Source organism: Seriola dumerili, unplaced genomic scaffold (assembly GCF_002260705.1).
Source record: "Seriola dumerili isolate Sdu_G_001 unplaced genomic scaffold, Sdu_1.0 BDQW01000138.1, whole genome shotgun sequence".
Lineage (NCBI taxonomy): Eukaryota > Metazoa > Chordata > Actinopteri > Carangiformes > Carangidae > Seriola > Seriola dumerili.
The window spans coordinates 19872743-19944244 of record NW_019174393.1 but is presented as its reverse complement, the minus strand read 5'-3'; the positions used below and the strand labels follow the sequence as shown (position 1 = coordinate 19944244).

At 41.7% G+C, this 71502-nt stretch overlaps 3 protein-coding genes across 4 annotated transcripts in view; 2 read left to right on the top strand and 1 right to left on the bottom strand.

The window, feature by feature from the left end:
• aldh1l2 (aldehyde dehydrogenase 1 family member L2) overlaps window positions 1–18546 on the top strand; it is a 25266-nt gene extending 6720 nt beyond the window's left edge. The window contains exons 3-23 of the mRNA XM_022749321.1: window positions 2503–2737; window positions 5768–5933; window positions 6153–6254; window positions 7438–7527; window positions 7979–8113; window positions 8254–8379; window positions 8465–8556; window positions 9664–9811; window positions 9892–10011; window positions 10111–10238; window positions 10787–10937; window positions 11037–11107; window positions 11196–11301; window positions 11744–11831; window positions 12748–12841; window positions 12928–13027; window positions 13469–13567; window positions 13682–13847; window positions 15017–15122; window positions 15214–15413; window positions 17066–18546. Of these exons, the coding sequence (XP_022605042.1) occupies window positions 2503–2737; window positions 5768–5933; window positions 6153–6254; window positions 7438–7527; window positions 7979–8113; window positions 8254–8379; window positions 8465–8556; window positions 9664–9811; window positions 9892–10011; window positions 10111–10238; window positions 10787–10937; window positions 11037–11107; window positions 11196–11301; window positions 11744–11831; window positions 12748–12841; window positions 12928–13027; window positions 13469–13567; window positions 13682–13847; window positions 15017–15122; window positions 15214–15413; window positions 17066–17121 (2579 nt within the window). The 3' untranslated portion in view covers window positions 17122–18546. The remainder of the gene's footprint in view (window positions 1–2502; window positions 2738–5767; window positions 5934–6152; window positions 6255–7437; window positions 7528–7978; window positions 8114–8253; window positions 8380–8464; window positions 8557–9663; window positions 9812–9891; window positions 10012–10110; window positions 10239–10786; window positions 10938–11036; window positions 11108–11195; window positions 11302–11743; window positions 11832–12747; window positions 12842–12927; window positions 13028–13468; window positions 13568–13681; window positions 13848–15016; window positions 15123–15213; window positions 15414–17065) is intronic.
• Window positions 18547–20539: 1993 nt separating this feature from the next.
• Window positions 20540–23584, bottom strand: cunh12orf45 (chromosome unknown C12orf45 homolog). Its single transcript, XM_022749319.1, has 4 exons — window positions 23486–23584; window positions 23046–23120; window positions 22771–22904; window positions 20540–22521 (listed from the first exon to the last, which is right to left on the bottom strand). The coding sequence occupies exons 1-4, from the start codon at window positions 23544–23546 to the stop codon at window positions 22333–22335; spliced, it is 459 nt and encodes a 152-aa protein (XP_022605040.1). The 5' UTR covers window positions 23547–23584; the 3' UTR covers window positions 20540–22332.
• A 698-nt stretch (window positions 23585–24282) lies between these two features.
• On the top strand, window positions 24283–66161 carry LOC111224718 (solute carrier family 41 member 2-like). Of its 2 annotated transcripts, none has more exons than XM_022749317.1 (11): window positions 24283–24371; window positions 25342–26024; window positions 28230–28337; window positions 31590–31661; window positions 32310–32454; window positions 32630–32776; window positions 42383–42530; window positions 43075–43154; window positions 49837–49968; window positions 50243–50391; window positions 63510–66161. In XM_022749317.1, exons 2-11 carry the CDS (start codon window positions 25479–25481, stop codon window positions 63693–63695), a joined length of 1713 nt encoding a protein of 570 aa, XP_022605038.1. In that variant the 5' UTR covers window positions 24283–24371; window positions 25342–25478; the 3' UTR covers window positions 63696–66161. The 2 variants fall into 2 exon arrangements, with proteins under 2 accessions (XP_022605038.1, XP_022605039.1); XM_022749318.1 differs by having other exon boundaries at window positions 24288–24366.
• The last annotated feature ends 5341 nt before the right edge of the window (window positions 66162–71502 follow it).

The following is a 71502-nucleotide window of genomic DNA, read 5'->3' as shown; positions in this document are numbered from 1 at the left end:
AAGTTTAAGGCTGTATCTACCATGTGACCAGACTGTCAGCATCCTACACACAAGGTAACAGGCATTAAACATCCACAGTGGTTATTACTATTATCAAAGGACTGCTGTATAATCCACATTTATTTATTATTAGTTAGTATTGTATTATGTTGAAGGTTTTGAATGATACTAATATAAAATCATGTTGTATTAATCCTCTGTCATTGACAGCACCATCAGGTTTAGAAATCATTCTATGTCGGTTTATGGGTCATGCTCAAAGGTGGATGTGTGATTTTTGAGTAAACAATTCAAAACTCCTATAGAAAATGACTCGTTTCTCCAGTTGAAACAAAGGGAGGCCACAGGTACAGCCCCTGAGATGTGCACCAGCCCACAGGGAAATAAAACCACTGGGATCGCTCTGCACATTGCTTTTTTGGCTTTTTGAAGTTTTGCACTTATTTTCCCTTCAGTTGTTTTTGTCCACATCTCTTGTTCTTTCTTGTGCATTTTCCTTCGTCTACAAGTATAATCTTTTATTTTAAAAGCCATGCCAATACCAACTGAATCAGAGGAGCAGACATAATGATAATAATAATAATACATTTTATTTAAAGGCGCCTTTCTTGGCACTCAAGGACACCGTACAGAGTTACACAAACTGAGATTAAAAACATTAAGAAGAAGCAACAATAAAAATGAAATATGAAAATAAAAACAATACAAAAGTGACAGAGCAATTGGCATCAGATGGAAAAGGCAGTTTTAAACAGATGTGTTTTGAGTTGTGATTTGAAATGGGGGAATGAATCGATATTTCTGAGTTGGGGTGGTAGTAGGTTCCAGAGACGGGGAGCAGAGCGGCTGAATGCTCTACTCCCCATGGTGGTGAGACGGGCGGAGGGGACAGACAGGTGTGTGGAGGAAGAGGATCTGAGGGAGCGGGAGGGAGTGGGAACATGGAGGAGGTCGGACAGATATGGGGGGGGCGAGGTTGTGGATGGCCTTAAATGTTAATAGAAGGACTTTGAAATGAATACGGAACTGAAGCGGTAGCCAGTGGAGCTGTTGGAGGACAGGAGTGATGTGGTGGATGGAGGGGGTACGAGTAATGATACGGGCAGAGGAGCAGACATGCCTCAGAATATTTTTTTAGTCAATCAGTTATCTAGCAAAAGTTAAATACTGTTATTAAAACTTAATTAGGCATCAACCCTCAAGAGAACAGGTAGACAACACAATCTGCCACAGACCTACAGAGAAATCAACAGAGGAGAAAGCCTACTGGCAGACTGCCAAGCTCTGAGCTGCTGAGAGAACTGGAGGAGCCAGTAACAAAATATACCTACATGTTGTCTCCAGGGAATCCATCCCGGGGTACGTCGTGGGTTCCGACCAGGAACATTTCCAGCCATGGTGCTGTGTTTGTGAAGACAGCCTCTGTTCTGATTGGACAAAAGTGAAAAGTGAACAGAAGTAATTCCAACCCATGCAGCAAACAGACATTACAAAAATTTGCACTCGACAATGACAATTCTTGACCTGCCTTACAAAATCCCAACATGACAGTTAAGGCCTGAGTTCATGAAGGTCTCAGGCTACATCCAGAATGCTACGTTTTAGTTTTAAAACTCATCTCTTCTGCTTACTCCTGATGTCCACATAACTCCAGAGCTTTCAGCCCCTAAAACTGAGACTTTCAGAATCTCTGCTGGACCCATTTTATTTTGAAAAAAATGGGGGTTTTATTTTATTTTGAAAACTCTGGGGTTGTGTTTTATTTTGTAAACTCTGGGGTTGTGTTTTATTTTAAAAACTCTGGGGTTGTGTTGTAGTCTGGACAGACAGAAACTGAGACCTTTGGAAACTATGATGTAGATACCCACGGCCTCCTCTGATTGGCTCTAAGCAGATTTGAGTACTAGTGGTGAATACAACATGATAATGAATTACAGTGTTACTGACCTTGTTGTTTTTACTGTTCCTCGTTTGTAGTATTTTGTGCAACTAATCAACTGCAGAGTAAACAATCTACTTCCTGTTTACACTGGCTCTTACATGCTCAGTGTACATCAGTGGTCATGTATATATGCGTTTTCAGGACATAGATTGTTTTAAAACAGTGTTTTAAAATGAAAACATGTTAGTGGATGTTGAGTGTTTTCCAAGTAGTACAAGGCTCATTATTATCAGAGTCGACCTCAAAAATCCAGTTATCTCTTCTAAGATACAAAATCAAATTACAAACTGGTGCAGTTGGGGTTAAGGTACTAACCAAGACCTGAAAATTCTGTGGTCCGCAACTGACTAGTGAAATTTGTAAAATTCCATTCCCATCTATCTCTCCTCCCTCGTTTTCTATCAAGTCTTTACTGTCCCTATCAAACAAAACATGATATAAATACAAGGTCTTGTTAAAAAAAAAAGTCAAATATGGAAGATGATTTGTAGGTTGCAGGTAACTGATGAAATGATGAACCTGTACTGATAACCTCTCCTCTTCTTCCTCTTCTTTGTCAGCGGTGGCAGCGGAGAAAGACGGGACACCAGTGTTTAAGTTTCCACGGTGGCGGGTCAAGGGGAAACCGATCCCAGAGGTGGTGGAGGCCTACAAGGCAGTGGGCGCTGAGCTCAATGTCATGCCCTTTTGCTCCCAGTTTATCCCCATGAACATCATCGACAACCCCAAGCACGGCTCCATTATCTACCACCCATCTATCCTGCCCCTGCACAGAGGAGCCTCGGCCATCAACTGGTGAGAGAGGGGAGGGGGGAGGGGGGAGGGAGGTGCTTAGTGGAGGAGGGTTCGCATGATGAGGGGTGAAAAACAAGTTTGAATGGTAGCTACGGATCTGACAACACATGGTCATACCATTCTAATATATACTGTTAACATGTAGCATATCATATCAGTACAGTTTAAACTGTGTGCTTTGGGTGGTGAGGAGGGAGAGTGATTTCAGTACAGATCTTATGACATCACACATTGGGCAGGTCCTGAGAAGCCAGCAGAGTAAATTCTATTTACTACATGACATGACATGACTTTCTATCTGATTTGGATTTCTCTATTGGTCATGTGACCTCAAGCACCTTAAAATGGTTTATTAAAAGTCTCAGAATGTGGTTTATGAAACATCACTTGTGTCTGGTTTTATAGACTAATGGGAGCAGGAGACAGGGTGTATCACGACATAATGTGGACAACATCTATTAAAACAGGATGTCTTTCACTCAGTGAATCATGACTAGATTGTGTTATTGTTATACCACATCAACCACATTATTACTATAAGGAGTCTGGTCTCAATTTGAAGAGTGCCTTGACAACTTCTGTTGTGATTTGGGTCTATACAAATAAAAATTGACTTGACTTGACACCCCCCATAATGCAGTACAATAGCATCTTTCCTTAGACCTGCCTACCGTCTAAATGTCCACTTCTTTCAAACCTCACACCATCATTTTGTGCTGCAGGCTTTGTGTTATATACTTTCAGTGTCTGACCAGGTCCAAATAACTCTGATGACATCATTATCGACTTGGCTTTGCTTATTGGTTTTCGGGTTTTGTTCGTTTGAGCTGGACTGATCATTCATTTAAGTCCCTTTTGTGTTCTAAACTCTACCTGCTGGTTCTCTGAGTCTCAGTGCGCTTCACAGCGGTTACAGTCTACAAACAAGTCTTACAAACAGGTTTTCTTATCAGTCCCCGTTGCTGGTCTCTGTTCTCCGCCCTGTCTATCTATCTGAAAGCAAAAGCTTCCGTTTGTTTTCAACTGTAAAAACAGCTTGTCCTGCTTCTTCTTCAGAGGTTTTGAACCCCTGCTGCGTTTGCCCCCATTAACACCACCTGTAGATCCAGCTGTTTGTCAGTGGATGCTTTAAAGCTGCTAGCTTTAGCTTTAGAGAGAATAGCTGGACATTGTATGATATACACTTCTTTTGTGTTTCCCAGAGTCAGATGAGAAGATCGAGTGCACTCTCTTCTCTTTCTGTTAACTATGAAAAATACAGTTTAATATAATTGTAACTATAACCAAAATTAGCACCTATGGGTTTTTTAAACCCACGTGCCTGACTCCTTTCATGCTGCCAGAGAAGTTTCCTTCCTGTTTACACAGACAGGACACAGACACACACCTACAGGGAGCAAAGCCATTACATGCAGTTATAGACACACACTCAAACACACAGATGCAGGGAAGAGAATATCCCCACAGATAGAGAGTGAGCTGCTAGCCACCATCCAGACAGCAAAATGAAACTGCTGGCCAACATATATGCCTGGGTCCTTGGCTCAAGTCTGGCCCATTTACTTCCACATCTGGGCAGATTCCAGCTGTTATCCTCCAGTATTTACTGACAACTGAAAGATTTTCTGTGTGTGCGCCAGAATTGGTCCAGATGTGAAAGTAGCATCTGACGATCATGGTGTATATGTGCCAGATTCAAGCCATGGAACCAGGTGTATACTGGGCCAGGTGAAAACAGCAGGTGGCCCAAGTATAGGCCAGATTTATTTTGCTATTATGCAGACTGTTAGACTGGATCCCTCTCATCCACAGCTTGGTGCTCCTCTATGTGAGATGCTTCAGTCGATGATTGTGTGTTTTTAAAACTTAGTTCTGCTACAGCTCACTCTCAGAGGAAAGTGAAGCAGCGGTGTTTGTGGTTTAATAGCACCATGCTGGACAGGTGACAGGAGCGTTTACAGTGTCTGTCTCTGAAAGACGTCACAGCAGGAAAAGGGGCGAAATTGTTTTTTATCCTATTTAAAAGGTGCTTTACTAATCACAATGTAATTACAATAGAGCTATGTCACACTGATAGTGTCATTTGCAGCTAACTATAATTTAATCATCAGACTAATATACTGTGTGCTAAAATGTCTTGCCATGGGCCTTAGAATAAATGCATGAATATATTTATGCCCCAGTCTAGGGGCCTAGGACACAACATGAACCGGCCCCATCTTCCCCAAGTCCCAAGTAGCCACAACAAAGATTAGGTGGAATATAAGGAAAATGATTTATTTACATAAATTTCTTATGAACATATATAACATCAAGATTGAGTTTAGGCTTCAGGGTGGACTAAGGCCAACATAATAAACATAATCTCCCTGTCTGGAAAACAAACAATTAACCTAACCTGAGGAAAACAAATCACAACCAACTTACCTCCCTAACTAAATAAACAGGAGAAAACCAGAGAAACAAAACTGGCAGCCCACCCTTACTACTCAAGTAAAACAATGAACTACACCAAAACGGAATTCTGCAACGAGGTGGCCAGTTGGGAGAAGAGGAGAATGAGGTCTCAGCCGGCGGCCATCTTGGCTCTTTATATACCACTGGATCGGGGATGCAACCAATTACCAATCAGGACGCAGAGCCCTCCCACCAATGACGGCACGGCTGCGGCACACACCTATTTGCATACAAATAAAAAAAACAGAACACAGGGCACACACACACATACACAACAGAGCACCCACAACAATATGACCGCGGTCATAACAATATACACAGTAGACAGGTTGTTTGTTTCAGTGTTATCAGCAGGGTGACTGCCTCAGTCTCTGCTCTTGTCACGTCTGTATCTGATCCTGCTCCGATTGGTCGGGTTTATGACCGACTTCACATCCTCTATCTGTTCTAAAAATAAATGTGTTATGGCACAGCTCTTACTTTGTGTGTGTGTGTGTGTGTGTGTGTGTGTGTGTGTGTGTGTGTGTGTGTGTGTGTGTGTGTGTGTGTGTGTGTGTGTGTGTGTGTCGCCAGGACCCTGATCCACGGCGATAAGAAAGCTGGCTTCACAGTGTTCTGGGCCGACGATGGCCTGGACACTGGACCGATTCTGCTGCAGAGGGAGTGCGCTGTCGAGCCCAACGACACCGTGGACGCACTCTACAACCGGTTCCTCTTCCCAGAGGGCATCAAGGCCATGGTAACCACAGGGGCTTTGATCACATGAGGATTATGGTCAGGAGCATATATTCATGTATTTCAAATAAAGACCTATATGTAATTCATGCTCTTCCCCAGTCTTTGCCTTCTCTATGAAAACTGTCTATATTAGACTTTCAGAAACTCCAGCTGTTGTTGCTCTATATCCAGCTGTTGCACCACCTGACTGACACGCCCTCTCTCACCTCTCCTGGTGCAGGTGGAGTCAGTGCAGCTCATCGCTGACGGAAAAGCTCCTCGAATTCCCCAGACAGAGGAAGGAGCCAGCTACGAAGGCATCCAGAAGAAGTCCAATGCCAAGGTCATTCCAGACGACAGATATTGTAGCATGTGATGTGAATATGGCTAGTTTGACTGGTTGCAGTGTTGTTTGGTTAGTAGGGCTGCCACGACTATTTTTCAATTTTATGATTGATACGATTAATCTATCGACTACTTTATTGATTAGTCGTTTAATCTAAATGATTCATTTTCCTCCAGAAAATCTAAATGATACTCTGGCATGATCAATAAGTCCAGATTCTGGGCAAAAGAAAGAAAGACAGGGAGGCAGAAAGCGAGACAAGGAAAAAGCTGGGACTCCTGGAGAATGAAGGTCCAGATCCAAAACATCTGGACTGAGGCAGCGACCGCCAGGACAGGGAGAGAGGTCCCAGGATGGCTGATGGTCCAGCACTGAGTGAGAAGAGAGGACAGGGAGGCTTTGATGCTTGTGTGCTGTTAGAGAGAAGAAGGGGTTTTCAGGAAGTTTACAGAAGGATGGCAGCTTCATTATTGGGCCCCATCTTATAGAAAATGTAGTTTTACTGTAGATGTTTTATTTGGTGTAACTGCTGTTTTAAAGAGTAACACGTAACTGCAGTATATTAAAGGGGCTATTTGTAAGTTTTTCTCTGCCAGTGAATGTGGTTTCTTGTCGGGAGCAGGTGATGGTGATTGTCTCCTGATAAGAGCTTCAGCTTGTGTTTACAAGACAAGAGGTTAGAATCCGTCCTCTGAGCAGCCACTTCTTCAAGGCTTTTTATTGTTGGTCAGTAAAAACAGGCTTCAGGTTTCTGAGTATTACAGAGTTCCAAACAGAGAGAAACACACAGAAAGTTTTCTGCTTCTTTAAGCAGTCAGACAGCCGCTCAGTTCACTTCCACCTTCATTCATGAACAGCATGGAAATTTACTGCTGGCTCAGCATGTTGCTCAGAGCCAAATATGTATTGAGGGGGTGAGTGACTGGTGTTTATCTTAGAGCAGAAAGAGTGAGGTGGGGCTGATGGTAGCTGCTCTCTGGTTTGTCACTTGCAGCCACGTTGCTGGCCGTGTGTCTATATGTGCTATTCTTAGTGCAGAGGATAATTTTCCACCAGCATGTTTCCACGTGTCGCAGCCAGCTGTTGGGCTTCCCTCTCATTCTCAGAAGTTTAGGTGAGCTGCTCAGAAAGTGGATCTGAGCTGTCAACATTTTGAGTCCAACTTCTTTCTGTCCCCCAGGTAAACCTGGCACAGCCAGCTGAGGCCATCCACAACTGGATCCGCGGCCATGACAAAGTCCCCGGAGCCTGGACTGTCATTGATGGTCAGGTGCGTTTCCTGGAACTCACAAGCAGAGAAAATACACACAGCAGCTGTCATGTCAGACTGATAGAGGTTTTTAAAGGTGGTAGTTTTGGGTTGAGGCTGATATTCAGCACCTTGAACATGGCATCAGCAGGTCCTGGAACATTCCTGAAAAAGTCTTGAAAATTAAAAATTCACAGTTGGGACTTAAAATATCTGAATTTCTGGAGTCTTAAATTTGTGTTGCTGTTTCTTGGTGTGCTATGAATAAATCCTTTTAATAGTCATTTATAAAAATATATCACTTTTTTTTCCATAGATGTGGCATTTGAAGGTCTTAAAACACCTTAACAGTCTCTTAAAAGTCTAATATCTAAGATAACAGCTAGTCTGCTGTCTTGCTAAAGTTTGACTGTGCATAAGAATGACAGTAGAGGAAGAAATTTTTAATGCTTCTCTGTGTGTTCCTCCTCAGTCTGTGACCCTGTATGGCTCATCCATGTTAGGGGGGGCGGTACCAGCAGGTCAGCCCCTGGAGATCGATGGGGTGTCCCAACCTGGCCTGGTCACCAAGAATGGGCTTGTCCTGCATGGGACTGATGGGAAAACTGTGAGTGTTGTACTACAGAACAAATATTCAGAGCAAACAATGAAGCAGAGTGTGTCAATACTTCGGTTGACTGTAGGTTAATTCAGTTGCCTCCTCTTGTCCTGTTGCTGCACTTCATCCACTCTGTGTTTGCTCCACAGCTGCTGGTGAAGAACCTACAGTTTGAAGATGGGAAGATGATCCCTGCTTCCAAATACTTCTCCTCTGGAGAAAGCGCCAGCGTGGAGCTGACGGACGATGAGAAGAAGATGGCGGAGGAGATCAGGGCAAGTTAACTTCTGGGTTAGCTGGTTCTCCTTCAGCTGGTTTTGAACTTCCAGTTTAAATGTCTTATGTTGTTTTTTATGACAGAACATCTGGAAGGGCATCCTCAGCAACGTCTCAGCCATTGAGGACACAACAGACTTCTTCAAGTCCGGAGCTGCCTCCATGGACGTGGTCAGGTGAGAGAGGTAGACGGTGCAGCGACTGGTCAGAAATGATTCACTTCTTATTTTAGACCACAACAAGTCTTCATTTGTATGTGGCAAGTGTGAAGTAAAGCCCAAATCACTGATCTGGAGTCAGTTTTTAGGCCTCATGTCTTTTCAATCATCTATGATCTTTATATTCTGACAATAACACTGATTTTCATTTTCATCAATAATACGCAATCTACATGTTACATCTGTACATCTTTGACACTTTGTGACCAGTATCCCTCCCCTGTCTCCCCTTGCCTTTAGTACAATAGCAAGAGGGCAACCGTTACTGTCTGTATGTCACCTATTCATTTTTTAGAATCCAAATGGCTACAACATTAGGGTGGAACCCAAATAGATCATAATATCCTCAGTATAACTGTAATAAAAACAGTAATTTGATTATTTTATGAACCCATTCTGAAAAGCATTTATCAAATTGGATGATTTTTAAATGAAATATTTGTAACCAAGTGTGAGACCTGGTTTTAATACAAGACTTTGGTACAAGAATAATGTCAGAAGTATTCAGACAAATCAAATCTTAAAGCTCCATATTTTCCTCTCTCCTCTGTGTTTTATTTGAATTGTTGGATGGTGGGTCCAGGTGGGCAGGACTTGGGGCATGGCTGAGAGTGGTGGCTGCTTTGTTGTGACATCACAAAGTCCTGACAGCTAGTTTTGAAGCTCAGTTTCTGAATACAGGCTGTGTGCATTTCTCTGTGGACTGAGCGCTTTGATACTTTCACAGTATTAATACAGAACCTAGACCTGCTTTATAATCAAACAGCACATGGACATTTATACAACCTTTATACTATATGGAGCTTTAAACACTGTCAGAGACTGGTTCACTTTAACATAAGTCCTGTAACAGTTCTTACCTCTGCCCTTGCTTTGCTTTATGACACTGAGTGGTCAAAACTTTTTACGGAACAACTAAGGAAGCCAGTAGCTTAGAGAAAAGACAACCAGGGATAATCTGTGTGAAACAACAAAAGATAAACCTTTGGATCCTGGAGAAGCTACTGTGTAGGTGCTGCTGTGCCACTGTAAGCATTGTTGAAGTGTTGGTGTGTTTGTGTCCAGGCTGGTGGAGGAGGTGAAGCAGAAATGTGCTGGTGTGCAGCTGCAGAACGAGGATGTGTACATGTCTGCCAGCTTCCAGGATTTCATCCAGATGTTCGTCCGAAAGCTGAGAGGAGAGGACCAGGAGGAGGAGCTGGTCATCGACTATGTGAGTCTGAGCACGAGCTGTTGTTGTGTCAGTGTGTCCTGCATATACATTGTATATGACACGTATTATATTATGTACAGGCAACCAAAGAAGTGAACAACATGACGTTGAAAATGCCGTACCAGTGCTTCATCAACGGCAAGTTTGAGGACGCAGAAAGTGGGAAGAGCTACGACACCATCAATCCTACTGACGGATCTGTGAGTCATCTCCATGTGCATGTACACACACGTCCAGAAATCTGAGGAAAAGCTCAGTGCACCTGTGGACTGTGTGTGACCTTCACCTCCTTCACCCAGGTGATCTGTAAGGTGTCCTATGCCTCAGTGGGGGACGTGGACCGGGCGGTGGCAGCTGCCAAAGAAGCTTATGATAACGGCCCCTGGGGCAGGATGAACCCAAGAGACAGAGGAAGTCTGCTTTACAAGTGAGTAGCTCCACCTAGAGGACTGAGCGGGGTTACATGAGCACCAATACTAGAACACAGAGGGAGATACTGGGTGAGGACAAAGTAACGGGTATGTGATGTTGTGAAAACACAGGAAGTTAGTTTTTGACGTCTGGCAGCTGATTTGGCCAAAATATACACATGGTCAACAGTAGCTGTGACACTTCTTCTCTGACTCATAACCAAGTCAAATCTGAACACACATTTTTTAGATTCAGTGTGACTTGCTCTCACACTGAATCATGTGTCATTATTTGTGATTGTGAATAAATGACCATAAATCCACTCAGCAATCATAGAGAGAACATGCTCCTCATACCTGCAGAACTTCATTCAGAATCCTCCTGATTTTAAGTTAAATTCAGTGTAAAAACAAAAACAGGATAAAATGAGGCTCAAGTTGTAGCTCACAGTGCAACTCAACTGTGTAAATGAATCCATGGCAACATCATTCTTCCTGATCTCTCCTTAGGGTTTATGCCACATTACTTTTTAAAGTCACCCTCACACTGACTCCCTCCCTCCAGGCTTGCAGACCTGATGGAGGAACACCAGGAAGAGCTGGCCACCATCGAGTCCATCGACTCAGGGGCTGTGTACACGCTGGCCCTCAAGACCCATGTAGGAATGTCCATCCAGACCTTCCGCTACTTCGCTGGCTGGTGTGACAAGATCCAGGTAGGTTCATGTTAAAGGTTAATGACAATGCTGTTTTTGGGTTGTATTATAACCATCAGTGATTATAATACTAGAGACACATGCTGTTGTTGGTTTCAGGGCAAGACAATCCCCATCAACCAGGCCAGGCCCAACCGCAACCTGACCTTCACTAAGAAAGAACCTCTGGGGTAATCCCTCCTACTCTTCCCACACGTTTATATTCAGTAGGTTCTGGGTTTTTACTGAATGTGACTGTGTGTGTTTTTTTTCTGACAGTGTGTGTGCCATTGTCATCCCGTGGAACTACCCTCTCATGATGTTGGCATGGAAGAGTGCTGCCTGCCTCGCAGCTGGAAACACACTCGTGCTTAAACCTGCGCAGGTGAGTCCATGTACAGTACACACACACACACACCACACACACAATAGATGCACTGCACAACGCTGGGTTCATATAGATGTAAACGGAGCGATGTTTAGTGGCAACACTTTAAAAGCTCCCTATAGTATGAAGGTAGATATCCATGTGTTGTTTGATTATAGATCAGGTCTAGCTTCTATATTAATACTGTGAAAGTATCAAAGCTCAGTCCACAGAGAAATGCACACAGCCTGTGTTCAGAAACTGAGCCTTAAAACCAGCCGTCAGTTCTGGAACTTTGTGATGTCACAACAAAGCAGTCACTGAGCGCCGCCCACCTGGACCCACCGTCCAACCTTACAGGATTTGATTTCTCTGAGTGTTTAATGATAAATTTGGATTTGTGTCACATACAGTCTCCTCCTCCTTTTAGTGTTTCATGTCCCTTTTCCGATATCTACAGGTCACTCCACTGACGGCACTGAAGTTTGCTGAGCTGTCAGTGAAAGCTGGCATTCCCAAAGGAGTCATCAACATTTTGCCAGGCTCAGGTGATGAACACAAATGCAGCATGTACATGTATTTTTTGTCCCAGATGTCATAAGGTTAGAGAAACATTAGAAACCGTAAGACGCAAGTGCAATGATAGTGCAAAGAAACTCAGACTGATCGGTGGTTCCCAACAATACAGTCTACTCACAGCTCCTCATGACAGGTTGCAAGTCTGTAAGTTATGAGTTCATTCAGTAAAAAAATGATTTTCCCTCGTCACTCTGTTTCATCTGAATCATCAGTCAGACCCACGGAGTCAGTGTGTTAGATGAAAAACACATTAGATAAAGGTCCAAATTCTGCAACACATAATGTTGCGTACACAAATCATCCCCCAACTCTCACAGTCTGTATTTACAACATGAACGTGAAGCGGACACAGGTCTATAGATTATAAAATACATATTTTAAAGAACGAGTCTGGTAATATTCAATTTTTTTCTCAACTTATCCCTTGAAGACCAAATCAACAGTGAATGTCTCCAACTAACAGGTTCTGTGAGTGTATCAGAACCTGATGTATATGATTCCTCTGAGCCACAGAGCTCCACTGTTTCCAGAAACTATTTTACACACACTAGTAAGTCACACACAGTGTTACACTGACATGTTTCTTCATCACCATGAAAACACACTGTTTATTTTGACTCAGTCCCACACACACCATCCTGCTGCCACAAATACTCACTAGAGTATCAGGATTTATCTGCCACTCAAAGTCGTCTCCAACAAATTCACCGTTTCCTCCTGTTTGTTTGATAAAAACTACAAATGAAACTATCTTTGTGAGGCGTTTTTTAAAGATTTGAAGTCAGGTGGATGTCGTTTAGTTTGTGGAGCTCTGTGCTCTCTGAGTGCCGCTCTCGTTTAGCTTGTGACCCTAACAACCCCTCCCAATCCCTCCATCTCCTCCAGGTGGTATGGTGGGACAGCGTCTGTCCGACCACCCAGACATCCGCAAGCTGGGCTTCACCGGCTCCACACCAATTGGCAAACAGATCATGAAGAGGTATGAGCCGACATACTCACTGCTCATTGGCTGAGACGACTGTCTCATGATATTTCACGCTCTTTCTCCGTGACTTCCTGTTGCAGCTGCGCGCTCAGTAACCTGAAGAAGGTTTCTCTGGAGCTGGGAGGGAAGTCACCGCTCATCATTTTCAGCGACTGTGACATGGACAAGGCTGTTCGCATGGTGAGAGCTCCACTCACAGAGAGACTGGGAGAGGGGGGGCTTATACTAAAGGGTCATTCATAAATTAGTCAGTTTAGAGAAAATTTGTCTCCAGCAGTGAATTATTTATTAAGCCAAGGTACCAAACATTTTGTTGTCACAGCTGTTTCTCTCTTTTACTGTATATGTAAACTGAATATTTTCACTATTTTCTGACATTTTACAAACGAATCTGTTAATCTACAGAGTAACTGACTTGCAGTGTAAAGCATCAGATTGTAATGAGACTGAAGACTATGGTGTCAGGGGTCTATGTAACATAGGTACACAACAAACATCCAGATCTATGATCACATGTACAGTTGTCTTTCAGTGAGACACAAACTGTGGATGAAATACCACACTGTTAATTCTGTGTGTGTGTGTGTGTGTGTGTGTGTCTGTGTGTGTGCTGCTCCACAGGGCATGAGCTCTGTGTATTTCAACAAAGGTGAGAACTGCATCGCTGCTGGGCGTCTGTTTGTGGAGGAGTCCATACATGATGAGTTCATTGGCCGAGTGGTGAGTGAGACACCACCCTCCTCTAGGAACGGTGGAGTACATCCTGTACAACATACTCCTACATCTGCCGTAATGCAAACATAAAGAGCTGTTTCTCCACCCTCTCCCTCTGAGGTGGAGGAGATCAAGAAGATGAAGATCGGAGACCCTCTTGACCGCTCCACAGACCACGGGCCTCAGAATCACAAAGCCCACCTGGACAAGCTGCTGGAGTACTGTGACGTGGGGGTGAAGGAGGGGGCCACGCTGGTGTACGGGGGCAGACAGGTGGACAGGCCAGGTAGAGCACACGCCGAGCCACTGGAGCCATTTACACACGTCATACATGTGGAGTTAGACTGTGTGTGTGTGTGTGTGTGTGTAGCAGCAGTGTGTACAGTGACATTATAGAGCAGCACCAATGATCTTTTAAATCACACAGTTTACAGACAGGTGTTACTTTCAAGCCTGTTTCTTCTCTCTTTGACCAGTTTCTACAGATTGTGTTTGTATCATTGTTTGTCATGTGTGTTGTTGCTTTATCTACAAAATACGATTTAGTGTGTTTTTAGGAAGCTGCTGCAGCTACTGTAACTATTAGCTTTGCAATCTACAGCATGCATAAATTATTTACATATATTTGAAGGTTTTTTTCTTGGTGTTTGGTTTATAGCTTCTAAAAATGGACAAAATATTAATTCAGAACTCCACAGTGTGATGGTGTCAGGAGGGTAGACAGTACTGTCTGTTAAATACCATCTCTCACTCCCACTGCTCCCTTTCCTCCATCTCCCATCTTCTCTTCTTCTTTCCTTAGTCCTGTGTGAGGGCCCCTGCTGCTCGTTAGCTGGAACTGTTGACATTAGAATCACTTACTCCACATTTAAACTCACTGTGAAGTAATTATTATTATTTCTTGTTGCAGATATCACAACCCCCTCACACGTGGAAATATGTTCATGTTTGGAAATAGTCGCTGCGTTTTCTCTAACCAGAAATTGAAGCCAGTTGTGCACCACCAGACTGTAGTCACCTGTTGTTTACAGTTAAAATGTAAAAGAAAAGGCGGCTGTATGATATGACCAATGTACTAGAAGGCATTCACCTCATCAAGAAGTCAAAGAACAACATTCAGTGGATGAGCTGTTGTCTGTTGATACATACATGTTATTTTAGTATCAGTAATGTTTTTTATGTACGTGAACTAAACTTCTTGTAATTTAAAAACAATGCCAATCTGGGGTTTCAGGGATTATGCACATAAATCCATGCGTCTCAATGTGGCGCTAAATTGAGTCACGTTAACTGACATCATTAGATTATATCTGGATTGTACCTAACTCATTTCCTGTGGATTGACTTGTCTATTTCTTATTTCAGCATTGGACACAGAGGAGCAGCTGAGGCCTCGTAAAAGCTTTAGCATCACTGTTATCATCAGCTAACATCTTTGTGGTCATTTTCCCTCAGGTTACTTCATGGAGCCCACTGTGTTCACTGACGTGGAGGACCACATGTTCATCGCCAAAGAGGAGTCCTTTGGCCCCGTCATGGTGGTGTCCAAATTCAAAAACGGGTAGGTCACCGAAGAGAGCATCTTGCTGCGGTGCTGTGCTACAGTCTGAGTCACTGACTGTGTCCTCTTGTCTTCTTCGACCAAACCACAGCGACGTGGACGGCGTGCTGCAGAGAGCCAACGACACCGAGTATGGCCTGGCCTCCGGCGTGTTCACCCACGACATCAACAAGGCCATGTACGTGAGCGAGCGACTGGAGGCGGGAACAGTATTCGTCAACACTTACAACAAGACCGACGTGGCTTCACCTTTCGGAGGCTTCAAGCAGTCAGGCTTCGGCAAAGACCTCGGTGAGTAGTAGAGGTAGAAAGAGAGAGAGAGAGAAACTGTACTCAAGTACAAGTACTGTTACTCAAGTACAAGTAAAATGACTTGTTCTGAGATACAAGTACAAAGTACGTCAGATAAAATGTCTCTGAGTAAACTTTACTTCATTACATTTTTGAAAAGGGGAAGTGGAGGGGTAAAACATGTTGATAACAATCAAACTATTGAATTAAAGAACACCTTTAATTCCAATCACTTTGCAGCTCGTCAATACAACTGATAAATACACTCAGATGGCAAAACCTAGATGAAACTGATGCAGTCTGATGCAGGAGTCCTGCAATTTTAACATTGGTGGTAGAGGTGTTTCTGTTATTTAGCCTTCCTTTTATGAATGGGACGAAATAGTAGAAACACCAGGACACAGCAGGAGTCCATAGACTTAGTGTGTTTAATATTGCTACCTAGTCTGTAGCTTCTGCCTCTAGGGGTCTCTCAATCAAAACAATAATAAAAGACAACATTGGGTGACGTCATGAAATAGTGTGGGATCATGGGAGTTGTTGTCTTCACCACCATTACCGTAAGCTCCTCCAGGTTTGGATTCCTTCAGTGTCAGAGGTTCAGGAAATCAAACAGACCCGGTGATTCTAACCATTAAAAACACTGAATAAAGTAGTTTCACATTTAAAGTCAGAGTGTCAGTGTCGCTGTATGGAGGACAGAGACTCAGGGAAGAGCTGGAGCTGAGATTGATGCTAACCTCTGTTTAGATTGTTTCTCTGATAACTTATGAAACAGACGTTCAGCAGGTTTTTACCAGCGGCAGAATTATCCACAGAGGTGTCCTCCTCTCCATAACAAACACACCAGGGGATTAAAACCAGTAGAAACACCTATAAAGCAGTTTCACTTTAAAAACTTTAAAAAGGCTCTTCAGTGACACAGGACAGGACGTCTCCAGCAGCTGGGAGCTGAGCTGTCTAACATTTCCTCAGCTTGTTTCACTGATAACTTCAGATCCAGCTTCCGTCACACAAACACAACACTGACACATGATCATCGAGGATATGATGTCATTGACAGGCGACCAATGAAACGTTCCCAAGATTAAAATCACAGATTTCTCTGGTTTGAGAATTGATGGAAACATTTACGATAGTGTAAGAACACAACTCAACAACATATAGAACATAGGTCTAGTTGTTTTTACACATTTTATTGTGGAAAAGTTACAGATTAGAACTTTAAGCTACACAGACAAAACGCTGAGTTGCTAGACAGCGTAGTAGTTGTTGATGCTGTTGTTGCTGATCCAAACAGCAGCAGCTTCCGTGCTGCAGCTGCTGATTCAACTCTTTTCATCTGTTGCGTTCTCACACACTGAATCATGAATCATAACTCCATCATGTGACTTTTGTTTTTACTCTATAATGATTTCCTCTTTAAATGTAGCGAAGTGAAATACTTTAGTTAAGAAATACTCAAACACGGGTAAAGCTTCTGATTTTTTAAAATCAATAATAAGTACAAGTACACAAAAAAAAAGACTTTGTTACAGTAACGAGAGTAAATGTAGCTCATTACCTCCACGCCTGGTGAGTCGTGACAGGGTCAACAAGCTCTGAGCGTTATAGTTTGACTGACACACGTTTGTGCTCTGTCTCATCCACAGGAGAGGATGCTCTCTTGGAATACCTCAAGACCAAAGCAGTGACTGTGGAGTACTGAGACCCAGACGCTCCCAATGAACTCTGACTCACATCTGAGCAGAAAGGGACTCATCGGTGTGCTTCGCTCAGACATCCGGCTTCTCTCAGCGTTGCTTCTGGACAGTGTGTGTGAATGTGTGTGTGTGTGTGTGTGTGTGTACTGTATGAATGATAGGAGATATGTGGGCCACAGTTTGGACAATGTGCCTGTGTTTTCTTGGCTGTCTGCGTGAAATTCACATCATGGACAAGGGACGTGTGGTTTTTACCCGCCTGGATATTTACCTTAGCTGGACACTGCTTCACCTGACGGGAGCCGAGCTGCTCCTGACTCTGCTGTCAAGGTTTTGGGTTCCGTAAAAGTGTGTTTTGTGTCAAAACACACTCTCAAAACTCCACCAATCATAAAAGAATTCTTTACCATAAGTGAAAATCAGATGAAGTCAATCCTCTCTGTCACCTGTGATGCTTCACCATTCCTTTAATATCTCTGTGGTTCCTCTTCAGGCTGTTGTGTTCTGTAGCAGAAAACAGGCAGTTATTAGTTCACACACTGATGAGTACATGATTGCATCAATGTGAAGGGTGTGTGTGGAAGCTTTTAGGTTAAGTGTTGGAGCGTTAAGTGACCACACAGGACATCTACTACAACTACATTGGACAGAATTGATCATCCATGATGGGAAAACAAGGTTCAGGTTACAACTGAATCCATAACAAAGTAATTTAGCTCAAGGTCAACTTACTGGCTTTTTTTCTAAGCTTTCAACCTGGTCATTGCTAGATGTTTTCAAGTGTTTATGAAAAAGCCAGGAAGTAGATCTTGAATCAAGAGTAACTTACCACCAGGTTGAAAAGCAGTGTTTTAATGCACCTGTAAGCAGTGATGTAGGCAGTGATGTCACTGTGTACTGACACACCTGCGAGAACACCTCAGCATTACTGTAGCGAGGGTAGAAGTTAAAACACCGGAGGTCAGCAATCAATGCATCTGTACAGTTGTAAAGCACTAACAGTATTTATTGGTCACTACATGAAGCTACGTGGAGCCTTTAGTATTTTATCTCCATCATCACACACTGGTTGTTTACATCATGTCTCCTCCCACATCCTCACTTTAGACCTTCTCTCTCTTCCATTCGTCAAATTTGACTTTTTTGTAAATTTTTTTAACTAAAGGGGAAAAAATATCTGATCTGATATATTTTTTCACATTGTATTTGTCATGCAGAGGAAGACTATATGTTATAACACTACATTATTTTCTCTGAAGACCAGCTAGATGTTTCTATGCATCACTAATGTGAAGAAGTTGTGAAATTAGTTTTCTATTTGTCCCACATTGTCAGTGAAGGCAGCAAGGGCTACAAGAGCAAGTGTTTTCTTTCTCATGAAAAGGTGAGAGCTGTCCCCTCAATAAAGTCTGTCTTCAGCCAGTGATGCCTCACAGTGGTGAATAAAGTTCAGTTTGAATTTTACTGTGTAATGCTGCTGTTCGGTGGAAAATATGTCAACATGCTGGGATGAAACAGTGATACTGCTTTTCCCAGATCTGCTGCTCTTATTATAATTATAAATAATAGTATAGGGGGAGACATATTCAGTGTGTTATCTGAAGTGCATCAACAGTAGATAATATTAATATTATTATTATTGTAATACAAATACTTTTGATGTCAATGGGTTTTTCCTTTTGAATACCAAAAACACAAGAGCAACAGTTTGAGGATTAAACAGTGTTTATCTGATTTGACACCTGCTATCATTAGCATGTCAGGCTTACAATGCTTGTATACAAGGTAGTCACTTCCAAGAATTGTTGAGAAGGTTACTTTTGAAATGTAATAGGTTACAGATTCTTATTACCCTGTTAAAATTAATGTAACTCATTACATTTGATGACAGTTCAGTACTATTAATTTAGTCTATTGGTGTCCTGTAGAAATGCCAAAAGCTAACAACCTCTCCGAATTCATATTTTAATGAGATCACACAGCTGAATGAAGTTAGTGATGTTATTAGAGCTCACACCTGTCACCTGTCTGACCCACGCTCCTGCAAAGCTACACAATCAGTGTTACATTCTACAGAGCTACAGGGGCGGTCTGAGACAGTGATTCAGGCCTGGAGTTTGACTCCATCCGAGACCTCGTGAAAACCATCCGACTGCTAATTCTGTAGGCTAACTATATTTGTTGATGATTTGTTGATATTTTCAACTATGTTCATCTGGTAGGAAAATTACAAAATACAAACATTTGTGACTGACCAGCAAATTTAAGAAAAATATGTTCAGTATTATTATTTTTTTTGTATTTATTTATCATTTTAGCAATTGCTTGTTATTACAGATATAGAGTAGACACAGAGAGAGAGAGAGGGAGAGAGAGAGAGCAGCACTGGAGACTCTCTTCTGTAGAAAGTAGCTAAAGTTTGCCCACACAGTCTAGATTCTAGATTTTTTTTTTTTATGCCTCCGATGTCTGTCCGTCTCATCCTCGTTGACACAATATCTCAGTAACACCTTGACTGAATTTCATCACGTTTGGGACAAACATTCACTTGGCCTTAAGGTTGAACAGATTAGATTTTGGTGGTCAAAGGTCAAGGTCAGTGTGACCTCACAAAACACTTTTTAGCCATTACTCAAGACTTCACACAGGAATTATGATGAAATTTCACACAAATGGTTCATATTGTATGTGACTGGATAAACAGGGATGTAACCTGAAACTAGTCTGAGTGGAGGAGGCAGACAACCATGAGGAGGTGATTCTAGTCACTAAAGGGTCTGAAAAGTAAAACTGTTGTGATCCACTGTAAAAGTTTCCAGATGAAACAGAAAATGTTTGCGCCAAATCATTTTGGTAAATGGGAAAAGTCTATCACTCAGCCGACCAATGGTGTAACTTCATCACTCAGTCACTCAGAGGGATGTAGCACTGCAAAATATTTAAAGTAATACAACTGTTTATTTCTTGCTTTACAACATGGAGTCTGGGAAAGTAAAGCTGGTGTCAACAAAAGAGGAGATAATGACAAACACACAGACCCGAGACTGAACCACAGTTACACGATGGATGTCTTATACACTGGAATAAGCTGCAGTCTCCATGTGCATGTTTGAGTTTTATAAATACAAAGAAATAAAAACAAAATGTCTGCAGCAGGAGACTAAATGATACGTGCTCACTGTTAATGTGTGTGAGCTCATAGACAGTCACATGCGCAAAGAGTTGACGGACATTTTCATTGTATTCCCCTTCATATAATAAACAGTAGTAGTAATGTTTAAGCTTGTGCCACTGTTTAGCAAAGAGAAAAAATAACCCTGCTGTATGTAAGTTACAAGCTGCCTTGAGACTTGAATACAGCATACATTAAAGCCTGCTGTCAGCTGTTGACCGTGGGCCCCTTTGAAAAAACACACACACACACACACACCTCTGAACTCTTTTCTTCTTCTTTAGGACAATGACTGTTCTACAGGAAAACAAAAAAAAGGTTAGTTGTTTGGTCTTAGTTGACAGAGGTACGCACAGAGACCTCTCAGGAAAACTTAGAATACAGCCTGCGGCTTAAAGTGTCATTTTGTGACACTGTATGAATGAGGTACAAGTGTAACAAAGGCTCCTGCTGGTTCCCAATGGGGAATAAGGGAGAGGAAAGGAAAAATAAACTACACTCAGTTGGCAGTTTATTGGATACATCTAGCTAAAGTGAAGTCAGCCTGATCCTGCAATAAATCCTCCTTCAAGAATGTTTGGAAAACAATCACTGATTTGACCTCAACAATGAGATGGGTCTTTTTTCAATATGAATGCACACTCTTAAACAGGATGTGGAAACCTGGAGTTTGATAGAGCACAGGCTGATATGTCTTAAACTCAACTCCAGGTTTCCTCCCACCAGGAGTCCAGAGACACACTGCTCAACTGGAAACTACACATAAGTGCTGATTATTAAAACTAATTCATAGTTGTGCTCTTCTGTCATTGTTTAATATCAGAGGTAGAATAAGAGTCAGAGTCCTTTCTGACTTTCAAAGGTGAAAGTCAGCTGGTCTACAGCTATTTCAACCACTAGATGATCACAAATAACCATCACTGTCAAAATGCCCTCACAGCAATGTCCTCATTACGATGGTTTCTAACTGAACTGGGTCCTCAGATAAAGCAATTCAAGGAGTTGAATAATAAAATCAGCCAGTGACACAAAGAAAAGCACAAGATAAATTAAGTAAAGCATTTCAGAAGGCACAACATATTGAACTGTAAAGTGGACAGACTACAGCAGCAGAGGAGAGGAACCTCACTGTGCTCCTCTCTTGTCAGCTAAGAACAGAAACCCGAGGCTGCAGTGAACAGACTCACAGCACAACAAATATGTACCCTGGTCTAATGAATCTGGATTTCTGCTGCCACATGCAGATCCAGTCCCTGCTGGAGATGGTGGTGGTTTAATGGTGTGGGGAATATTTTCTACCAGCTGAGCATGGTTTACATGCTGTAGCGTATCTGAGTGTTGTTGGTGACCATGTTCATCCCTCTTTGGCCACAGTCCACCATCTTCTAATGGCTACTTCCAGCAGAATAAGGCTCCATGTCACTAAACACTCAATAGTTCAGAATCTCTTTCCAGCACCTCATTGACTCCATGACACCCAGACTTCAGGCTGCTCTGGGAGACAAAGAAGGCTCCTATCTGGTATTAGGAAGGTGGATCTAATAAAGTGGCCACTGAGCTGAAGATCAGATCAATTTAACCAGAGAACATGGTCATGTAATTACAAATTAACAGGATTAATTTAAGTGGCTAACATGTTAGGTTTAACTTGTTTAAGACTGAATACAGCCTGAACATTACATCAGTAAGAACACACTCATAAAAACAAGATGATCCACCGTGTTACACCTGAACACTCCATGTACAATGAGAGGTCACATGATCAGCAGTTGGCCATACAGGATGAGGTAATCACAGTATCTGTTCTGACTCCGAAGGCACTTTCACAAAAGTTACCTCCACCCATTCGAAATAACATTTACTGTCGTTTCCATGGCAATGACTCAGGTCTAGGTCAATGCAGGAAATTTCAGTTTACCGCCTCTGTGTCTGTGAAGTCGGGTTAAAATCCTTTGACACCTGAGGCAGAGGTTTTACCCACTTCACCTCAGAGGGAAAAGAAACTCAACACGCAGCTGTAAGTCTGTGCGGCTGTGTGACACATCTACTCCCCCTGCTGGTCCAGAACCTGGATGTTGGCCTTCCTCTTCTTGCCTTTGTCTCCAGGTAGTTTAAGGTTCTGCTCTGTGATCTCTTGCTCATCATCAAATTCCGAGTCCTCCTCAGAACTCAACGACTCCTCTTCATGTTCTGAGGCGCTGTCTGACCCGCTGAGCTCCACCAAGGCAACGTCCTGACAAGAGGAAGGAATCACAACTAAAATTAAAAACTAAAATAATATAATAACAGACAAATTCAGAAAAAACAATTCACCACAATGAGCATCAATGTATAAAGAACAAATAAAAACATAACAATAAATAATCAAAGATCAATCAAAGGATGAAATAATCAATTAGAGAAGATCAAACATGTCTGACAGTCATTTGGATGACTAGGTGGAGGCAGGAAAGCACAGATTTAGCAGCAGACTGACTCTCACCATCTCTATCACTCTCTGTGCCTCCTCCACGTTCTCTATGTCGAAGCGTCCAGCAGGAGCCACTTCCAATTGCTGCTTCAGTTTCTCGTTGGCTTCAGCCATCTGAGGAAGGAAGGTCTGCAGCCGCTCCAACACTGACAAACAACAAAAAAAAAAACACACACACGTCATATGTCCGTATAAAAAAAAATGTTCTAGGTTTTCCTGCAAATTAATAATGTAAAACATCTAATTAATAACAACACATCATACAGGGAAGTGATGTTCAGTCTCACCATTGCTTCTTGGGACTCTCTCTGTCTGCGGGGGTCTGCCAGCCCTCGGCTTTAGGAGAAGCGTCTCGCTGAGACCTGGCAACACAAACAAGGTCACCAAACCGTATCACAGCAAACGCAGTGAAAATTAATTTCATATATTTCTGACTGACGTGCTTAAAGAGTTCAGAAAGGAAGCACAAAATTACAAAGCGACTGTTTTTAACATTGATGTTTAAAGTTTAAAAAATCTCAAGGAATTTCTACACATTAACAGGATCTCCACAGCGTTACATTTAAAGCACAAACGTCGTTGCTGTGAGAACAACAACAACAACATCTGCCGGGTTGTACCGGCACTCCTTCATTAGCTAAAACAGGTTAACTTATCTTAACACACTTCCCGTTCACACTCTCAGAATTGGTCCTCTCATTCTCCTAGATACATAAAACCAACAGACCTGCTCCGTTGCCACATGACAGCAAAGCTTGTGAGCTCGTTTTCTCCGTGGTGAACTCCATTCCTGAAGCGAAGAGGTTCTGTTTTAATCCACGTGTTACTGCTCAGAGCAACATCCGGGTGGAAAGGTGAGAACAGACACTAACGAGAAAAGACACAGCGCCCTCTACTGTTTTGAGAACAACTCATGACTCATGGCCTAAGAAAACTACACATACATCCAAAAAATGAAGGCTAAAACACAAGCAGAGCAGAGCCTCGTTAAAACTCTCCATCTGACAGATTTGATCAGAAACCGACAAGATTTATGAAGCGACAGCTAGGTGCACTCTGCGTCTGCGCACTACAATCAAAATATCTTTGTGGCACCAGTGTGGCACTTTTTGTTCTGTTCTGACTCAAGCCTGGAGGCAGAGCGAGAGGCCTCACTTCGCCTTGCTTTTTTTTTTTTTTTTTTTTTTTTTTTTAATGGTTTTTACCACGAAACCCGTCAATCACGATTAGTTGTTTCTGATCGTTCATTTATCTTTGTATGTTGAGAGCAAATAACATATTTGATTTAGTTACAGCATAATGATTAAACTAAATCCATTTTTTTTTACTGTTTTACTGAATGATGAGGCCTGAGGAGAAACAGGTAATTTTTGTTTCCTTTATCTATCTAACACTCAAAATCATTAAGGTCCTCGTTATGAATTAATACAACCCACATGTGTACAACTTTGATAAGTGTGTGGATTGCAGCCACCATTTACAAATTGAGTGGTTCATCTTAACTCACGTAGACGATCTTTGGTGGTGCTCTTTGCTCTGACGCGGCTCCGTGGCTGTCTGTCAGGAAAGACTCGCAGCTCTTCTGCCGGAATACATATCTCCGCAACAGTAAGGTAACTTCAGGAAAACAAATGAAAAGCCAGTGACAACTAGAAGAACCACATACTAGCTAACTTTGGCTACTGTATTCTCCCCGCTGAGCTTCCTGTTGTTTTGTTTTCTACACAGCTAGCTAACATAGCTGTGTTAAGTAGCATAAACAGATATCCACACGACTAGCCTATGTTTTCATGCTGAGTAAACGTACCGATAATTGTTAGCTTGTACTGTAGGAAGGCGTTGAACCACGTCACTACCATGAGTGGTGTAAAGTAAGTCAGAGACAGACAGAAGGTACTATGGAGGCCTGGACGATGATGTAGTGCAGAGTACAAACTGTAGCCCGAGGTCTCCACACCGTCTTTACCAACAGAGGGCAAGTAACACCGCTGTAAACAAACTGAAATTGAACAGCAGCAGCTCTTATATGTTTTAATATGTTAAGAGGATGTGTTAATGTGTTCAGATGCTGATGATGTAGCATTATCTTTCCCAGTTTGCATCAACCTAAAGTATAAATAATGTTACATTTCCTATGTTCAGATTTTGTTATTAACAGAGCCTGAGTCTCCACATTCACAGCACCCAGAGGAATGTGTGGCTAACAGCACTGTGAGATGAGGACACTTGTGTAGTGTGTTTATGGCCTGAGGGTGCCAACTAATAATCCAGCACTGAACTGTGAGCAGGATTTAGAGGGTATGTGGCAGGAGACCAACTAAAATCTACTGTAGTGATGTGGACACAGTGGTTCAAACTCCTGTCAATCAGGTTGATGTAGGATTTCTTAGAAGTTGGTCTGTAATTCATTAGAAAACAGCTGCCATATATTTAGTCTAAGTTCTCTGGTTCTCAGTTAAGAGGGTTTTTGTTCCTCTTTATAAGAAGTGACTCAGCTGCTACATCTGAGTGTGATATTATCTTGCATCAGACTGTGTTCTCCTATTCTCTCCTCTGTTGTCTTTCCTTGTCCACTCTCTCCAGGCTGATGAGTCCCTGAACACAGTTTTAAACATGGACCATGCACCTTAGACAGTGTCAACCAGCTTTACTGTGTTTTACTTGACATCGCCCTCAGACTGGATGACAGGAGATGAGACACTGCAGCCCTAGACCACATCATGAGTATCCAGAGTCTGGGAGGAGCTTTAGGGGAGTCCCTGGGCTCTAGCCTGACGGTACGTATGAGCGGAGCAGGTGGTGGGTGGAGTGCTCTATCCCTGAAACCTGTTTCCTCTGGACGGATCGCCTCTCTATTCCAGACCATGGTACCCACTGGTTATACCAAGCTGCAGGAGGAGCGGCTGGCCATGGTGGACCTCGGAGCTAAACCTGAGGCCAGCCCCCTCCAGAACGGCTACAGACAAGAGACATCTTACGCAGAAAGTCGACGGCACCTGGACCGGGCTTCTCGGTCCTCTGTGACTGTCTCTGACTGTGGAGACGGAGGCTACTCTGAAACAGAGCCCATGTTGGCTGAGAGGAGGTTTTCTGGGGAGGAGGCAGATGAAGAGGAGGAGGAGGAGGATGAGGGTGAAGGGCAGGGATCTGATTTGCAGAATATGCCCAAGGAGTCACCTCTGGCTATGGCACTGCAGATTCTGGTGCCTTTCCTTCTCGCTGGATTTGGAACTGTGTCAGCTGGAATGGTGCTGGACATTGTGCAGGTAAGCCAAGTCACAATACAACTATTCAGACAGAATCCATCATACATGAGGCTCAAACCAGGATGGCATTAAAGGCTAAGGATTAGATTACATTAGATTACATTAGATTACATTAGATTACATTAGATTACATTAGATTACATTCATCTTTATTGTCAGTGAACAAGTACAATTACTCAACAATGAAACATCTTATCTGTCCAGTTATCCTTTAAGAATGTGTGCAGCTGATCCACCCACCCAACTTTTAACAGGATTCCACTCAATGACAAAGTTTTCCTCTCTCTTTTTATTTTGAAATATTCAGCCATTTAAATTGACAGATAAATTACATGGTTCCATTCAATTAGTCACTTGTTATAAATCTTTACTCATTAGGTGAAAAACCTTTGATTAGAGAAAAAGAGAAGAACATATATTAATATTAAATAAATAAGCAACAAACACCATCAGTGCTGTACTTCACATGATTTCATGATTTGTTTCCTCACATTACTTAAATAAACTAATGCTTTTCATTACTCTCAGCTTTTAGCTCAATATCAGTATCAATATTCGATTGCATTTTAACCCAAAACATTTGACCATAAAGCATTCTATAATCATGTTTATTTATTAATAAATATGTAGGTATTTTAAACAACCCTTTCTATTCTGAATGTTTTATTCTGAATTATTATTAAGAACTGCAATTACACATAAAGTGTATATAAACTATGTGAATGTTAGTGCACTAATATGAATATATATATACAGTATATATATATATATACAGGTTATTGAAGAAACAGTGTGAGTGCTAATGTATGGAATATCATTTTATGAATAGGTTTTACTGCACAATAAGAAATGGTTGTTATAGTTACGTACAGGATATGAATAAACTATGAGCAGCTTATAAAGATAGACACATTTGCAGTGATGCAGTATGTGATATAAAGTAACACCACTTTATATCACATAGTGATATGCTATGACGCAGTGGGTCATAGTTGTTAGAGTCAATTACATTTGAGCAGAGGCTTGTGTGTTGCCTCCCAAATGGTAAACAGTCCGTGGCTGGGCTGTGAAATATTCCTGGATGATGCCCTTTGCACTGATGGAAGTCGCCACTCCAGGGCAGCAGGAAAATTCTTTTACGCAACTATGTTACTAAGGATAGGTTGAAGTTGTAGCAGGAAGTCAGTGTGTGAAATGTAGTGGAAAATAGTTTGCCTTCATTTTCTGCTCCAGATAAGTTTGCCTAACCTGAGGCTGTAAATACAGCCTGTCTGATTGTCGGACTGCTGTGGTTTGACTTCTTTTTAATGATGTTGCATTTCTTGGCACAATCTTAACAATTTCAGATGCCCTGTGTAGAAAACTACAAAAGCTCTACATTTACACTTAGCATGATTCACTAAAAGGCACTAAAGAGCTGATTTTTGTTAAATGTTTGAATCCTACATTACTCCCATGATCAGTTGCCAGCAGTCTTCTTCTTAAACAAAACAGGGATCCACATATTTACTTCATAATGCTACTAGAGGTCAGAAACTGTTTAATTTTTTGAGTCTTTTTGGGGCATTTTTTGTCTTTATTGGAAAGAAGAATGAAGAGAAATGATAGGAAAAGACGACTGAGAAAGACAGGCACAAACCAGAGATGGCTACACGATCAGAGGATGCCCCTGCAGTGTTATTACTGAGAGGAATGAGTACAGTTTGCCACATTGAGATTATTAAAGGTTCCCTTTTCTTTTCTCATAAAACTTTAGCAAAGCTGATTTTTATATTTATTTACATCCATGTTTGCTTTTGTGGACTCTTTTATTACATGTTGTTACTTTTCTTTGCTTGTTACAACCAGGAACTGTCAGTCAGTGGAGTAGTGGTGGAGAGTATGTGTGTTTGTGTTCAACACACACAAAACAGGGACTCATTAGTTTAAACATTGCTCCATAGTGTTACAGCTGGTCAAAAACTCTGCAGGGTACTCAGTTTGGATGATATCCACAATTTTAATATCTCAGTGCAGTCCAGACGAAATATTGCGATATACAATATTATTGCTGTAATACTATATATATATATATATATATATATACTTTGGTATTGGTATTTGGATTTGAATACCAAATAAGTCTGACTGAAAATAAAGCAATTAAAAGGTCAGACAAGTTAAAAATTGTTTTTTATTGTGTTATTGTTATCGTGTCATCCACAGCACTGGGAGGCGTTCCAGTACATCACAGAGATCTTCATCCTGGTTCCTGCTCTGCTCGGCCTCAAGGGAAACCTGGAGATGACTCTGGCCTCCAGGCTGTCCACAGCGGTGAGAGACACACACACACACACACACACATACACACACACACACACACACACACACACACACACACAAAGAGAAGTATTTTACAGTGCACGATGAAATATGAGGAAACCAGCAAACACAAGTTTTTATGATCAGTCAGGATGGGTTTTGCTTCTGTCATTAAAAACTTTCAGAAAATAAATTCATGAACATGCTGTGAGGTAACAAACAGTTGCCTTCATGACTGAGAAGCTGTCATCCCGTTTATTCTCATAATGCAGTTTTAGCTGGCTCCAGCTGATTTGAAAAGCTACACAGACAGTTCCTGATGAGTCCATTTTTCTCTCTGTAGATGATATGTTTAATTTTCTGACACAACTTGTTCTTGTTGTAATTAGAGAGGTGGAATCCATCTTCATGCTGCATTGACTCAGCTGCTGTTTGCTTGCTTTTTACGCTCCAGCCTCGTAAACACAGAGCTGCTGACCTACAACAGAATAAAAGAACAATGGAAAGTTTTAAGTCAGTTTCACAGCATCTCATTTTGTCAAAATATGAATACAGGAGCTCAGATATACTGCCAGGAGCAGACAGTGAATCTTTAGAGTTGAATTCAACCTGGACGTCTTGGATAAGTTAGTCATCTTGTTTTCCATTAGAACTGCACAATTAATCAAAATCACAATGTAGCCAAGTGCAACATCCATACATAAGAGGAGCTGCAATTTTTTTTTAAAAAGGTAAAATGTGTCACCGCATTGTTGTGTCGCATTTTCAGCACCATAAGCATTGTGTTGCTACAGAGATGCCCTTGCCTACAAATAATATTCTCCAGACATAAATGATCATCATGATTGTTTGGTACAAAACCAACAAAAATCACATCTACAGTCTTTCATGAGACCATGTGAACTTTTGTCAGCGTGTCAGTCTCCAACTCACCTCTTGATAACATCAGATCTGAGGTTTCTGTGGTTATTGTGTAATTCAGAGATGCTGTTGCACAAAATATTAGCAGAAGTTCTGTTGTGTGTAATTGTAGCTGCCTTCAGACAGCTGTAAAGAGACTCACCACAGTACAGCGAGTGTCTGCAGGACACTCGACTTGCTTACTGTTGAGAATTATAGAGTTGAAAGAATCACTCATTATTCTTTATTCCCGTTAGACCGTTTTTTTGTCTGCATGATGACCGTCAGCTAGTTGAAAAATGGAAAATAAACGTAGACGAGTTAGACATGAATAAAGGTGGTTGCAGTGTGTCGCTGGATTTGCGTCACCACACCCTCTCCTCCCATCGAGGTGCACAGTGAGTCAACGAGTCGAGGAAATAATCTGGACACCAGGAAAATAGCAGTTCACTCACTCTGCACTTGTGGTTGTGTCTCATCTCCACAGGCTAAGCCTCTTATAGCTTATAGTTATTGGTCATCTCTGTAACAAACTGTACAGCTGTTACGGCTGTCTCCTCTGTCAAGTGAACAGAACAAATTTACAGCCTCCACTGGAGACTGACCTTGTCTGCCAGTGCGGCTGTCTCCACTGTCACTGTCCCCTTCTTAGTTGAAGTTATAATTACTTTGGAAAGTTTGTGGGAGCATCTTGAATGGGTTTTGGTGTAAGAGCCTTGCGGATTAGGAATTAGCAGAGGAATGTGCTGATATAGCAGAGTGAGAGGTGGTTTCCTGCAGAGGGAGGTAGACAGTCAGATCAAACATTTACCACTCCACCAGTTTCTCAGAGTGGTGAGGAGGGAACAGTTTTGCTTCTCAAAGAACCATGAATGCACACATGTGCAGTGTGTTGTACAAACAGCTGTGTGAATCCTGTCCACAGGGTGATCTGTGCATGACCCAAGTCTGAGTGTGTGAGTGTGGCAGAGGAGGGCTAGCAGTGTGAGCAGAGGTTACAGGGATGTTTGGGAGTTGAGGAGCTGAACAGCCTTGGAGACAAGGGACGGAAGACAAGACTCCTCTGTGTCCTACAGCCCGGGCAGTAGAACCTGCTCAGTGTGTCCATGCCTCAAGCTCTGAAGACCTGTTCAAACCTGCCGTTAACATGTATCTCAGGTGATACGATGGATTGAGATTTGAATGATTGATTGATTGATTGACCACATTCTGAGGTGGTATGGGCCTCATGTGACCACATTGTTTTAGCAGTGTATGCAGTTCTGCATTAAGAAACTTTTCCAGCCAGTCACAGTTATTATACAGTTCCTGAACCATTAAAATGTTGATACTATCTTTGCATATAGAATTTATAGACTGTTATTTGAAACTTGTGTGGCTATATGTATTGATATAAGCAGGCTGCTGTACAACTGAGACAAGACTGAATGGTTGGACTACATATGATGATACAATTTTCTTTTGTAAAAGCATGAAACCCATCCAGAGACATGTGGACACATGTGTTTCCTACATTTGGTCCCACATGGTACCACATGCACATCAGAAATACTGCAGATTTTCAGTTCACCATAACACTTTCAACATGTGCAGTAATGTGAGTGCTGACAAACAACAACAAACTGTACTTAGGTCTCACATTTAATCCCACAGGTTTCATGTGGGAATTTACATGGACTTAACACATTACACCACAAATATGTTCCAAAACCACGCTTCTCATGTGCCAGCACGTGTTCCACTCATTTCACATGTGATTGTAACATGTTTTCAAATGTTAAATTTCACATGTGATTTTGCACATGTGAAATTCAAGTGTTTTTTTTATAAGGGGAATTAGAAATAAAGACCAGTCAGTCACTCAGTCAGTCATAAATTTGCTTGTAGGGCTGGCCCCACTGTTGCAGTCACGTCCAGTACCCCTCAGGCACCACTCACTTATGGGTGCCAAGGACTCCTACTTAACACATTAGGGGACAACACTGCCTCCGATGGCTAGTCCAACTATGACAGACAGGTCCATTGTTAGTGCGTTTGTGAGAGAAATGGAGAGAGAGGAGGGATAAAGAGGGGCTGAGTGAATCAGTGCACAGCACTACAATTAAAGAAGATTTTACACATTTGAAATTGTAAACGAAAAAAAAATATCATCAATCAGCGTTGATAAATTCCCATCAATGTATGGAAAACAGCTGTATTTTCACTGTAATCACTGTCGATTTTTTTTATTTTTTATTTATCCTGCGACAAACTACAGATCTATGTTTCATGAGGACCACAGATGTTCAGGTTCATGAAGGGAACTAGTTATTTAGCAGTCATGGAATACTCTTTTTGATTATTCTGTCTTTACCTCTGACACAGGTGAATGTGGGCAAGATGGATTCTCCAATAGAGAAGTGGAATCTAATCATAGGCAACCTGGCACTGAAGCAGGTAATCACACACTCACAGCTGCTGCCTATATGTAGAGCCAATACTGGCTTTTCATAAAAAAAAAATCAACACTGCAGTGATAGTTTAACAGACTCCAGTTGTCCATATTTTTTCAGCTCCCACACAAATATGCCTTCAGATTGAATGTATTTTTATGTACTCATTTATTTTCCATATTTGTACAAGAAACTCAATTCAGTTCAATTCATAGATATTTAATATAAGTAAATCTCATGTCCTGTGTGTTCTGTCATATTTACAGGATGTAAGGTTATGGTGTGTGCTATGTGTTACATGCTAAGTTATACTGATAGTACATGGTCGTAATTGGTTGTACCCAGGTGGGCGTTCACTCAGACTGTTCTACTGCTCTTTGTCTGTATAGTAAGACTAAAGGCTATAGTACAGGCTCTGCTAATCATCTACCCACACACCGATAAACACACTTACTCACAGTCAACATCATCATGTTTGGATGAGCGGTGTGTTCGATATGTTCTACAATAACATCAGCGTTTTCTCAACTGTGTATATATGGGGATATTGCTAATCCTTTAAGCTGTTGTCCTGTTTTCACACACATGGTCATGCTTGTTTTCTTTAATCACAAGGGCACGACAGTAAATCCCCCTTCCCTCTCTGCTGCAGGTTCAGGCCACTGTGGTGGGTTTCCTGGCAGCCGTAGCAGCCGTGATTCTCGGTTGGATCCCAGAGGGGAAGTTCCAGATGAGCCACGCTGTGCTGCTGTGCTCCAGCAGTGTGGCCACGGCCTTCATAGCCTCCCTGCTGCAGGGTAAACATACACACACACTGACAGCCCCACTGTTAAAGAGCAACTGCTGATACTGTGGAGGAGCTGAGTCACTGTAACTGACCTAACATTGAAACACACACTCTGTGTATAAAAATGTCAGCAGTCATTTAATGACCATTAGTAAAGTGCTCCACCCTCTTCATATCATGTTCAGGTATCATCATGGTGGGTGTGATTGTGGGTTCCAAGAAGACGGGCATCAACCCAGACAACGTAGCCACACCCATTGCCGCCAGTTTTGGTGACCTCATAACGTTGGCAATCCTGGCCTGGATAAGTCAGGGCCTCTACAAGTGCCTGGGTAAGTGAATAACTCCTACCTTTACCTGCCACAGTCACACACAGACTCTATGACCAGATCAGGAGGGGCCAACCATGACCCACAGAGAGCCAACAGTTTACAGGTTTTAACCCCTTACCTCAGCAGAGGTTTTCAAAGGTCAAGCTCAGTGAGACCTCACAAAACATGTGTTTGACTCCTTCAATGTGATATCTCAAGACCGCTGAGAGGGAATTTCATCAGATTAAGCACAAACATTCACTTGGACTCAAAGATGAACTGATTAGATTTTGGTGGTTAAGGGGTCAAAGTGCGTTTTTGGCCATAACTCACAAATTCATACGCTATCATCATAATGTTCTGAAGAAACGCTTCTGGCCATTTTTCAAGATTGTGATCATATTTCCTGCAACTTGACTACTTGGTGGAGGAACTAACCGCGAGGTGGTGATTCTAGTTTTCCAGCTGTGAATGTTAACAACTGTATCTGTTTTGTTGTGTGTGCACTAAAACCTGCCTAGAATTGGTTTTAAGTAAGAATGTGGTACAAAGCTGGTAATTGTGAAGCTGCTGAGGCTACTGAGGACTCACAGCCTCCACTGACCTCTGTTCAGGACTGTACACTCTGTTCATCATGAGAACTGAGATCCCTTTATTGCACAACAGAGACGAGGACGCTACTCTTTCTCTGAATTTGTATAGTGTTGAATCATTTTAACTCAGGCTGGCTCGGAATGACAGCAAGAAGCAGAGGACGTTATAGGAAATGTTGTATTTTTTGTATGAAAGTTACAACTTGTCATCATATACTTACAGCTTTTGTCTTTATTTGAAATCAGTTTATCACAGTTTGTCGATATTGAGGTTGACACAGTATGATAACACTGGTTACTTTAGTGGTGTCATGTAGTTTACGGTTTTTCTCAATGGCTTTGATGCAGTTTACACATCAGGAACGTCATTCTGACCACTGTTAATGCAGTTCTCAGAAAAGGTCATGCATATTTCATAAAACAGAATCCTCTGAAACAATCAAAACCTTGTTCACATGTGTCGAAACATGAAAGGTCAGTCAAACCTTTTCATAGAGCTTCAAGATTTAGACTCAAAATATTTTGATATCTTGATAAAAACCTGACTGACTTTAGAAAAGAAGAACTGCAAAAAATATAGAGTAAAGAAAATATTCAGACACACAACACTGTACTGCAGGTCAAACAGTAACATGTTGGAAAAATAACTATGTTCTGTTTCAACATTGCATTGGTTTTTATTGTACTGTGTACATTTCAACCCCTCTCAGCAGATTACTTTACTGTACTGTCCTTTACAACACTGTATGGAAATACAGTAAAGTATATACAAGCCTATGGAAGATCTTCATATTTAGAAATTGGTTTATCCAAAAATTTACTATAATGAAAAAAGTTTTTGATTTGATTTTGAGATGTTTTTACTGTATGATATTTTCAATGCAGTGTTTCATTTTTCAGCAGATTTGTGGCACTTTGCATTTTTTCAGCATTTTTTGGATTTGTGTTTAGAGCTTTGAAAAAACGAGACCTGGTTTAGAAAATGTGTGAAAGCAGTTTTACAAAACTATCTGTAAATTCATACAATATAATTCCTGTAACTGAGGAAAGCAAAATGATAAACATGCAACTATGCATCAGAAAATAGACAAAACAAAAACAAACTTATATATATAGTACAGTAAATTCACACCACACACACTGTATATATACAATCACTGGCCATTTTTATAGGTACACCTTGCTAATACCGGGTTGGACCCCCTTTCACCTTCAGAACTGCCTTAATTCTTCATGGCATAGATTCAACAAGGTGCTGGAAACATTCCTCAGAGGTTTCTGTTCATACTGACGCAGCTGCTGCAGATTTGTCGGCTGCACATCCATGATGTGAATGTCCTGTTCCACCACATCCCAAAGGTGCTCTATTGGATTGAGATCTGGTGACTGTGGAGGCCATTTGAGTACAGTGAACTCATTGTCATGTTTAAGAAACCAGTTTAAGATGATTTGAGCTTTGTGACATGGCACGTCATCCTGCTGGAAGTAGCCATCAGAAGATGGGTGCACTGTGGTCATAAAGGGATGGACATAGTCAGCAACAATACTCAGGTAGGCTATGGCGTTTAAACGATGCTCAATTGGTACTAAGGGGCCCAAAGTGTGCTAAGAAAATATCCCCTACAGCATTACACCACCACCATCAGCCTGAACAGTGATACAAGGCAGGATAGATCCATGCTTTCATGTTGTTTATGGCAAATTCTGACCCTGCCATCCGAATGTCAAAATAGAGACTCATCCGACCAGGCAACTTTATTCCAAATCTTCTATTGTCCAATTTTGAGTGGCACCTGGTGTGGTCTTTGCTCCTGTAGCTCATCTGCTTCAAGGTTCCATGTGTTTTGCGTTCAGAGATGTTCTTCTGCATACCTTGGTTGTAACGAGTGGTTATTTGATTTACTGTTGCCTTTCTATCTGCCCCAACCAGTCTGGCCATTCTCTTTTGACCTCTGGCATCAACAAGGCATTTTGGCCCAGAGAACTGCCGCTCACTGGATATTTTCTCTTTTTTGGACCATTCTCTGTAAAACCCTAGAGATGGTTGTGCGTGAAAATCCCAGTAGATCAGCAGTTTCTGAAATACTCAGACCAGCCTGTTTGACACCAACAACCATGCCACATTCAAAGTCACTTAAATCACCTTTCTTCCCCTTTCTGATGCTCGGTTTGAACTTCAGCAGACCGTCATGACCATGTCTACATGCCTAAGTGCATTGAGTTGCTGCCATGTGATTGACCTATTAGATATTTGCATTAACAAGCAGTTGAACAGGTGTACCTGTGTGTGTGTGTGTGTGTGTGTGTGTGTGTGTGTGTGTGTGGCTGGCCTTTCTCTTTCATACATATTTAAATAAAGTTTAAAGTGATTTGATTGAAAACACTGATGCTGCAGGACAGTATGAAAGTGAGTGAGAGGTCTGCCATTCTATCTGATGAAGGTATAAATTGTTTTCATGAGTCAGAATCAGATGAGAATTGCATCAACACAATGAGAAAACTTTAGTAGTGAACTATGTATGGATACAGTGGAAGTTTGTACAAACACAATGAGAAAAACTGCAATACTGAGCCACCAGTCCATGGTCAGCAAGTAACAGGATGTTTGTTGTGTCTTATTACTTGTTTCACTTGGCAGTTGTCCAATCATGAGCTATCTGTCAGTCCATACAACTTAGTGCTTCCAGCTCTTGTTTATTTGTAGAGTCTGTGTGAACATGAACAGGCAACAGTGTTAAAGCAGCTTTAGAGTGCAACATGACTGATGGGTATAATTTCACTTCTCTGTTCATCACATATGAATGTAAGTGATGAATAAAAAACAATAAAAATAAGACTATAATAACAGGAACTGAGGAAACACTATCATAAATCTCATAAATTTGCTTTCAGAAACAATGAAGACAGGAGAGCAAAGATAACGAGAGTCATAAAGATAAGATAATTAAATGGTAAAAGGGAAGAAATGTTTGGACGAGAATAAAACCAGAGATAAAAAGTAGAAATAAAATAACCAGAAATAAAAGTAGGGTATTAAAAGGAAAATGATAACCATAGAATAAAATGACATACCAAAATGTATAAATGAATAGACATATAGATAAATAAAATTCAATTAACAGCCAAACTAAAAAGTTGTGCTTTGAAAAATATCAACACTCTCTGCTTCCCCTCAGTTTGGTTCATCGTCTCTCAATTAGAAATGTTGTAAGCTCAGGTGTTTGTGGTGCTGTGCAGTGATACACTTCCCACAGTCAGCCAGCAGAGGTCGCTCCTGCCTCACTCTGCAGCGGCTCTGCTCCAGTCACAGAACAGACCATCTGTTTTCCTCCAACCGCACATTCCACATGATTCCTGTCACACCCAGACCTGTGTCGCACCACCTCCTATTACTCAATGCAGTGACACTGAAAGCTGTTTCCTCTGGAGAGTGTCTCACTCTAGCTAACGCTGTCAGGTCTAATTGTATGACATAGATGTTCTCCACTGTGAAAGGAACAGTTGAGTCCTGTGAGCTAAATGTATGAAACACAGTGAGGTTTTCTGGCTGTATCATTCTCAGGACAGTGGCTCTGTTGTTCCTGAGCCCTGTCACAGCAACACTTTGCCTCCTAATAGGAACTAATGGTCAGTTTACTCTCCACTAAACAGAATTTAAATCATATGATTATCTGTGCAGCTGAGAAGTTAATGCCTCTAATGCTTCTAATTCTGAGGTAGACCACACGAGTGGAGAGGAGAAGCCGGCGAGACATAGGAGCTGCGGGAGCCAAGTGGAGTTCGGCGGAGTTTATTTATAGAGTGCTTTTAACAAACAGGATTGTTACAGAGTGCTTTAGTTAGGCTGCTCAACTACAGATAAAAGCAGGGATAATGAGAGCATGAGATGAAGCACAAACACCAAGAAGTAGGGCCAGAGCCTGTGATCATGCACAGTGTGTATGAACTGAATCCATGACGTAGACACATGAGAAGAGACGGCTGCTCTGGAGTTAATACTGAGACACTGGCTGCATTCACACCTGCAGAATAAGACACATTGGGTGAATCACATTGTGCTTATAACACACTGCTCATAATAACAAGGAAAGAGGAAAGGCTTTATCATTTAGTGTGATATTTCTAATTCATTGCAACATGATGTTTGGCTGTGAACTGGCACAACAAACAGCTTTAAAGCTGTATTCATGGATGAAGTGGAAGAAGCTGACAACACTAGACTACATTAGTTTAGTGTAATTTAGTTTATTTTCACAGAAGCTTAAATTGTGCAGGAAAGGAAGGAAGCCCAGAGGGCTCATACAAAGTCCTTACACATACGAAAAAATATCTAAAATAATAATAATAATGATAATAATAAATCAAGACAGAAGTTTAAACACTTTAAGTGTGCTAGAAATGTAATACATACCCAGTCACACAAAGTTCTATTTATCTAAAAGATTTAAAAAATATATTTTTATCACCTTTTATACAGTTATTTTGCCTAATGTATTAGTAAATAGTTGTGTATTTACACGTCCAGCAGACACAGAGGGACATGATGATTCATGTGGGGTGATGTCTGTGTTCAGTGTGCCCTCTCTTTTTTCTCTGTTTGGTGTCTACCGACTCCTCAGGTCATATCTGACTCTTTACTGCTACATTTTATGTCCTTTGGATGTGCTTTAAACTTAGTCACCTAATATTGACTTGCAGAAAAATGAATCGGACTTTATGCCTGTAACTTTATCACCTGTAACCTAGTAAACACATTGAGTGGGAGGTTTCTTTAGCAGAGAAACATCTCTACTCCTCTCACTGGTAGCTTCTACATATGCCAACTCATGCTGCGTTTTGTGTGCACTTCTATCATCATAAAACATGAAGTACTTCTCATCACTACTGGGACCATCATTTCATTCCTATGCATTAGAAGCGTCTTGCCATTTCTCAGCCAAAGGAGAAAGTTGGCAGCTGCAGCGCTCTTTGTCCTGGCACAGAATTTCAGCCAGAGATGGATAGGAATATCAATTGTTTATTCAACAAGAAAACTGGAAAGAAGTTAGTCGCAGCTTCATGTAATCATTCAGAGCCGGTGTCAGATTCTCTGTTCAAGTCTGGAACTTTGCTCCAGAGGGAGGTGGGCCACTGCCATGGGACAATGCTCTTCTCCCACATGTGTTCCTCAGTATATCTGCCTCCACTTCTTATTTTATGCCTAAACTCCTGCTACAGCCCATTATAGCCTGAACTGAACTATGGGCTGTTTCTGTTCTCCAGCCATGAGACCATCGAGATAATAAATCTGGGACTGTTTCCTAATGACAGTTATTTAGTGCTTGGAACAGGATCCTGCTGGAAACATCTGGTGGTGGCCCTAAGCAGGTGCTTTACCCTAATTACTCTTTTAAAATAGTTGTGTTGTGCTATATTGTACTTTGAACAAAGAGACGTGGTGGTAGAGAGAAAGTAGAGAAACCTTTCCTGTGCAGGAGTGTGTTTCCTCGTGATGCTGCACTGAAGACCTGGCTGGATTCAAAGCAATATCCTTTTCTTTAACCCTAATATGGTAATGTTAAGGAAAGCTGAGGGACACACAATATGCCAAATGAAATAATATGAAGCGTCTACTGTAAATGATGATGGAGCAAGTATTTCTGGCACAGACGATCTCCTTTCCATTTGTTCTGCTGGCATATCTCATACTCAGGAAATGGAGGAGGCGGGAAACAACCTTTTCCATTTAGAGAATTCAACCAGCTTGTGCCTGCAACTTTTAAATTCCCGTCACATGGCGAAAAGACTTAATATTTATATATTTATTATTATAGTCAGAGAAAAGCAGGCTACACTCACATTCACCATTATTAACCAAGTCAAACTGCAGTTTCATTTAGATTAGTTCAGTTTGTTGTTTTTATAGTCTTAAAGGAATAGTTTGACATTTTAGGGAATTATTATTATTCACTTTCTTGATGAGAAGATTGTTACCACTGTCACTATCTGTCCAGTATAAGGGTTACCCAGCAGCTGCTGGCTTGCTTTAGGCTTGGGCAATATCCAAAATGTATATATGTATAATTATATTATTGTATTTTATGTATCAGGTATAAGCCATGCTGCCATCTTGGCAGAGCCTGACTCCGCCCCTAACTCCCAGCTAATCTAAAAATGGTCAAAGAGGTGGAGCATGTGTGGAGATGATACTTTTGGTGAATGTCGGGTTGTGTCAAACATACACTCACCCACCTGTCACTCAAAGTGGCCACGCCCTCAATTATACGTAACATTAAGCCTTAATAAAATGTAAAGCGGTGAGTTATACAAACAGGTGTCATGAAGGAGGAAATTAGTTCTAGAGATCAGCACTGTTTTTGTACCAGGCTGTAAACATGTTTATTTCTGCTGTAAAGTTGGACCTTTGAATATGGAAGTCTATGGGGATTGACTCACTGTTGGAGCCAGACTCTAGTGGTCATTAGAGGAACTGCAGTTTTTAGCATTTCAGTGTTGATGCTTCATGTTTCAGCCTCAGGGGTTGATGCTTGGATAAATATTGTATATGGTGGAGAATATAGACTATAATAGGAAATACCACGATATTGAATATTATCATGTATCTGCCAAAGTCCATTTGCTGTATCTTGTTTGTTTAATCCATACAAAACACAAAGTGTAAAAATGTCGATGTAGGTGTTATACATGGCTGCACAGGGGTTATATGTGGTACTGTTTCTTGTCTGGGCGCAGTGACTCCCTGGAGTCTTGACACCATGTTGTTTCTTTGTTTCCCCCCGTTTCCAGTCTGCATTCTACAGTAAGCTCACCAAATGCTTGCTTATAGTGAACATGCAGATAAAGTGAACAGTTAATATTGTGAGTAAGAGTGTTTCGCAGAGTGTCCAAAGCTGCTGAGAGCAACTTGTACAAAAGAGGTGAGGGAGCTCACTGAGTTAACAGGTCGAGAATGACACTTTTGAAATGGATGACATCATGTTTCATGAATGAATTTATGTCTAATGTTTGCTGATTGAAATGGGCCAGTATCGCCCAGACTGGAGGACATTGTGTCAACATTGTCTTAATCTGATTGTGATAATATAAGTAATAGCAAATTTATCCAAGAATATTTTACACAGAAGTGATTTTATCTGGCAGCTTTTCATGTAGAGTGGCCAAAGTAATATGTAAGAAATATAGTTTTATATTATGTTATATTTATTTCAGTTAAAGTTGTGTTTAAAATCTGCTCTGTGGTCTACATGTGATAGATACATGTGGGAAGAATGGGAGATCAGGAGGGGCCCTCAGCTTTTTATGACCCAGGCCTGTGTAGCAGGTGCCAGGTTCATTTGGCCGTGTCCAGAAGACTGAATATTGAGAACTCTTAGTATTAAAATGCTTGGACAGATTTTTAGACACGTCTGTGATAGCGTCATGTGATCAGCTGTCTCCTAATCTAAGCCAAGCTCTGCTCATGTGACATGTCAGAGGCTATTTCATGAAGACAAAGTTCTTGTGTGGCTGCTGCTGGGTCAACGTTAAACACTTGAAATGGAGATTGTAAATTCAATATAATTATTGTTCTGCAGCATAATACAATAGTTTATAATGAGGTTACTGATGGAGTCCTTCTCACATACTCACAAAGATCAAAAGTTGAATGAATAAATAAAAATCAGTCAGTCATAAAAATCAGAGTATTCTGGTGGAGTGTGGAGGATGAATTCAGTGGTCTCACAGCATGAGGAGAGAAACTGCTCTGAAGTTTGCTGGTATGGCAGCACATACTGTATATACTGTAGGGATCAACTGATTATTGGCCTGGTGATTATCGGTGGTAATATTCAGCATTTTCTGATTATCGCTATCGATTTTTTTAACCGATAAAATAAAATATCTCTGAGTAAACGTGTGACTGTGTTACGGTTTAAAAAGGGAGAGATAATCATCTTATTTGGTGATAATAATAATAATAATAATAGTATGATTAAACTATTAAATTAAAGAACATCTTTAGGCTGCCAGGTCAATCAGTTCACAGCATCGAAATCAACCAATTAATTCCAGTCAGGCTCTTTGCAGCCTGTGCAAGACTGGAGGAGGTGTGACTGCTAGTCTGAACTGTCTGGGGTCCACTGTGAGGAAGGCCAATATCCAATTGCACAGTGTGGTACTCAAGCCCAGAGTATTAGGTTTGTCCGTCAGTTTCATGGGGGAGGTTATTGAGAAAGGAGGGAAGGATATTATAGAAAAACATGTTTACGTTCCTCCTTCACTTGTTCTCACATTTAGTTGCTTCATTAAAACTCACAGTCTGCACAATAGATATCAAAATGGGCTAAACTCATTTTCATTCCTTCAAAACAAAATGCATTAAATGACCACAACTGATGAAGTGTTTTCTCACTCAATCTCAACCACCACCAAACCTCTCAGGATTAAACTGTGTTATGTGTAATGTTATGTGAATGAAGCTAGGTTTTCCCTTCTCATGATATCATTTCAATGAAATATGACAGTAGAAGTCTGCCTCTCTGTTGGAACTGGCTCCCTGGGGCCTGATACTACAGGAACCACGATTGAATGTGAAAAGTGTTTACATTTCAATTTCGCAAAATCTTGCTTTTTGGAATCGTCTGAAAAACCACCTCATGCAAGTGCATCCTTTTTTTGCGACATTTGAGAGTTTTCAAAGATTCACGTTTCCATTACTCGTTTTTAAGTTCACAGTTTCAAATTAGGCAAGTTAATGGAAATACATCTAGTGTCTTGTAGCAGATTTGATCCTGAGATGTGGATCAGTCTTTTTTTGCATTAGTTTTGGACGTGACATTAACTGTTGTGCCAAGCTGCATGTTAGTGAAACGTTTTGAAAAAGTGACTCAGTATAAAGAAATGTCCAAGTATTGACAGTGTATGATTTGGACACCATTACATTTTATTGGCACCAGTATTGACAAATTTCAAACTGCACCCATGTGGTTTCCCTGCATTAAACTCCAAATCCCCACCCAGAGGAAAAATGAACGGCTCTCTTCCTCTTCCTCAGATTCCTACCCGTATGTGTCATCACTGGTCTGTGCCTTCTTCATGTGTCTGACTCCTCTGTGGATCGTCATCTCCTCCAAGCACCCAGCCAGCCGCACCCTGCTCTACTCTGGATGGGAGCCAGTCATCACTGCCATGGTCATCAGCAGGTGTGTGTCCTGTGTTTGTGTATGTAATTCTATGTGTGTGTGTGTGTGTGTGTGTGTGTGTGTGTGTGTTTAGTCTTCAAAGGGGAAGGAACAGCTACTCTGTGTCTCCCAGTGTCTGGTTTGCTTGATGACTCATCCCCCTAAACAAATTGCAGCACCCGAGCACATACACCCTCGGGTCCCCTTGAGCCTTACAGATGCAGCCAGTGGGAAGGGAATGACTGTGTCGCTCCCTCTAGCTCTCACCTCTCAGTGCAGGTGACACCATATTTCTCAGGCTTTAATAGAGGAAAGTAAATAGTGGAGAAACAGAAATATCGGCTCTGGAGACATGAACTGAAAACAGCTGAAACATCCTTCATTCCTCCTCTTTTCTCTCCCAGGCAGTGTCATTTATAGAGCAGCACATCAATCCACTGTGGACATCATTTAGATGGAGACAATGCTCTGCTTCTCTGTCGATGCCCCTTTTTGTCTCCCTCTGTCGTCTCTCACACAGACACTGAAACACCAGTTAATGGTCTGATTGTGTTGTGTTCTGCAGCATTGGAGGGCTCATCCTGGACAAAACAGTGTCTGACCCAAATCTGGCTGGCATCGTCGTCTACACCCCAGTTATCAACGGTGAGTCACAGATTTAGCGTCTCCCCTTCCTTCACTCTGAAAGGCGATGATTTGATTTGCAGTTGTTTTCCCCCTGAGGCACGAACACAGAAGGAGAATCTGGTCAAAGACTAGACCAAAGGTTTTAAAATAATAGCTTCATAAATCCTGAGGGATTTAGTAAAGACATATACATAGGTAAAGAAACCCACTTAGATTTCTTTAATCCCACATCCTATATTTCTCCTCTGTGAAAGTGTAGGACACAAGAGTCAGTGGTAAAGGTCTGTGAAAGTGTTCAGTGTCCCTCTCACCTCCTGCAGGAGTCCAACCTCTGTGTTGGTGCAAACGATCAGTGCTTGATGAGCAGAGTAGACCACTACATCATCTGACATACCATGACCTTCATTTACAAATCCCTGTTACCTGTGTACATCCATTGTCCACAGCTAAAACCAGAATGGCCTGTGCTCTTGTAATAAAGTAGGACCTTTTTCTATCCGAGTAAATTACTGTGAACAGACAGACAGGCAGGCAGGCAGGCAGGCAGGCAGGCAGGCAGGCAGGCAGGCAGGCAGGCAGGCAGACAGGCAGGCAGACAGGCAGGCAGACAGACAGACAGATGAAATGGAAACATCTTCATTCATTCATGTTTGTGAACTGGACTGACATTTGATAAAATGTTATTATCAAACTCCCTCGCTGATCACAGTTCATGTTTTCCTTGGGAAATGAAGTCACACTGAATCTGTCTGTGTGACTGATACAAAATGCAAATTATTTGTCTGTGTCACAGCTGCTGCTGCTGCTGACACTGACGCTGACCGTGTCAAACTTCCTGTTGTTTTTAGGATACCTGTATGCACCTTTCACTTTCACTCACACAGTGTCATGGTTTTGATAGGCAGACCGGGTTCTGCACTCAGACGCTGTCCTATCTGGACCTGGACAAATAAAATTATTGTCAATTATTGAGAATTATTACATTTTGACGGAACATTTCTATTTTAACTGATGCACCTTTTCTAGCCTTTACAGCACTGGTCATGTGGCACTGCCCAGCCAATCACTGCTAGTCGAGCCAGTGAGTGAGACACATACAGAGGAGAGACAATGAAGTGAGGAAGTGTGATAGAAAAGGGAAAGAAAGAGAACGGGAGGGTTTAAAGCTGTTCACTTGTGAAGATGTGTTGAGATTTTGATATTTATTATAAAATTGGTTACGGCTGTTTCGAGGTGAAATGGAGTCAACAAAGAAGAAGAAAAGTGGAAACTCAAGCTACATTTTTTATGCCTCAGTGCAGAGGGCTTTATGTTTTCAGGCTGTCTCATTCTCGTGAACTTGATATCTCAGAAACCTGGAGGGAATCTCTTGAAATTTGGCACAAACATTCATTTGGACTCAAGAATGAACTGATTAGATTTTGGTGGTCAAAGGTCAAGGTCATTGCAACCGCCAGCAGTAATTATGAGATATTTCTAAAATTAAGCACATTTTTGAAAAGCTCTCTGTTGTGTAGTTGTCACAGCGCTTATTTTCCTTGAAATGAGAAAACAACATTTAATTATTAATAGAGTACTTATAATTTATAATCCCTCCAGTACCCTCATTGATTAAATGGTAAAAATAAACGTTGAAATGTAAAGTTGTTGTATCTTGTTGACTTAAATCTGTTCCTAAATCTTTGTGGTGAGAAGTAAAACATGTGGTTAGTTAAACGATGGTTTAATGAGCACCTGTCTTCATGAGCAGAAGTGATACACTCTATTTTTTATTTTACATATCGGACAGGAACAAGCTGTTTAGTTGAAACTGTTGTGTGTTTTCTTCATCCTGCTCAGTTTTGTATTTACTGCAGTTTTTGACCCTCGGAGATGTGATAGAAATAAAGTGTTTATTCACAAGATGGATGAGGCACAATAGAGTCTATTTGTCTTGTGCTGTGCAGCTTCCAGGTGTCAATGAAGAAACTAGTGTGCTCAGTCAACAGCCCCTGGATAAATGAGGGTCACTAAAAAGACTGTGAATGCTCATCAGCATAAATATGTTAGCTAATGAGACTGGTTTGGGCAGAGGGCCGTGCTCCGTCTGTCTCCACTTCATAAAACTGGTCTTCTTCCATCCCCTCCTGCTTCCATCTCCCTCTAACAGGCTCAGCCATGGTTGCCAGGGCTCTGGCACCTCCACAACAACAGATAAGATTTTAATTAAATGGCATTAATGAGAGACATTTAACGAGATGGAGTACGATTCTGACTCTAATTGGTTTTCCGTCGAGACATATCCTGGACACAGAACAGCTGGGGAAACAAGCGTGTGTTGGTTTGTGCGGGCAAGGATGTTTTATTTTGTGTGCAGTGTCAGAAAAAAAAAAAAACAAGTCGCTGCAAACACGGGAAGAGAAGAGTCGTCTTGTGTATTTCAGCTGATTAAAACGGGTCATGTCCTGATAAAAACTACAGCTCCACAAAGGGCAGACAGGAAAGAGACAGTGAGAGGACACTCTGTGGGCAGGGAGATGTGCAGAGCTTTTTAAAGAAAGAGTGACAGGTTAAATGAAAAAAGAGAGAGAGAAAACCTTTTTTTTTTATCGCTCTGAACTCCACTGTGTCATTTTAATACATTAGTGTAATGGAAGGTATCTATGGTCGCTTAAACTATATTAATATTGAAAGTCTTAAAGGCGTTCTGATATTGAAGAAGTGTCTGTCAGTCAATTTCCTTTTTCATTAGCTTCAGTCTATCATGTCACGTCACAAATGGACCTGGTGGGTTTTTTTTTTTCCTCCACACCAGCAACAGCCAGATTATGTACATCCGTTCCATTCTCATGGACACGATATCTCAGTAACACATTGACAGAACTTCTTCAAATTTGGCACAAACATTCACCTGGACTCAAGAACGAACTGATTAGTTTTTGTTGGTTAAAGGTCAAAGGTCACTGTGACCTCACAAAACACTTTTTAGCCATTACTCAAGACTTCACACAGCAGTTATGACAAAATTTCACACAAATGGGTCATCTTATTCATCTTGTTCTGTTTTTCCCCTCACCTTGTTATTTGTTTTGTGTTGGGTGATGTTTTATGTTTCTTTATGTTCGACCTGTGCAAATACACAAAATGAAATGAAATGCGGAGCAGGATGAGATGAGCAGCCCCCGCCCCCCCCACCCCACCCTCGGGCAGAGCAGGAGAGGAGCGTAGACCCCCTGCAGTTCCCCATATAGCCACGCTGCAGATCCTCCTCGTCTTCATTCCGTCTGTCATACCCAGTGACCTGAATAAGCTGGATCGCCCCCAAACCTCCTTCACTCTACCTCTGCCCCCTCATACCTTCTTACCCCCTTGCTGTTTTGACATAAAAATAGGAGCAAAAATATAAGGTTCACATTTTCTTCTCATCACGTCCAGTGAATTCAGACAAGTCTACAAGTGGACATTTTGACTTGTCACAATAGGATACACACACATGTAGATAATAAATCCATTTAGCTGTGTAAGCTTCAGGGTCCATGCTGGCCCACCGTGACACAGCCATGACTTACTGGGACACTGAGAACAGAGCCGTCACTGTGCCGACCGTGAAACATGGAGGTGGGAGTGAGCTGATATGGGGGTATGTGAGTACAAAGGCTGTAGGGGAGATGACATTTATAGATGGCACCATGAAGGCGAGTCAGTTTACCCAAATACTGAATGAAAAGTCCCAGTGAGCCAGGCAGGACACCCTGAATGAATCGCACAAGAAGAGAAATAAATGTCTGACAATAGATAAATCAAGAGAGGTGTAACAGACGGACAATTGGGGTGTTAAGGGAAGTGTGCTGTGTGCTGGAAATATTTCTTGGCGAACAACAGTTGGGTGCAGTAACCATGTGCGTCTTCCTGAAGATTTGTCATCACACTGTCACGTCTGTAAAGAGACCAAAACCAAGACCAAGACCCACACCTGATCAGCCGCATGTAGTGTGAGGACAGGTGTGTGAGGCGAGGCAGAGCGAGTGTGAGTGCTCATTGTAACATTGTGTCTGTTTCCAGGCCCAGGAGCGTTTACAGGAGCGCTTGTAATGCTCCAATAAAATGTCAGCAGGCGGACAAAGAGCTACAATAGATTGATATAAGTGGACATCACCCTGAGGCGTTGGCAGTGTCTAATTTAATATAGTCATCACAATAACAAGCCTGTTTAGAGCTGGGGGGGGGGGGGGGGGGGGTCTGAGACACACAGCCCGGTTTACAGAACAGTCACTATAGAAGATGTGTTTAATCGCTGCACAGCAAGAATTTAGGTGATGCATTTTTTATGATTCTGAATAAAGAAAGCTGTTTTCCAGCTCTGCTTAGGTCCAGTCTGAACAAAAAGGCTCCTCCTCCTCCTCCTCTGAGCAGCTCTGTGCCCATCTGTCTGCTCCTGTGTTGTTTATATCTGCAAGTATGCGAGTCCTGCTGCAGGGCTTAGTCACCAGACTGTGGCTAGGAGGATGAGAGGCACAGGAAGTTAGTCTGTGCATTACTTGCTAAAGGGAAGGTGTGATCGCTGCAGCATGTGAATGTAAAGTAGCCACATTCACCCTGACTGTTCATCTGCTTGATGTTAATTAAAATTTTACATGAGGAAAATTGAGCTACAGAGCTGCTTTAAACAAGGACAATGATCATTTCACTGTCTAGTAAAAATGTGGTAAATGTTTGTGACAGTGTGAAAAAAGACCAAGATATCATCAGTTAACCTTCCCCTCATTTCCTGAACTCAGCAGTGGTTCACATTGGTGATTAATACAAAGCAATGTTAAAGCCGTTGCTTTTAGAGGCATGAAAAGGCAAAACTACCCAGTAACTAGGGAGGGAGAAAAAACTAAAAGATGAAAAGACAGAATATAGTGTGGCAGATTTTAGCTTTCTCTTTGTTTTCATCCCAGTAATTATCTTGCAGCTACATTTCTAGCTGTGTGTTGAGGTAATTGCTCAGCCCTTGCACAAAGCTGCTGTAGCTACACTTTACTGGAGCTGATAGAAGTACATGCCAGAGATACAGCGACTACTGAGACATCACATGGGGTCATTTTGGACTTGTTGTGTTTTGTTTCCGATAGTTGAGATTGTTTATAGCAAAGACAAGATTAAGAAAGTTGAAAAAACCAGCTTGTTGAGTAACACACACACACACACACACACGCTGATCATTGCTCTCTGGGCTCTATTTTCACAAGTAGTGCTCCAACAGCATGGTAAAGTCCTGACCTTGAATTCCACTTTAGGAGTCTGTTCAGTATTTTGGTGCACAGTGCAAACAGTGGCAAGAAAAAGTATGTGAACTCTGTGGAATGACCTGCTTTCTGCAGTGATTGGTCACAAGTCACTAAGATAATATCACACAAACAATTATTATCTTTTGCGTCTTTATTGAACACAGTCATTAGACATTCAGAGCTCTGTTGGAAACAGTCAGTGAACCTTGGATTTAATAACTGTTGAACTTTCTTTGGGGCAGTACAGTGTTGCAGTGGATAGCACTGTCACCTCACAGCAAAAAGGTTCTGGGTCCCAACCCAAGGCCTGGGATAGGCCTCCTCCCACATACCAAACATATGCAGGTTAATTGGCGACTCTAAAGTGCCCATAGGCGTGAATGGTTGATTGGCTGACATATGCCCTGTGGTGGACTGGCGACCTGTCCAGGATGTACTCCGCCCTCACCCAGTGACATTTGGGATTGGCTCCAGACCCCCCGCAACCCTATAAGCATAAGTGGTATGGCTTCCAGTATCTGTTGATCAGACCTACTCAATGTTCAGGAGGAGGTTTGGACAATGGGAATCAATCATTGTTCAGAAAGTTGAGTTTTCACTTATGTACTGCGCTTGTTGCTTCGCTTTCACCTTCTTACCAGTTCATCCCAAACCAGCCCCATGGGGGTTCAGGTCTGGAGACTGTGATGGTCTTCATCATGTGAAGCCTCTGCCTGGTTCTGTTCTTCTATTGTTAGCAGCACAGTTTGTTCCATCACTGTCTTTGTACAGACAGAGTGTGTGTCAGTCATCAACCTGTTTACATTAACTTTTATTTACTTCCACTGCTGCAGGAAAGATGAAAGTTCACCAACTTCTTCATCCCTGAAAAAGGCCTGAAGAGTTTTGATCTTTGGTGAACTCAACATTTTTTTTTTTTTACCATGAGCCGTTTACCAGTGACCTTTGTACCATTAATCACTGGACTTTCAATAAAAACTGTAAAATTTTCTAAAACTTTTGACTAGTAGTGAATGTGTTGTGGTGATTTCAGTGGGTAGAATCTGATGCTGAGCTGAAACTCAAAACCTACACTGCAATATCTACAGTGGAGCTGTCAAGCAACCATTTGACTGCAGCTCTGCAGCAGCACTTCGTTTGTTCTGATGGTGGAAAAAGAAATTAAACAGACATTTTTCACAGCAGCTATTTTAACCAGGTTTCCATACAAAATTGAGTGTTTAATGAATTCCCAGAAAATCTGCAAAAGAAAATGAATTAATGTGTGAGATGTTGAGATAATTAGTTGGTGGAGCTAATTTTCCAGTACGGTTACAGACAAAGTTCCTGAATGTAGAAAGCTGTGGAAAACACTTTTCAACATTTTCCACTGTTTTCTGATGTTTTATAGACCAAATCATTTACAAATGAATTGACAAAATAATCTTTCACATCTCTATGTCGTCCAGGTATCGGAGGGAACCTGGTGGCTATCCAGTCCAGCAGGATCTCCACTCACCTGCATTTCCACTGTGCTCCTGGGGAGGTTCCTGACGAGGCCAAAGGCTGCTACTACCCCTGCCGCACATTCTGTGGTACAGGTGAGTGCATAAGCACACGATTAGCATTTCATAAAGTAAAGGAGCTTCAGTCAATGTTCACATCAAACATGTGATCTCAGTGACTTTGACTGTGTCTGCAGGTTTGTTAAGCTTCAAACTGTTAGTTGTAAACAGCAGTTTTCAGCTCGGTGAGCTGCTGCATGTCTCTGTCTCCGTCCTACCAGGCAGTTTGTTTGTGTTTTAGAAAGACAGACATGGTTTCCTCACATTCACCATTAACCTTATTTCCTCACTCCATGTTGTATTTTCTCAGGAGCCAATCACAGGTCTGCTCAGGTGCTCCTCCTTTTGGTGATTCCTGGTCACATAATCTTCCTCTACACCATCCACCTGATGAAGAGTGGCCACACCACACTGACACCCATCTTCATGTCTGTGTACCTGGCTGCTGCTATGCTGCAGGTGAGCACATGTTGACTTTAAAGGAATAGTTTTGGATATTTGTCGTGGCGTTGTGTGAGGTTCTTATATTACCTGGAGTAGAGTTGATGTAGAGAACAGCAGGAGCACCTGTACAGAAGCTGAGTGATGAGCTGCTGTGGACAGGGTCAGCAGAAAAACATGTTTTAACCACTTTGAAAAAAAACAGTGTCAGTTTAAATGTATGCTTCATTTTGAATATTTCCCCTGCTTTATCTTGCTGTGACATTTTGTGAACTGTTGAACTTACTACTATTTACTTAACCATATTCCTACATATGAGTGCACTTAGGTCGCAGAGAGTCATAATCTGTGACTGCACTGTGAACTTTAGAAAGAGGCTCATTTTTGCACCTGCACAAGCTTCACCAAACTTCATGTGCTGTTGATTTCTGTTATACTTACTCAGAATTATTATTTTCTTGTCAGTGGGAATATGAAGAAGTTTATATGACAGATGAATCACTGGATGTGTATCCTTCTCAACACAGATGCAGGTGTGTGTATCTACAGTGTTGTGGTTTGGGGCAAAGAATCTGAAGGAATCTGACTTCTGTACGTTTTTGTTTTGGCAGCAGTCGAGATAATTACAGAGGAACGAGTTGAATTATGAATTACTACTTTTACTTTCTCAGGTGAATCCTGGTCTGTCTTCAAGTCAGGAATTTTAAGAATTTAGTTGGTATGTTTTTGTGCGTCGGACGCTTGCTTTGCTCAAAGGCTTTTCAAGGCTTCCCTAAATCTTTAATGTAGACATGGAACATTAGGATGTAATCCCAGCCACAGAGGAGCTGGAGACTTTCCAAGTCAATCTGGTCTGCAGCCAGTAGAGCTGATTTAAGGGTGAGCATCACATGGCAGAGACATTCTCAAGAGATTGCGCTAGGTGAAAGATTTTGGTTTCAGCTTCTTTCACATCCTAATATTTACAACTACTGAAGAGGGATCAATTTCATTCAAGTGCATTAAACATCAATTTTCCCTCACGCCGGGTAAGGCCAAAAGGCAGACGAGCCGCTGCATGTCAGAGTAATGAATGAACTTCTTTATTGTCTGTGTTGATCAGTCTTTGTAAAATTGGCAGAATTCTGCTCTAAATGATTGTTTCTTTCTGCACAGCTTCATAGCAGCAAAATTATTACAGAGCACTTGTTTATTGAAGCATGCTGCTGAAATGACTCATAGAATTTCATGTGCTTTGTCATCAGTGTATTTGTACAGACAGAATAGCAGACCCTAATTATTAGGCTGAATGCTGCACATAATATGCAAGTTCAATAGTAACTGTAGATTTTCCTGATGCCATCTTCAATCTGAGGCTCATTTTTAATACTGTGAGATGGATAAATGCTTCCCAGCAGGGACGCTTGTTTTTAAATCCTGCACATACAAACAGATGGACATGTTGTAGAGTCATATATTAGAGCTGGGAAATTCACAGAAAGTATCCAAACTGACATTTAGAACCTCTCACTGACTTCATCCTGCTCATGTCGGTTACTATACCAAAGATCTTCTTTGACTAAGATGATGCATTACAAGCAGCGCCAATGATAAGAAATGGTCTACTCTTCCTGTCTCCTAAGTGGGCGTGGTCATAACTGCTTGTTCATGTCAAAACATAAAAACAATCCAATACAACTCTAGATACAGTTTGAATGTAAAGCTGATTTTGCTGCCCGGTTTTATCTGCTGGCTTATATCTGATAAACCCAGTACAAGATCATATCAGTCTAATACTTTCTGTTTTCCCTCCAAAAACACTTCAATAATAATAACAATAATAGTATTATTACACAAACAAATACAAGTTTTATATCAGTTTTAATTCATGGATTCACATATAAGTCCCTCTAAACTTCTGTTTATATGGTTGGAAAGCGATGTCGGCAGTAAACTAGATCAGAACCGACAGAGAGATCTGTGTGGTGAGATCTCATGAGAGTTTGTTGCTGAGACAGAGACAGGTCTCGAACAAAGTTAATTTTATCCTAAGTTTTCTGAAAAATACAATTTTAATGTCAGAACAATCTGAAGTTCTGTGGCTTGTGAAAAATTGATCGAGTATGTATTTCAGTCACTATGAGGTGAAAGAATTAGTGATCTGTGATCACATTCACTTCTTCCATTGGAGTGAACTGAATCAGACCTGCTGCTGGTCTCCTACAGGGGCAGAGAGGTGGAGAAACTCTGTCTCTGACTATACTTTCCCCTAAATGTGTCTCCATGATCTGTTCCCTTAAAAAATACTACCTCATGTTCAGTCATACCCCTGGATGGGACATCCAACTAATATTAGTCCACCTTCATTCAAAGCAAAGCTGGCGATATGGACGACACAAGTGCAAACAGTGAGCCTCAGACTACGTCCACACTAAGCAGTTTTTATCGCCTAACCCTGTCACGCACATTCATGCCCTACTGTTTATCTTGCTTTTAATTTAATGCACAGTGACAGTAGTAAGTAATGTACAGTCACTGTATTGCATCAGCTGGCTTTGGTTCCGTTCTGTGTAGTCTGTGAGTTATTTGCCTCCAGGAGAATCTGTGAGAACTCTTTGACAATGTCACATTCACCCCCCAGGCATATAGATACAGAGATCAGCTAATAGCAGAGGAGTAGAAGAAATAGTATAGCACTACTACAACTAAGTGATACAATGTATGGGACAAATTTCCAACTTTGATACTCATTAATATTGTGTCACTGGTCTTTGCCTGTGCTGTGTCTGGTGAAGTGAAGCTGACAGTTCCATCTTTGAACCACTCTCAGTGAAGGTGGAGACTCTGGGGACTGAAGTCGCTTTCAATGTTTCAGTGTCAGCCAGTAAAAAACACACTTCAGGTGACACAAGTGAAGCTCAAGCCATTATCAGCCAGTGTCGAAGAGAATTAGTCTCGACCTACTGTTCTATGAATTATATTTATATATTTATATATTATTATTATATATCTAAGCATTGACATGGCTGAAAATGTCTGAAGTCTAAAATATGTTGGGACAGACTGCCAGGGGGAAAGGCAGAGGGACACTGGAGCAACAATTTTAACTGTGCGGGGGTTGAGTGTCAGTGACATGGTTTTCACACATAAAAACTGGGTGTGAAACTCATCTACTTGAGCCCCGCCCACCACCTGCTTGCTCCAGGTGGACAGGTGAAAGAGCAGAGAGTATCAAGATGGTTAGAGGAGGAAACATCAGAGAGACTCAGCCACATGCTTGAGCCTCAGTCAGACCCAGACTCAGAGCAATTAGCATAGTTAGCATCTTTCAGAGCAGTTAGTGTAATAAGCATCTTTTATTTGCATTTGGTAGCTTGTAACTAGCAGTGGCTGACACAGTGTTAGTAGTTATGCTAATGCTAAATCTGGCTCTCTTTACTAACAAGGTTTCAGGTTTATTTTGCCCCGCCCCCCGACCCCACAAGATGACAGGATTGGTTCCTTAGGTTTGTGATGTATGACACCCTGGCTGTCTGAATCTGTTTTTTTGAGACTGTCATTGGTTCACTGCAGTTCAAGGTGAAAACAGTCAGTCATAGTGTTGATGATTATTTCTCTCATCGTATGTCTTGTATTATACACTGCTCAAAAAAATTAAGGGAACACTTAAATCACACATCGGATCTTGATGAACGAATTATTCAAGTTAAAAATCTTTACTGATGTACACTCTATAATTTGTTGAGAACAAAGTGATGTAACAACGGTCAATGGAAACCAAAATCATCAACCCACTGAGGGCTGGATTCACAATCGCACCAAAAATCAAAGGTAAAAATTCAAATCACAGGCTGTTCCAACTTGCATGAATTTCGTCACGGCATCTCATAATGTGACTCAGTAGTGTGTTGGCCTCCGCGTGTATGCACTCCTGACAACGTGTGGTCATGCTCCTGATGAGTCAGCTGATGGTGTCCTGGAAGATCTCCTCCCAGACCTGGATCAGGGCATCAGAGAGCTCTTGGACAGTCTGTGGCAGTACCTGGCGGTGTCGGACGCACCGATAAATAATGTCCCATAGGTGCTCAATTGGTTTTAGGTCAGGTGAACATGAGGGCCAGTCAATGGCATCAATGCCTCCGTCATCCAGGAAGTGCCTACACACTCTGGCCACATGAGGCCGGGCATTGTCCTGCATCGGGTACATAACAGCAGCCAGGGTACCGTTGGCTATGACATGGAGGTCCGTGTGACCCACCAAGGATATCCCTCGCCAGACCATAACTGACCCACCTCCAAACCGGTCATGATATATGATGTTACAGGCAGCATAATGTTCACCACGGCATCTCCAGACTCTTTCACATCTGTAACATGTGCTCAGTGTAAACCTGCTCTCGTCTGTGAGATGGGAGAACGGGGCGCCAATGGTGCACCTGCCAGTTCTGGTGTTCTCTGGCGAATGCCAATCAAGCTACGCGGTGCTGGGCTGTGAGCACAGGTCCCACTAGAGGACGTGGGGCCCTCATGCCACCTTAATGGAGTCTGTTTCTGACAGTTTGGTCAAAAACGTGCACACCAGACGCCTGCTGGAGGTCATGTTGTAGAGTCTGACAGTGCTCCTCCTGTTCCTCCTCGCACAAAGGAGCAGGTACCAGTCCTGCTGCTGGGTTGATGCTCTTCTACGGCCCTGTCCAGCTCTCCTCGTGTAATGGCTGTAATGGCCGGTCTCCTGGTATCTCCTCCATGCTCTGGAGACTGTGCTGGGAGACACAGCAAACCTTCTTGCAACCTCACATTTGGATGTGCCACCCTGGAGGAGCTGGACTACCTTTGCAACCTGATTGGGCTGCAGGTACGGCCTCATGCTAACTAGAGAAGAATCAGTCAGGAAGGAGAAGGAGAGAGCAATTGTCTGGCCACCACATACAAAACCATTACTTTTTTGGGGTTGTCTTGCTTTTGCCTCTCCATTGCACTTGTTGTCACTTTCATTTGCACCAAATCAGGTGAAATTGATTCACAATCACTTGTGCTTCCTAAATGGACAGATTGGTATCCCTGAAGTTTAACTGACTTGGTGTTATACTATGATGATTAATTGTTCCCTTCCTTTTTTTGAGCAGTGTATATAAAACACCATATGGACGTTAACGAGGTTAAAACACTTGAATTACATCAGAGGGTCACATTAGAAAGGGAGTAAAATGAATCTCATCTCATATCTCCCCTAGGAGCATCGGTGATGCAGGGACTGTACTCACAGGGCTTGTTGGTGAACTGTTGTCGCTGTAAAGCTAACCACCTAACAACTTAGCGTCAGTCAGTCACAGTAACTCCTGGAGCATCTCTCTATTTTCTCTCTCCTGCTCTGTTTTCTTTCTTTACCATTATACATTATTTGTTCAATTAAAATTTTCTGAAGATGAGAAAGGAAGAGCCGAGGAGCTTGCTAATGGTGAGCGAGCTTATCTTGGTGGCTAATGGGACAATAAGTGCACACAGTCCACCAAAGTTGTACTTGATACTAATTAAATTCGCCACTGTGAGCGAATCCAGTAATCACAGCAGTTTGTCGGGAGAGAATTGAATTCAGACATTTTAAAACCTTGTGTGATGAGCCTCCAAGGCTGCTGTGGCAGAAGGGACTAGACTCTTGCAAGGCAAGTCCTTCACCAAAACTGTGTATCAGTGTTAAGTGGGGGTGGCGGATGATCTGCCTCCATGGTCATTTATATGGAACATTTACTTGAATATCTTTTTCTTCTCTATAGATGTTTCAGCTCTGGGTAAGAGAAAAATCTAAGTGGCTCAGTTTAGACACTTAAATGAGATAGACAGCAGCATTAGTTATGCCTTTCAATAGCCTCAGTCACTGCTCTCTAAAGACCCCAGTGTATCACTGCATATCTGAAACTGGAGTGCTTTATCCAGATACATTCCATCCTGTGACCTGCTGTAACCCTGAGTACAACCTGCATTTCAAATATCCAACACACACTCATATCTATGTCAGATTCAGTGTACGTATACAGACCTTACAAAAACGTTTCATATTCTCTCTCTGTGCTCGACATGGAGTGAGACACATTTTGGCAAAAAAAAAAAAAAAAGTGAAAGTACTGTAACAGTCTGTTTCTTTAATAGCAGCGATAAGCAGAAACTGCACATGGTGCAGTTTGATAATGTTCTATTTAAAGTGAAAGCCATAAAAAATTAGGGGAGAAATTGAAACATTTCTGCAGAATAGCTGTACTCATTGTGATATCTGTGCGAGCCTCGCAGCAGAGGCAGTGAGCAGAGAAGGAGAGAAGCTAGTTAAAGTTTGCTCATGTGGTTGATTGTTTCACACAAACCTATAGTGAATAAATAACCAAGGACATATAGTACAAACATGAAAATCTAACTCTGCAACAACACAACATGATGTAACAATGCAAGCCCACACTGCATATTTAGACTAAGAATGATGCAGAGCAAAATAAATCAAGGCAACATAATGCAATAAGACACTGAGGTGTCAAAATACAACTTGGCACAAGAAGATTTGACAGTTTGTGAGTAAAGAAACTCTGAGAAGGTTACATAAAGTTTAACAGTGATGAATATGAAAGACTACGGTAATGTAATGTTCTGTTCCATGGGTCAGGACTTGATCAGATACAAGCCAATAAAGGCTCTTTAAGAACAGGTGAACTCCTCTTTCTCTAAAGCCCAAACCTCATTATTTGAGTGAAAGCTGGGTATCAGATGTCATAAATGTTACTTTGACAGATCAGAGATCTGGAAAATTTAAGCTGTGAGAAAGTTGCTAGACCTGTATGTCACATTGCTCGGCTATGCTCAGAGGTCAGACACAAAGACACAAATTTCTCCATTACAATCATATGAACCTTGTGTCTCTGGGCAGCACAGTCACAGTCTTCCTGCACTTGTGCTTCCACTGAGAGGTCAAGTCCACAGGTATTACAGTATGAACAGTGAATGAATTCAGTGATTCATTTCTGTTGTTGCCAGTGTTGTTGTCAAGTCACTAAATCTCAAGTCTGAGTCAAGTCTCGACTCACCAGTCTTCAAGTCCAAGTCACCACAGAGGAGTGTGAATGGCTACAGACAAGGCAGATTTCAGCAACCTATCACTCCTCTGTAGCACCTCAGTATTGGTCCTGTGTGCTGTGTACTGCCATGAGACTTGACTCTCTGACAACTTGACTTGACTTGAATTGAACTGGTAGTTTATCTAACAGTGATGGATTTCACTGTCTCTGGAGAGTAGTTCCTTTAAGGCAGAGGCCACTGAGCATGCTCAGACAAACATTTCTGTTTACACTACTTTGCTAGCCTGTTGTGCTACATATCATAAGCTGCTGACTTTGGACTAAGGTTTTCTGAGAGATGTAGAATGTCCAGGACGAGTATGAATGTATGTTTGATGAACAAAATGAGACAATTGTCGGATGTGATGGATTCCTTCATTCTGTAGCTGGAGTATTCAGAGCAGGAAATACAACACAGACTCGCTGAGCACCTGAACAGAACTAAGGGAGACTAGTGGTGCAGCTGCAGTCAGGGCTAAGCAATGCCAACCAAGGTAGAATGTAGATGCTGCAATGATCAGGAGCCGATGCTGCTGGAGCTGCAAGATGTGCGAGACCAGGATGAACTTTGATGTGTTTCACACGGCCTGGATCTCTGCACAGCTGAGACCCAGAGTGTTGGAGACTCTTTTCAGCTTGGGCAAAGCAAACTCACAGTTTTTGACAGGATCTGAAGGGAAGAAGTGTGTGATTATGTGGTGCAGGTATTCCCACAATCAGGTACAGAACTCTTAATTTTCTAATGCAAACTATAAAAGCTGAAGAGGATTGTTGACGATATGAATCATGTTCCTGAGCATGTTCAGTGGCCCCTGCCTTACAAGAAGTACTTCTCTTAGTCAGTGGACCTCTTTCTACACTATGGTGTGTTACTAGTGTTTTTAATAGTTTAGACAACAATGGAGCTCTATGGCTCAGAGGAATAAGATGTATCAGCCTCTGGATATACAGGCAACACTTGTTAGTTGGACCAATTCATTGTATTTTGGTCTTTTCTAGGAATCTTAACTTCATAGAACAAATGTTTATAAGTTTGTGTAAGTGGTTATTGAAAGAAGCCAGATGTTTGACAAAAGGTTCCTTTTTCTTTGGTACCACATTTTTTCACTCTTAAATGCATCCGTTGAACATACTCAAATACAAAGGAAAAGTCATAATAAATCTCTAGTGTCTATGTACTTTGTCGTCATTTCTGAGTATAATTTTATTCAGGTCATACACTAGAATGAGTTATTCTACAATATCAGATCAATGAAGTGAAACAGCTTGTAACGGTCTGGAAATCAAGCATTTCAGTGAGCAGTTATTTCGAAGAGGGCGGCTAAATCCAATTATGTTCAGATGATAAGTACTTGCGGTGTTCTGAAGCAGCAGTAGAGTGACATTAAGCAGGACCGCGTGTGTTCTTTCAGGCAGGAATTGTAGGCTTCTTTGAGCACGAGTTTGAGGGGTTGTGTATACTTGCATGATTAATCAAGACACAAAGACAGAGGGGGCTCAGAGAAGAAGATCTGAGCAAACAGAGGAGGGAATTTTGTGTCTCAGAGAAAACATCTTAAAACTCGGATTGTATTTGAGAAAACACATGAACATGCCAAACTGACAAAAGCGTCTTATATGCAGTGGCCTCAGAAGGTATCCACACTCCTTTACTTTCTGCACACTATATAGTGCTGTAGATTTAATTTTGAATGGATAAAAACACTCAATAACCCATAATGACAAAGTGAAACAATGTTGTTAGATTTGCAACATTATTACAAATGAAAAATGGAAATCTCTTATTAACAAAAATATACAGATCGTCTGTTTTGACAAATTGTGGTCAGCCGCTTCCTGTTTGCTTTTATTATACTTGAGCTGTATCTAGAAGACCTTGAAAACTGTAGCAGGAGGTCCAGCATGAGGATCATCAATGTATCGGAGAAGACAAAGACCGGATGCATTGGGGTTCCCGGGCTGTGACGACTTTCTATCCTGTATCATGGAAGAGAGGGTTCACCACTTTGGAAAAGTTTCAGACAGACTGTGACTGTGACTTTTGTCCACAAGGAAAAGGAAAAGGTCCTCTGGCTTGCACGGGAGAAAGACAACATCCCTCTGGATAAGATCTCTTTCTACTCATTACAGCGCCAAACTTCAGCACAATATTGAAGAATTCAGTGAAATGAAAAAGATTCTGCAGGAGAGTGATACTGACTACACCCTTTTTTACCTGCCAAACATAAGATTAAACACGAAGGACCTATTAGATTCTTTTCTTCACCAGCCAAAGTTCAAAGTTGCTGAAATGGAGAAGTGAGTAAAGACATTTTCATTTCCCTACAGTGGAGAAAAACAAGGACTTGGCATGAACAGTTTCTATTATGTTATCAGGGGGTGTTTAGAGCAGATCCACATCAGTATTCAACTATCCTATTTCCTCAAAAAGTGGGTGGGGCCTTTATTTACCTCAGCTGCAGAAGGTAACAGGTCTTTATTAGAGGTAAGTCTTCATTTTTCCAGGCTGGTTTGGTGAGTTTGCCCACTGCCAGACCCACACATTCTTATTCTTTTTCAAGTTGCTACATGAAAGAAAATTTCATGATTGCACATTTTGGAGCATGATTTTATCTCAGGTGTGAGAGTTGGAGGAATTACAATCAACTTCTGCTACAGCAGCCACAACAAACTGAGTAACATTCAGTCAGCTGGATATTCCATTAACTTCTTGTGTAAGTGATGTGTCATTGGATAAATTGACATATGTGGGTGAGCGTCGGCATCCCAGAAGATCAAACAGCTTCGTCTTTTAGATGCTTCTTCTCTCTTGCCACTGGTATGATTAAGGAACCAGATACAGTACCAGAGAGAGAGAATATGATGGAATCGGTACTTTGTTAAATTTGTCTCTTTCATTTATTGCTTCTTTTGGCAAAATTTGGAAATTGGATGTATCTGCCTCCTTAAACCACAAGACAGTCTGAAACTTTGCACTCAAGTCTCCGTCTTTCCCTTTGTGTCTAGTGCTGTTTGTCCAAGGAAAAAAAACAAACTAATATCTTGGATGAAAACCTGTGTATTGTAAATGATGGATTGTAGTTGACAGTTTTGAGGTGGACGATGGTACAAAAGCAGCAACTGCAACAACAGAGAGGATGTCCAACTCTGCCGCCCTGTCATCATGAATAAAAGACAAAGCTACAACCTTTCGCTCACAGAATTGTCAGCTTTGACAGGTTGTTGTTCACCTGTGCGACGCTTTCATCTTGTCATGACTGAACATTATTGGAGAGGAAAGCAGGACGCCATGTTGTTTAACAGGATTACTCAACTTCAAAGACAGGGCTGTCAACAGGTTATCAGAACTCATACATTTGTGTTTTTTTTTCTACACAGAAAAGGATGTATTGTCATCATCAATTTTCCCTGTTCTGTCCTGATACCATCATCCCTGCTTGTATTCTGAAAATGTCAGTATCTTTCACTAACTGCAATATTTTTTTGTTTTTATAATGTTTGCACTGCCAACTGCCGGACAGCTCATTCCCCTTAAATTATAGACTCATCCTTATCTTTTAATAGACTGGTCTTTTTCTCTCGGCACCATTCCCTCCATGTGTGGAAGCTTGAATTATGAATACCACTATCTTCACTCGTCTGTCGGTTGATCTGCTGCATTACTCCTCTGTTTCCACTACACTTTAAGTGTTTGTGCCATTCGACATGGCATTTGAAGCACTTGTTGATAACACAAACTCCTCCGTCTTGCTTGTTCCTTGGTTATGAATTACACTTAAGTCTGCCTCTTGTTCTCCTTTCGTTTGCCGTGATGGTCTTTATTACTGCCATGAAGAAGAAAAGAAAAGTAGACAAGAGCTTTAATAATCAAGTCAAAAGAAAGAGAACATAAATAAATAAATAAAATTACAACCAGGAGATGACACGTTCAGGCCCAGATCTTCAACATATTGGGCAAATTACCCTAACAACAACCCTAATTATCACTATCATGTAATTTAGAAGAACACAACAGTCTACCATGCTAACAGTTCTGTGAAGCTGCACTGAGGCACAGTGTAAATGCTGATGTCAACATGCCAACATGTTCGCAGTGACAATACTGACATGCAGATGAAGCAGATTTAATGCTTACCATGTTCCCCATCTTTAGCATGTTGGCATGCTAACGTTTCCTAATTAGCAGGGTTATAGTAGTTTAATATTTTGTTTTGACTTTTTGGTTTTAATTAGTTTTTAAAGCAGATTTGTTTTGTTAGTTTTTATTTTTTTTGAATATTTTAGTTCAGTTTTTATTAGTTTCAGTGTTAGTTTTAGTTTTTTGTAATATCAGGGATTTGTCAGGGGCCAGATTCAAAAATGTCAGAAAAAGTAGGAAAACTTAGCAAAACACCAACCATTTACCATTGACCAGAAAAAATCAACTGGACACAACAACAACAACAACACCAACAACAACAACAGAATGGATGGCTTTGAGAAGCATCTACTTAACTACGACCTCACTCCATCACCACCTGACACCATCACGTCTCCACTGAAGTTACTAATAAGACAGTGATAGATTGAACCTGGAACATGTGACTACAGAGATGGTTCATTTGTGAGCCACTATCAGTGAAGTTGTTGGTATCACCAGAAGGAACCCGGAACTGTTGTTTCAAAGTATTTATAGCTTTTGTAAACTCCAGATTTACATACATCCCTAGGAAGCAATTCCAAACTAGTCTAGACAAGCTCACTGCCCCTCTCCTCCTGGCTTCCAGCTCACCTCCTCCCTTGTATGCCTCAGCCAGCAGGAGGCTTTTTCAGTTGCCTCTCCTGACCTTTGAACTGCTTCTCTCCTCTCTTGGCGTCTTGCTCCCATCCTGGTTAGCAGTATGCAGTGATGCCCTCAATGTACAAACCTTTCAGTTAACAGTTTCCTTTTGCTATGATTCATATTATGGTAAACATGATTTTCACACATAAAAAGTGAAAAAAAAAAAAAAAAAAAAATCAATCAAAAATGGGCTGTAAGCTCATCTGCTCTTACTTCCTGATTGAGAGATCTGGATCAGGCCTTGAGCCCCGCCCACCACCTGTTGTTCCAGGTGGACAGGCGAAAGAGCAGAGAGTATCAAGATGGTTAGAGGAGGAAACATCAGAGAGACTCAGCCACATGTTTGAGCCTCAGTCAGACCCAGACTCAGATGAGGAGTCTGTTGAGACCAGAACCAGAGACTAGCAGACGTATCAGAACAGTTAGCATAGTTAGCATTTTATTTGTTTATGTTGTTTGTTAGTTTGTGGCAGTGGCTGTTAGTGGTTGTGCTAATGCTAACTCTCTCTCTGTGTACTGACAAGGTTACAGGTTTATTTAGCCCCGCCCCCCGTCCCCACAAGTTGACAGGATTGGTTCCTTAGGTTTGTGATGTATGACACCCTGGCTGTCTGAACCTGTTTTTATGAGACGGTCACTGGTTCACTGCAGTTCAAGGTGAAAACACTCAGTCATGGTGTTGATGATTATTTCACTCATCATATGTCTTGTATGATATAAAAACATCATATGGATGTTAACAAGGTGAAACACTTGAACGGAGGGGTCTTTAATTTTGAGGTAGTACCTTAGTGAAAGTAATGTAATTAAAAACGTCAGGCTTTTTGTTTCTTAGGTACAGCATCCTTAATATAAATAAAAAGTATTGGTTTTGCAAGACATAGTGTGAAAGTATTTAGTGAAATGCACAAATACACTAATTTGTTAAATATTTATTTTTAAATATGTGTGATATGAACGTCATTTGTTTAATTCATGCAGAAATCAAAGGGCAACAATTTTCCATACAGGGACTGATGTGACTGTGACAACCAGTGGAAACTCTTAGCAAGAAAGCGAAGAAGGGTTTCAAACTAGTCGTTTACCATAGACTTTTCATTCCTGCTCTGTGTCGACTCTATGTCTTGTTTGTCTTTGCTTTCTGACAGATGTGAATCCACCTGAGTAACCATGTGGGCTTCCTGCAGGATCTCCATGTTAGGAAGCTGCAGTCTAATGCTGCTTTCTTTCTCTTGCAGGTGTTGCTGTTGTTATGTATAGCAGACTGGATGGTCCATTCCATGTGGCGGAGCGGCAAAGACCCAGACAGTTTCTCCATCCCTTACCTAACGGCTCTGGGTGACCTGCTGGGCACCGCCCTGCTGGCGCTCAGTTTCCACTTCCTGTGGCTGATAGGAGACCAGGACAGCGATGTGGGAGACTGAGGCAGCGGCAGCGTGACGGGAACTCTGCTGTCTGCCAACCGACATCTCACACCTTTAAGCCTTGTGGGAACGTGGTGCTCTCTGTCACCAGCCAGCACATTCCTCTGCTTCACCGACTGGATGAAACTTCACTTCAACCACGTGATGGTTTAGAAGCTTTTTTCTGCTCCGTTTTTTGTTTGTTTTCTACACACAAAAGACATTATATTTCATAAATATAGACTGTTCTCAGTAGCATTCTGATCTTCATTATTTGCACCAAAGCACTTGTGTATTAAATCGCTGGTTTAGTTCAGAGGAGCAGGAAAAACCAGCCAGCACCCACAATGCTGAGGAAACCTGGCTGCTGTCTACTCTGCCAGCATCACTCGGAGGTCTTCTCTCTGGCTAGAATATATGTTGGGGATTTACCACCCATCGTGTCACAAAATTTGTTTATGTATTATGCTTTACACCATTACATCAGTGGAGGGTCACAGACAGTTGGGGTGGAGGCCAGGTGAGGTGAAGCCTGCCGTTATTTTGCTTGTTGAACAATTTTCATATGGTTTTGTTTCCCTCTTTCTAACCTGTCTCCTGGTTCTCAGCCTTTTTCACTCTGGGGGCCAAATCCAGTCTCGAGGACTAGCACTGTAACTGTGTTTACTCTGGACCAAGAGGAGTCAGACAATTTTATTCCAAGAGTTAATATAGTGAATGATGTTTACACAAGAATGCACACAAATATAAGAAATAAGAAAGATAACTTCATTTAAATCAAGTTTAAATGTATCTTTGCAGCCTGACAGCCAACACTTGACTGTACCAGGGCGCAGCCAGTTGTTGAGAATTTGCTAAACCACCCCCAAACAGTGATTGTCCAATCATAGCTTAGCAGCTATAACCAGGTCCAGACATGCTTGCTGTACAGCATGTTTCAGATTAGTCCACATGTTGAAGCAGTGTGCGTGGGGCTGTATAAAGAGCTCAGAGGGTGGTCTCACCTTTCCAAACCCAAAACACAAGAGCCAAAAGAACTGACATTGTCTACTCTAATGTAATCTGTAAACATTCACATCTCCAGCTAAGCAGCCCGTCACTGGTTAGTGAGCATTACATAGATGGCCAAAGGGCACATCATAAACTATCTACTACAGGTAGGGCTACAGGTGACAATTAAAAAAGCTCTGTTGCACATCCATTTTGTAAAATCATGTGTGGAAGATTTGATGTGGAGAAGTTTGGATTCCAGCCACTACGAGAGATAGTGTGTAGATCCAAAAACCGTCTCATGTAACATTTAGTGAGAACATGAAAACAAGTACATAAACTCAGCAGCCAAACAGCATTTAGTTAGAATGAAAGACATTTACCTTATCATACAAATAACACAAGGACTGACTTCTTCACTGTAATACAAGAACAAAGCTGTTTCCACATGATCGTCATCTCAGCAGCTTTAGCCTCAGTATTACAGTACAACACTATTTATGTAGCCATCAAGTGCACCATCAGTGACAGGTGTAGCAACATGAGCTAACGAGATCAGGGCTTGGTGAATGGTCAAGTTTTACTTTGGATCAACCAATCAGCAGAGATGTTTACGTCATGTGTTCCTTTCATCTTTGCGGTCTCAGCTTCCTGTTTTATTCTGTAAATGTTAACACACTTCTCTAAAACAAGGCATGAAATTCTTTGTATATTATGTCTCCTGCATTCCCTTCATTCATTCATTCGTTCGCTCATTCATTCATCTCCTCTGACCGTTGGTCTTGTCTGTTATCCTCGGTGGGGGTGGGGGGTGGGGGGGGGCAGTTGTGCACACAGCACTCCAGTGGGTGTTTATGTGTCAGTAACATGCTGTTTACATGTATGTGTTGTGTCCACATCAATACACACAGTTTAATTAGCAGTTTTAATGTCAGTCTGGTTTCCTCCTCATATCAGACTAATATAATCAGTGTAAACATCACCTGATTAAACACCTGATTCAAGGTCAGAGAAAATTGATCCGGATGAAGCAACCTGATTATGAAGTCAATCGCTGTTGCTCCAGGAGTAATGACGGGGATATCTTTCCTTATGTTTAAGTAAACCACCTCTTCACTCTAATAATCCAGCAGCCTGTTATGTGCATGTGAATGTGGCCACCGGTCCTCTTCAACTCCAATATGTGCCTCTAGAGATTGACTGGTTGACAAGGTATTTCTCTCTGTCACGCCATTAATGCCATTTTCTTTCTACAACATTGTAATACAGTGCAATGACTTGATGATCTTTTTGTACTCACTTGCAGTTGTACAGCAGTGACTATTATATTTTTTGAAGCGTTTCATTCCATTTTAATTATTGGCATGAAACTACTTATAAATATTATTAAAGCTCTCGTGGGTAAAGTGAACATCTTCTCTTTTGGGATGAAATGTTTTGTTTGCTGTTGTGGCTCACATGGGCCAATAATGTCAAAATAAATGTCCTTCAGTTGAACAGCATCTCATTCCAGGTTATTTTTTCTTGAAGGGATCAGCTATCCTTTTATCCACACAGCAGTAGTCATTACTGTATTGAAAGGGTAAGATGTCCATGACCTCTGTGTTTTCTATGTTCTAAAATGATCGTTAGTGCTCACCAACCTCTTCCAACTCAAGATCACCTCAGCTGTCAACAAAGAAATTACTCACTGATTGCTCTTTTATGTTGCAGTGCAAACAACTATACAGAATGCTATCACCTCAACCCAATAGGAGCAGTCAAACTAGCATTAGCATAAGCAAGCCACATGTAGATTACACAGGTAGATTAGCTCATCTTAGCCTCTGTACAAAAACATTTACAAATCAACCAAAAGGCAGTGAAAAGCTGAATATATATTCCAGAAGAATATGGAAGTTTAACACAACTAACATCTGATGTTCCTCTTTCTACACCTACTTACTAGTTCTGGCTGGACCATGTTTGAAATGCTAGGGGCCTTTTAATTTGAAGGGATACAGGAAATAGTGTAATTTCATCACTCAGTCAGTCAGTCAGTCAGTCAGTAAGGGACGTTGTTTATAAGGCAGGACCCGTTGTTGTGGTTCAGCTCGAACAATGAGATCTGGCTCCCTTCAAGGAGTCGTAATTCCCATCTCTATTGAGGATCCATTGTAAACACCCCCTGATGACATAATAGAACCTGTTTGCACCAAATCATGTTGAAAGAGCAATGTCCAATGGGAAAAGTGCAACACTCAACCAGCTAACCAGTGGAGTAACTTCATCAGTCAGTCAGTCAGCGTTTACATTACTGTAGCAGTCCAACCAAAAGCTTAAACATAATAGATATTTTAAAGGCTGACATGTTTGGGTTAGGGTTAGTTGGATTGATTATGGATCGATGGATTATTTGGATTGATATAAATAAATTTAAGCACCTTTAAGCAAGCAAGAAATGACTCAACCATGGATTAGGCGTCGAGCATCCTGGTAGTTGAATGGTTAAGGCACATACAAATAACTACAACAGCAACTGTCTCTGTTTTCAAATCCCAGTTGACATTGGGCAAGGGTGGGGGCCCTATCACAGGGCTGACATATGGAGACAAACAACCATTCATGCTGACATTCACACTACAGCCAATTAAGATTAACCTCACCTGCATGTCTTTGGGCTGTGGGAGGAAGCTGGAGGACGCGGAGAGAACCCACACAGATGGGGAGAACATGCAAACTCCACACAGAAAGGCTCCAGCTGGCCAGCAGGTTCAAACCAGGAACGTTCTTGCTGTGAGGCCACAGCGGAACCCACTGCACCCATGCACACGTCATGTAACTTGTTGGAGAAAGTAGTTAGTTAGTAGTTGATTATTTACACAATGTTTGCTGTCTGACATGTATTGGGGTGTTTGACCATGCGAGGCTCTAAAGGTGAGCACCAGTATTTTAGAATGGATGCTGAATTTGATTGGGGGCCAGTGGAGGAATGTTTCTGGTTAAAGAGCCAGGCAGCTGCATTTTGAACGGTTTGGTGACAGGTCAAAGAACAAGTGTTCCAGTCGGCAACAACATTAAAGTTCCTATCATTGGGACAAACAAAACAAAACAGAAATACCGAAAATAAAACACAACAATAAAAATTAAAGTGTTTTTCAAGATCATTCTGTTTTAAAACAGTTAAAAACTGTTTTTATATTTTAATTTTTTTGTAATCATACTCTTTCACCAGAACTGTACTGTTTTGAACATGACTTGGTGGCCCACTTGCAATACCCACAGGTTGGGAATCACTGATTTGGGTGCATTGGTAATATTTCTAGAATCCTGGCTTCATGTTCTTTTTCTGTTTTTCCTGCTTGGATAATAAGCACAACAGCTGTCATTTTAGATGAGGACTGATGGATTTGGTAAAGTGAATAGTCTATGTAGTTGTAACACCAGTGATCATCAAAGTTTTCTCATACGAAGCCTCAGAATCGATTGAGCTGCTCTACCTCCAGGAGCTGATAAAAACAAGCACAAACTGATAATAGCACAGACACGTCTTTACTATCCAGTAGAGACAGCAGCCAAGCTAAACATGGCAGCATGCAAATAAGACACAACTTCAAAGGTGAGTGTCACAAGGTGTGTCTTTGTTGGAAACAGGAAGAGGCAGTTGTAGGATCAAAAGGAGAGAAAGAAAGAACGTTCAGACCATGAGTCTGGTCTAACGTCAGAGTCCTGGGCTCTATAACTGATGGATTTCCAGTATCTCTTTGAACGCAGCACAGAGCATGTCAACACACTTCACAACTTTTCAGCATTGTCAAATGGATTTTCTCACCTCTCATGTGATCAAGGGTAAAGGCAGCAGATAGTGATTATTCATGCTTATGGATTTTCTTGCTGGCTGAGAGAATTAGCTGCGTTCTTTGTATCAAATAACGGGATCTAAAAGACCTCATTATCAGAGAGCTGGCTCGCATCAGGCTGCACTCTTTTATTAGTTAAGGGAGAAGCTGTGATTAATATATTTCAGTTGGTTTGTGAGCATGTGTTGTGTTTAACAAGTTCAGTGAGATGCAGTTCTGACTCGATAAATCGAACTGTGACGTTTTGGGGGTCCAGACCCTGCCCTCTCCTTGGTCTGTCGGCTCAGCAGCACTGACCCAGACAGGACCAGTGGGCCTGTGAAACACAAACCCCCTCCGTCAGTCATCCAGCCACCCCTGGGGCTATTAGCTGTGTGTTAATGTGGAGCCTCCAGACAAAGGGGGTCTGGCAGTAGCCGGCAGCCAGCTTGTGAATCCCCCAGCAGCTCCCAAGGTGTTCGGGAAACAGTAGATGCTTCATACACAATGTAATTGGAAACAGATTTCTCCAGGTGCTCAGACATGTCCAACAATGTGCCACATTGAAAACACAGATATTAAACTGCACATTAAAGCAAAGAGTAAAAGGTTTGTGGAGGTGACGCTGACAGCACTTCAGTCATTACATTGTATGATATTGGTTTTAACCAGTGTATGTATGTCACATGACATAATCACCTATACACCCTGCTAGTGGAGGAGGATGGGGGAGTTGAGCTTGATGGTTCCCGTAACCTTTTTCCTGTGTTTACTTTCCTGCTCCAGACAATCTGACCAATAAGCGGAGTAAACGTCCTCACGTCGTTTGTAATGGTGCATTTTCACTTGAATTTTTCTCTGTGTGAAACCGAACCAAGGGGGAAAAGTTTATAACTCAAAACACACTTAGACTTTTTCTGCCACCAACCTCAATTCCACTGAAAATGAAACATTAAATCTGACTATTTCATGACCCAATAACAATATTGGAGGAACTGGTATAGAACAAAATCATGACATTTATTCTTTCAAGGTACTTCACAGAGTCGGGTCAAGACCTGACAATAATATAGAGAGAAACCAACAGTTCGACAGTGAGCAGCAACTGTTGACAGTGGGCAGGACTCTGGGTGGGGGGGGGGAGTCTGCCTGGACTGGTTGGGTTGAGAGGAGAAATGGGGGAGAAAGGGAGAGAGACCAGGAAGAGTTGTAGATACTGTTGTAGTGATACTGCTATAGGCACTCCCATGATGCACTGAACTTCTCTCTCTCCATGCATTTAAATCACACTACTTCATGTCATTAGTTTTCATGATGTCTGCTTTAAAACACACTGTGAGTTGTACCACAGAGCTTTTCAGAGGAGCCACAGTGTGTGGTGTTGTACGCAATGAGGCTGCAGCACTACCACTGTTTTGACACATAGCACTGAAGTAAATGAAATTCTTTCCTTCAGCATCATCCTCAGACTGTAATGATGCTGTGTAATCCATCACTGTGAACTCACATGTTAAAAAAAATGCTCAGATGATAAAAGAGGGTTAAATGTTGAGTTAGCTCACAAATCAGAAGAAAAAGTCCTGACGTGTTGGGGTGACGTTCATCTGGATCCACACGGTTACAGATTCTGAATGTTTACTTCTAGGATCTATTGAAATCTCTCATTGATCTGCTTTGACCTGTCAGGCAACATCCCACTGGCCCACATGCTGTCATTTCTCAGCAGACAACCTGCCTGAATGTGACACTGTGACCTCTACTCCCCCACCACACTGTGGGCTCACATCTCTCGGTCGATCTGTCTTTATTTAGGTGGTTATCAATCTCATTGGGGACCAGAGCTAAAGTGAGACAGCAGGAGGAGGCTGACGGCCATTACTCTGTGGGGAGACTCACGGCTGTATGTGTGCCACCCTGTGGACATCCCAGACACGCTAATTGCCCGTTACCACACACTGGGTGAGGACACATGTCAGATTAAGCGACATCAGCATCACTTCACTCCGGAGGAAACCATCAATGCCCCATTATTGCCTGACTGCAGTTCCTCGTCTGAGCCTCTTTCAGCTCATTGTTTTGGTTCAGTGTCATCACCCTTGAATCTAGTGACAGTGGAGCATTTAGCAGCTAAAGAGGAGCTAGCGGAGACCAAACACAGAGCTCAAACAGAGGGAACACTGGACACAAACACCACTCCTCATGAATGATCATGTAGCTCCATGACTGCCAGATGCAACTGTTTGCTCACATGTTAGCCACATCAACTTTATACAGTTTATATGGTGATAATGTGTCAGTGTTGTGTTTAGTTCTCACCTTACAAGAGCAAGTTCAAAGATCTGTTCACACAGATTAAAATGAGCTCATTCACATTCATAGTTCACAATTTTGATTCTAGACCTAAATTCACGGTCCAAAAAATGAACTAAATCAAGTTAATTTCTTTCTTTCTTTTTTCATTCCTCTGCTCCCTCGACAGTCAGAGCTGGAGACATGTTGTTGTCAGGTTGTCCATCTGTCCTTTTCAATCTTGTGGACACGATATCTCAGTAACATCTTGAAGGAACTTCAGATTTGGTACAAACGTTCACTTGGACTCAAGGACGAACTGACTAAATTAGATTTTGATGGTCAAAGGTCAAAGGTCAAGGTCAGCGTGACCTCACAAGACTTATTAGCCATAACTCAAGACTTCAGAGCAATTATGAAAAAAAATCACACAAATGGTTCATATTTTCTGTGACTCTGTATAAACAGGGACGTAACCTGAAACTAGTCTGAGTGGAGACAACCACGAGGAGGTGATTCTATTTTTTTTTTTTTTTTGATGAGCTGCTCTGAGCTTTTCTTTTTCAGTAGAACCTCCTCCTGCCCATCCGTCCCCAGCCCCCAGCCCCTGCCACTGGCCACTAAATGAATTACTGTACCAAAAAAATAAATAAATAAACCCAATGTGAGTGTTTAATCAAGAATGTGTTATAAAGCAGGACAACTGAAAACAGATCACATGTAATCCAGCA

What these genes read in the sequence shown, in the direction of transcription:
- cunh12orf45 (XM_022749319.1), bottom strand. Translation starts at nt 23,546, where the DNA reads ATGGAGTTCACCACGGAGAAAACGAGCTCACAAGCTTTGCTGTCATGT. An exon ending in GTCATGTGGCAACGGAGCAG is followed by an intron (nt 23,121 to 23,485) that starts GTCTGTTGGTTT and finishes TTGTGTTGCCAG; the next exon opens with GTCTCAGCGAGACGCTTCTC. An exon ending in CACAGAGAGTGATAGAGATG is followed by an intron (nt 22,522 to 22,770) that starts GTGAGAGTCAGT and finishes TCCTCTTGTCAG; the next exon opens with GACGTTGCCTTGGTGGAGCT.
- LOC111224718 (XM_022749317.1), top strand. Translation starts at nt 25,479, where the DNA reads ATGAGTATCCAGAGTCTGGGAGGAGCTTTAGGGGAGTCCCTGGGCTCT. An exon ending in CCTCCAGGCTGTCCACAGCG is followed by an intron (nt 28,338 to 31,589) that starts GTGAGAGACACA and finishes CCTCTGACACAG; the next exon opens with GTGAATGTGGGCAAGATGGA. An exon ending in CTACACCCCAGTTATCAACG is followed by an intron (nt 43,155 to 49,836) that starts GTGAGTCACAGA and finishes TATGTCGTCCAG; the next exon opens with GTATCGGAGGGAACCTGGTG.